Below are 71,818 nucleotides of genomic sequence, written 5' to 3'. Positions count from 1 at the left end.
TGTAGGGTGAAGTAGGTAGCGGTTTAGCAACCCCACTAAAGAAGTTGTGACACTCAATGACAAAGTTTGAGTGAATACAAAGATCCCCCAGAAAACCATTGGAGGAATTAAGGGAATTGAATGTCATCTCTAAAAAACCAACTAGATCTAGGAAGGAAACATGAGCATAAGAAGAATACCAACCAAAGCTAATGAGCATAGAATGGTGAATGCCCTAGCACATCTAGCGATGAAGGCACGAGGGATGAAGAGAGACTGATGGGACAAAAGGGAGAGGAGAGAGAAAGATCATTCATTAATACCATTACCACAATTGTTGCTGTCCATTTCATGCTCGTGATCGAATGCTAATGACTTAAAATAGAGGAGAGTGAAAAATTTGGATTATGGTAACAATATTGCAGAAATAGGTGAGTGGAGAGAGAAAAAAAATTGTATTGTGGCAAATGTATTTATTTATTTTTTTTATAAAACCATTACTATAACAATTGATATTTTTAATACTTACGTATAGTTAATTTTTTTAGTTTTTAAAATTGTAATTTATATAGAGCAAAGAAGAACAGTAATACTAAACCAAAACTTACAAATAATATGAAGAGTAATTGTTAAAAATAATAAATTCATTTACCATAATACAAATTCTTCTCTCTCCTCCCCCTTCAGTCACATTATTCTATCTTCTCTCTCCTAATTTTTTCTCATAAATTTAGCAACACCATTGCTGAATTTTGCCTCTCTCCTCACTCAGCTAAGTAACTCCAAATAGTACACATACACAAATAAACTACTATTTAACCAATATTTAGCCAAAAGACTCAAATTAAGTTACTCATGCTTGGTACTTGTTTTCCTAAAATGCCTACTAATTGATGGATATTGATAGGCCAAGAATGTATTGACCCCTTATGATAAATTAACCAATTAATTAGCCAAGTTAATTAATTAATCTGATTAACATGCAATACGCGTGGTAGCATAAACAAATCACCAACGAAGTTAATAAGCAGCAGGAAATAAAGTTGACACTGTTATTTATTTACGAATGGGGAAAACCTCTATGGCAAAAACCCCACTGGGTGATTTTAAGGTCACCATTCCCAAGAATCTACTATTATCAAAAAAATCGGTTACAAGTAAAGGAATTCCGGTACCTTATACCAACCTACAGTTGAACCCTTACCCCAATACCTAATTGGACTTGTTCTGTAGTGACAATCTCTCATTTTCAATGCACAACTCCTAGTACGTAACTAATCAATCGATGCACGGATCCAAGTACGTGACTAACCACCAACTTGAGAAGGATTTTGGCTGCAAAGTTCTTTAGTTTATCAACACGATGAAGATCACGAGCTCCTTGGTTACAAAACCCTATGGCGTACAAATGTAGCATCTTTTTCAAGAGAAAGATGAATTAGGGCATATGTCTTTGGTCATAATATGCTTGTGAAAAACCTTTGCATCAAGCTGCACTAACTTGCATTAGCTGTGACGACGCTTAAAATAATCCTTATATATGTTTAGAGTTGTGAGAAAAGAAAGCCTAACATGTATACACGGATTGGATTGAAATCAAAACTAAAAATTTGATTTTCGTAAATCTGGATAGATAGCTTATCTATTGAGCAGCTGTTGAGCATCGAGCAAAAGCTGCCTTTTAAACCTCGATAGATGCTATCTGTCGAGCTAGTTGTTGAGTTTTAAAATCCAGCATTTCTTCACTTGTTTCTTGGATAGACTTGCATGGCTTTAACACTTGGACTTGAACTCTTGTTCTTTGAAGTATTAAATACATCCTAGATCTACCAAATTACAAGTAAAGTGCGTTTTATCAAAGGATTAGTCAATTCTACATTGACATATATTCCTAACATGATTCACTATGTCCTAAAAGATATGATATATTGAAATGACTCTATAGTCTGTAGAGAAAAAGATATGCTATTCGATTAGTTTGTGTGTCATCTTCCAAACCAAAGGATCAAGATAGTTGGGTATTGCACTCAGTGCAATTATCCTCTCCTTAGTCACAAATATTTTTATCACTTTCAATTTTTAACTTTCAGCTTTTTACTTACTTTATTTATTTAATGGTTGAGATTCAAATTTTCTTTTTTTAACTCTCAATTTTAGCTATTGAGAGCTTTTGCACTAGGTATTGTACTCGATCTTAATTTCAAATGAAATATAGGAACTAGGTGGGTGGAGCCCAATATGTTATCCCTAGTAAAAGATAAACTATTCGGTTATGGATCATTAACATATGAATTAGGGTTGGCTACATGTATTCTTTTTCTCCATTTTATTTTATTTGCATTTAAATTTTCTATTACTTCCTTAATTGATAGGTCTTGCTTATTACTTCCATTAATTTTATTTTAGGCTTTCATCTACCTTTTTAATTCCCTTAACTAGGATAAACTCATTCTTTCTTTTCGAGCATTAACTGCTCCCTCTTTTCATTAGTAGGAGTTCTCCCTATTTTTAAGTGATTTTCCTCATTTCAGATCTTATATTTCTGTGTATTTCTACTTATCTGTCTTTCCTTGATTTAAGTCCAATAAGTTATTTGATTTTTTTTATTACAAATTATGAGCTCAATAAAATAAGATGTCCATTTTTTTTTTTAAATTTCTACAAAATTTTGACTATACACTTGATAATTCACTTTCACATTTGCAAATTTCTTTTCTATACTATGACTAAGGCATTGAATAACAATATAATTACTTTTATTTTTGTTATTATTGTTATAAGTCTAAGAAACTAGCTAGAATTCCAAGAAAAAAAAAATACATAAAAAAATAAATAAAATAAAATAACAAGAAAAGATATATAGTAAATGTTGATGAAAAGGAAGAAAATGTCAATGAAAAATAATTTTGGAAGATGATGAATATGACTTAGATGGAATTAATTAGGCAAGATGATGAATGTGATGTGGGTTTTAGTTAGCTTAACTGGTAAAATTTCTAATGGTTGAATAAGAGATTTGAGGTTCAATTTCCGCTTACACTAAAAACTTATTGACTCTTGGTCTGGTGATAAAGAGCTTTCATCAGAAGCGGACACTGTAAGTTGAAACTCTCTTTAAAAAAAGATGATGGATGTGATGATAAAAATAAATATTATTTGGGCTTATATATCATTTATTACACGTATGGGGCATGTTAACTTGATTTTTTTTTTTGAGAAGATGATATATTTAATTAAATTTACAATACGATTCACGTTTTAGCAATTACGCTTTTACTTGCAAGCTTTTTATCCTTTATGCTAGAGTTACCAAAACATTTTAGCAATTTCATTATGAGCACATGGACTTTACTAATACCTTTTTCCCTTAAACCGTAAGTTTTCCCTTTTCTAGCACGACTTGAGCTTAACAAACAGAGCATGGACTTCCTTTGGGCCATGGCGATGTTGATGTTGATGTTGATTTGTTGAACCTAACGTGGAAGTCCCATGTGGGGTTGAAGTTTTTTCCTTAATCAATGTTTTTTAGGGCCTATCTTTTTGTTGTGGTTGCAAATAAAAACAACCGCTTAAGGTTTTATTTTGTTTGTGCATAAATATATATATATATATATATATATGTTTGTTTTGTTTAGACCTCTTAAACCAGATAGTCTAACTTAATATATTAGCTAAGTGATTACTTAGGTTAAGTATTCAGATCTAGGTTAAACAATCATAAATCATATTATGCATTGCAGCGGAAAAATAAATAACATCACATTATAATGACTTAGGAAAACTAATAAAACGAACTGTTTCAAGGTAAAAACCTGGTGATGATTTGATATAGCTATCCTCAAGATAAAGCAAATCCATTATAAGAGAATTGAAGTTTTTACAATCAGATTTAACCCTAAATCTATTGCTACCTCAAGTAGTAACTTACAGACACAGTCACATGCAAGTTCCGAATCTACAAACTCCTTCTCTCCTTGGATTTACTGCAACATAAGCATCCACATTTGTAATTTTGAGATCCCATTCAAAGGTTTCAGATCACCCTCAGTTGTTAATCTTTGTAGCAGTAACTAGGTTCTACCAATGCATGATTGTAGATCTTGCTCTGGTAGACGCTTGTGTAGTTAGAAGGTACAAAACTTCTCAGATCTCACAAAGAGTAACACACAAGTCTTCTAAAAGTCTCTAAAACATAACTAGGGGTTCCCTTTTATATATGGACAAATTAGATTGAAACCCTAAATGTTTTTGCAGGCTTGGGCTTGATTTAAAAATCTGCAGAATTTCTTTTTTTGTGATTCTCGATCAATCGGGCCTAATTCTTAATTGATCAAGCTTGGCAGATTCTGACTCCTCTTTTTTGCAGTCAGCTCGAACTTGAAACTTGAAACATACACCTTTGAGCATTGTCTAACACATAAACTAGACATGTTTTGTTCTCGATTTGCCAACATTTAATCCTAAATCTTTAGAACCTAACAATACACACACACACACACACACAAAATTTAATTTTCCTTTTAAAAATATTTTTGCATATCCTAACTTAAATCTTGCACACCTTGATTGTCAACCCAAAATCAAACAATAACACATATTAGCTCATCTCAAAACCAAACAACAACACAAATCACAAATCACTTTCCCTCTCCCTCATGAATACATATCTTCTCTCTTCTCTACTTGAATATCTCTTGTATCTTTGACTCTAAGAGTAAAGAGTGAGTGTCTCTCTTAATTATAAATTTATATCATATGTGTGTAAGTGTGTATTTGATATTGATTGTGTACGTTAATTTTTTTTTGTTATAATATTGTTTGTGTGAATGTAATGTCGATGAATGTTTGCATATGTATAGTATCAATATAATATAACTTTATATAATTTAATAATTAGGAAATACATATGGTATGTTACATGTGTGTGTATTGTTAGCGTATTGTAATAACTTATTGTTATAAAGTTAGTCATTTAAGAAAAATAAATAGTAAAGTTAGTGATGCTTAAGGATTTGATTGGTTAAATAGATATTTAAGGTTTTATTTATGTATAGATGAGTGTGGTTATATGGATCAATAATTAATACAGTATGAGATTTTTTTTTTTTTTTTTGAGAAACAATACCACGCCTGAAATTTATTAAGAAATAGGGACATTGTCCGTAACAAAAGCATCAACATTTGGTGGAACATACTCTATCCAGACTAATAATGGAAAAGAAAGTCTCGCTCTTTGAGCTAAGGCATGTGCTACAACATTTCCTTGCCTAACAATGTGAGAGAAAGAGAAACTCCTAAGGGAGCTAACATAAGCTAACACATCTCTAGCTAGATGTCCAAATGATGAAGAAAACATATTGCCCCTTTGTAAAGCACTGATGACAGATTCTGTATCACCCTCAAACTTACCTTGATGAATACCAATTTCCAAGGCAAATATTGTTAGGATTAATGCCCTTAAATCCTATTGTATGATACTATGTATGACATTATGTATGACTTAATGCTGTAATTAATAAAGTTGTTTTATTATTATCTAAAATAATAATAACATGAATATTTAGACATTATTATATAGTCCATGAGATGCATAGTATGTGATTTATGTGATTTAGTCACAGAAGATATAAGTCACAAGTTCTTTGTAAACTCATAATTTTAGTTCGTAGTCAGTGATGAAATTGGATATTTCATTTATGAAGACTATAACATATTAACTAAGATGATTTGTCTTGATCATAGAAGTGGAGACTTTTAGTTGATATGTCTTAAGAGTTAAAACATATTAAAGTGAACCGTTGCGAGATTTATTATTCTGCTAACGATTGTCAAATGAATAATAAATCTCATGACTTCTATTTACATGAAATATTAATCTTAAGAGAATAATGGACCTGATCATGAAGTGTAGATTGCTTTGATATATCAAGAGTGAGATCTAAAGTCACGATCGAAATCTTAGTATGTTGGGCAGCCACATTTAGTATTGATGGAACATATATTCTCAAGATGGAATTCATAATCTCTTAACGGAGATATAAAATATTCCCTTGAGATAAGTTTAATGGGTTTGGTTGTTCAGAGTGTAAGACCTAACCACTTTTGTAAGAAGTTACTAAAGTATATATTTATGAAATTGGATTTCATAAATATATGATAAATAACTTAAAGGATTAAACCGGGTACTTAAGGATTAAGATGTAATAATCTTTAAAGTGACAGTTTACATTCATGACTTTGTATTACTATGAATATTTTATGAAAGGGTTGCATGTACAATAAAGTTTTGGGATATAATTTATTAATAAGGCCTAGAGTGCAATTATATTTATATAATGGTATTAAATATAATTAATAGTAACTTTGGACTTGTCAAGAGTTGACAAAAAAGCCCAAGACTTGTTGAAACTAGTGTCTTATTTGTTCCATTTTGGTTCCACTCCAAGCCACATACTAAAACCCAATTGGGATGACCCAAATTGCTAGCCCAATTAGATAATCAGTTATAAGGAGAAAAACATACAAAATTTTGTAAGAGAATGAAATGTTTTGTATGTGAGTGTAGGACACTCTCTTATTCTCCTTGAACACATACATATAAACTGATTGAGAGGTCACAATTCTTGGGCACAAGTGGAATTGGAGTGAAGATTAAAAGTGTTCCCAAGTACTTCTATTCTTTGGTTTTGAATTTCACCGCACTAAGGTACACTCTCTCATTCTTATATTCTAAAATTTACATAGTACATGTTATCAATTGTGAATGAAGTAGATCCATTAATTTTCTGCTGTGTATATTTTGTATGTGATACAAACATGTATTTTTCCAACAAAGATCATAGCACGCCTCGCTGCGAGCATTTCCAAAATTTCAACACTGCAAGGTTTTTCTATTTTCTCAGCCAAGGCATCCAAGACTTGACCCTCTGAGTTGCATATCACAACACTAATCCCTGCCTACTCACTCTCATTAAACATCGCTTTGTCAAAATTGATTTTATACTCACCCGGCTTTGGAGGCACCCATTTTGGATTTCGCTTCACCCTTCTCGGTTTTCTGCTACTGGAGGTGTCTCGGCCAGTTTTGAAATTCTGCAGAAAATGGTTTGCTGCGTCACTGATCATCTCCATCAGTATAGTTTTTTCTTGGAGCCTTGTCTTGTTTTGGTGAGCCTAGATGTGCCAGGTTGTGGTTGCAAACTTCTCTATCACTTAAGGTTTTGAGAGTAAACGACTAACCAAGTCCAAGAACTCCCCATGAGCAACTTCGAACCTGTTTACCCAGCCAAAATCATTGCACCAGAATTGTTTTATAGCTTCACAATCCTATAGTGCATGCTTGACATCCTCTTCAAGCCTTCCACAATGATGGTAGCATGAGTTCGAGACAATCTTCCTCTTCATCAAAATTTTTTTTTTTTTGTTGGCAAGCTGTTGGTATAGGCCCTCCATAGAAAATGTTTTATTTTTCCTAACACTTTCAGCTTCCAGATTCCAGACAATAGGCTTGTTGCTGCACCTGAGTCAGAGGATGAAGCCTCCTCATGCCTTGCCTCCTCACATATGTGTTTGCAACCCGACTTCACCGAACATATCCCATTTTGTTCCAATGACCAATACAGGAAATTAAATTGTGGAGACATGCATATGGGAATAACCTTTATCCAAGATGCTTCGAAGGGGAGAAAGAATGCATCAACCACTTGTGCATTCCATAAACCTAAATTAGAGTTCAACAACTCAACCACCCTTGCCTCACTGCCCAAACCTGATGCATCAGATATGATTTCCCCCCCCCCCAATAAATAGTACCCCCCACACACCCCTCCCCCCCTCCTCCCCCTATCATTTGGGATCATTGAAAAGCCTTCTGCGGCCATTTTCCCTTCATTTTTCAACCAAAAATCCCCTCTGGACCTCTGTTTGAGCAAAAAACTCAAAACCAGGTACTCTGTTTGTTCCCCAACTCTTTTCACTTGGTATGATCTAGATGATGGACTTGTGCTCTTAGGGAGGCAGATTCTAACTATAAGCAAGTTTCTTGATGGTAAGGAAATTCCACATATGGCAAAAAGATGTTGTAGATGTGTGGGTGAACTTCATTATTCATACCCAGTAAAAACCATTAATGCCATCCCACATGCATCAATCTTGACGCATGCACTATATCATGAACATGTGTCCTTAAAACTAAGTCAAGGGTTACCTTCATCTTGCATTTCACAATATTAGAAGGGATAATCAAAACTAAGTATAGTCATTTGACAAGCATCATTGGGTGCCTAACACGTAACATCTTCCTCTTGCGTAATCAAAATCCCAAATCCATGTTTCTAGTTTGAGATATGGTTTAACCTAAGGTTATAAGACCTTATAATCTTTAGATCTTGACCAATTAAACATAGGCGACCAATCACATGTTACAAAATCCAAATAATGGATAATGACTCGCTACAATTTGTTCACTACTTACACATGGTCATAACCCTGCAAGCATAAGTAGAGTAAGTGAATAAGGGTAGGCACTCTTAGTGACCCAAAAAAGGGGGTCTTGCATTCTATGGAATCTCACATTGCCTAGGGAAGCACATGAGAATATGTTTGTAAGGAATGACCTCCCTTTAATGTGTAGAGGCATTTTCCCTCACTGTTGTGTGCTTTGGGGGAGAACAAAACTGTGAGGGGTATGAGACCCAAAGCGGACAATATTTACACAGTTGGAACGGGGTTGTTACAGATGGTATTAGAGCCACGCTCTAACCGGAAGTGTGGGTCCTACACGTGAGGACGCGTGTGCTCGTAATGGGGGTGGATTGTAGTGATCCAAAAATGGGGGTCTTGCATTCCATGGAATCTCACATTGCCTAGGGAAGCACATGGGAATGTGTTTATAAATAATAACCTCCCTTCAATATGTAGAGGTCTTTTCCCCCACTGCTGTGTGCTTTGAGGGAGAACAAAATCTTAAGGGGTATGAGGCCCAAAGCGGACAATATCTACACAGTTAGGACGGGATTGTTATAGATGGTATCAGAGCCACGCCCTAGCCAGAAGTGTGGGTCCCACACGCAAGGACACGTGTGCTCATAATAGGGGTAGATTGTAGTGACCCAAAAAGGGGGGTCTTGCATTCCATGGAATCTCACATTGCCTAGAGAAGCACATGAGAATGTGTTTATAAAGAATGATCTCCCTTTGATATGTAGAGGCATTTTCCCTACTGTTGTGTGCTTTGGGGAGAACAAAACCGTGAGGGGTATGAGACCCAAAGTAGACAATATCTACATAGTTAGGACGGGGTCGTTATAAATGGTATCAGAGCCATGCCCTAGCTGGAAGTATAGGTCCCACACGCGAGGATGCGTGCACTCGTAAGGGGGGTGGATTGTAGTGACCCAAAAAGGAGGGGTCTTGCATTCCATGGAATCCCACATTGCCTAGGGAAGCACATGGGAATGTGTTTATAAGGAATGACCACCCTTCAATGTGTAGAGGCCTTTTCCTTCACTGCTGTGTGCTTTAAGGGAGAACAAAACCGTGAAGGCTATGAGGCCCAAAGCGGACAATATCTACATAGTTGGGACGGGGTTGTTACAGAATTGTAGTGACCCAAAAAGGGGGTTTTGCATTCCATGGAATCCCACATTGCCTAAGGAAGCACATGGGAATGTGTTTATAAGGAATGACCTCCCTTCAATGTGTAGAGGTTTTTTCTCCCATTGTTGTGTGCTTTGAGGGGGAACAAAACCTTGAGGGGTATGAGGCCCAAAGCGGACAATATCTACACAGTTAGGACGGGATTGTTACAGATAGTATCAGAGCCACGCCCTAGCTGGAAGTGTGCGTCCCACACGCAAGGACACGTGTGCTCATAATGGGGGTGGATTGTACTGACCCAAAAAGGGGGGTCTTGCATTCCATGGATTCTTACATCGTCTCGGGAAGCATATGAGAATGTGTTTATAAGAAATGACCTCCCTTCAATATGTAGAGCCCTTTTCCTTCACTACTCTGTGCTTTAGGGGAGAACAAAACCGTGAGGGGTATGAGGCCCAAAGCAGACAATATCTACACAGTTGGGACGGGGTCGTTACAGAATTGTAGTGACCCAAAAAGGGGGGTTTTGCATTCCATGAAATCCCACATCGCCTAGGGAAGCACATGAGAATGTGTTCATAAGGAATGACCTCCCTTCAATGTGTAGAAGGGTCTTGCATTCCATGGAATTCCACATCGCCTAGGGAAGCACATGGGAATGTGTGTATAAGGAATGACCTCCCTTCAATGTGTAGAGGCATTTTCCCTATTGTTGTGTGCTTTGGAAGAGAACAAAACCGTGAGGGATATGAGACCCAAAGTAGACAATATCTACACAGTTGGGACGGAGTCATTACAGATAGTATCAGAACCATGCCCTAGCTAGAAGTATGGGTCCCACACGCGAGGATGCGTGTGCTCGTAAAGGGGGTGGATTGTAGTGACCCAAAAATGAGGGGTCTTGCATTCCATGAAATCCCATATCGTCTAGAGAAGCACATGAGAATATATTTATAATGAATGACCTCCCTTCAATGTGTAGAGGCCTTTTCCTTCACTGCTGTGTGCTTTAGGGGAGAACAAAACCGTAAGGGGTATGAGGCGCAAAGCGAACAATATCTACACAGTTGGGACGGGGTTGTTACAGAATTGTAGTGACCCAAAAATGGGGGTTTTGCATTCCATGGAATCCCACATTGCCTAGGGAAGCACATAGGAATGTGTTTATAAGGAATGACCTCCCTTCAATGTGTAGAGGTCTTTTCCCCCACTGTTGTGTGCTTTGAGGGGGAACAAAACCTTAAGGGGTATGAGGTCCAAAGCAGACAATATCTACACAGTTGAGACGGGATTGTTACAGATGGTATCAGAGTCACGCCCTAGCCGGAAGTGTGGGTCCCACACGCAAGGACACATGTGCTCATAATGAGGGTGGATTGTAGTAACTCAAAAAGGAGGGTCTTGCATTCCATGGAATCCCACATCGCTTAGGGAAGCACATGGGAATGTGTTTATAAGGAATGACCTCCCTTCAATGTGTAGAGGCATTTTCCCCATTGTTGTGTGCTTTAGGGGAAACTAAAACCATGAGGGGTATGAGGCCCAAAGCGGACAATATCTACATAGTTGAGACGGGATTGTTACAGATGGTATCAGAGTCATGCCCTAGTCGAAAGTGTAGGTCCCACACGCGAGGACGCGTGTGCTCATAATGGGGGTGGATTGTAGTGACCCAAAACGAGAGGTCTTGCATTCCATGAAATCCCACATCGCCTAGGGAAGCACATAGGAATGTATTTATAAGGAATGACCTCATTTTAGTGTGTAAAGGCATTTTCCCCCACTACTGTGTGCTTTGGGGGAGAACAAAATCGTAAGAGGTATGAGGCTCTAAGCGGAAAATATCTACATAGTTAGGACAGAGTCGTTACTAACCTAAGGTTATAAGACCTTATAATCTTTAGATCTTGACCAATTAAACATAGGTGACCAATGACATGTTACAAAATCCAAATAATGGATAATGACTCGCTACAATTTGTTCACTACTCACACATGGTCATAACCCTGCAAGCAAGTAGAGTAAGTGAATAAGGGTAGGCACTCTTACACATGCGAAGATAGTTTGGACTATCACCATCCACAAGTAAGATTGGTGAGGCCTAATATCAAAAATAAGTTTGAGAAATCATAACATAAATATGTAAATTAAAAAAATAGGCATATTCCTAAATTAAATTAGTATTTATAATTCAAAATCATTGTTTCATAATAACGTAATAGTCTTTTGATAGAATGAGAGTATTAGAGTTAGGTCGACAAACATAGAAGTGCATTTTTTTTATTAAAAAAATTCTTTTATGTTTTTACCTCTTTAAATTACAATATTATAAAGAAGTCAATAAAGTGAACCTATAAATGTAATTTTACAAATTTCACAAACCCATTTGGGTTAACCAAGTCACCACAAATCCATTGAGTTTGACTGGATTTGATCGGGTCTTATGCAAAACAGTCCATTTAAATACTCAGAGCAGTCTAGGTGTCGGGTCACCCGATTTCCAATCTAACCAGCCAGATTGATCTAAGTTTAATAACAATGCACCAAAGAGAGACAGAGCAAGAAGAAAGAGTGATTCAGATTCTTAGAAAATAAGAAAATTAAAAAATATATTTTTTATTTATTGAAAATTAAATAAAAATTATTTAATATAAAAAATTGGGCAATAAAGCAAACTTGGCATCGTTTTAAATGACTTTAACAAAAACATTTTAATGGAATGGACAAAAGGATTCACTTGGTAACTGATGTAAACTTACTGGATCAAAGTGAAACTTAAGGACCAAATTGAAAATTGCTCAGAATTCAAGTGTGCAATTTACATTTTTTCCAAAAATATAAAAATAAATAAAAGACAGGTTAGGTTATGTCTATTTAGGTATCTCGTAGTTTCCGGTAGCTTATTTGCATAATATTTATTAAAAAAATATAGTTTTTGGTAGCATTTATGTTAAATGTGTGACAAAAACTAAAAGCTAGTTTATTTTCAAAAATGCTTTTGATAAATTGACTCATAATGAGCTTGCAAGAATAGTAATTGCTCAAGAAATTGAGAATATATTTTCTTTAAAGCGTTTACAAGGAGAACTTTCAATTGCTATAAACCAATTTACAATATTTAAATCTAGCACAATCTAGTCAATGCAATCAGCTGAAAATTTCTGATTGGTATGAAGGATACTTAAAACAAAGAGAACTTCACTACTTCAGTGAGGAAGAGGAAAAAGAATCTATGTTGACTGAAGAAAATCTCCCAATATTTTCAAACGAATTATAGGTTTAATTCATATCCAAAACATAAATGTTTCATAAAAACATCCTTCGGATTGTCCTTGCAGTGACACGGGAAATCAACCGTCCAGCCAAATCAGCAGGTAGACTAAATAACTGCTGTTGGGATTCTGGTGGGAGCTGCAAAGATATAAATATATCTAAATATGATTTTACCAAATACAAAGAATAGCCCCCACATCCAGAAAGCACATTACAAGGGGAAGAAGGAAATGCTTAAATGTGGTCTATGTATGTGTGCAACATATATGTGTGTACCCGAGATGTTTGTATATTTTAAAGCATGCACATGCTTGATTCTTACCTCAGAAATAACAGATAGGATGGGTAGAATTTCTTGAACAGAAGCAAGTTGATTAAAAACTAATGATGCTTCCTCTGGGTACACGTTTTGACTCTTATATGGACTAACACCTCCAAGTCCCTACAAAATAGAAACAAAAACATTAATTGTGACAAAGGATTGAATAGAATCTTCATTCCATTATCCTAATTATCAATTGGTCAAATTTCTGGGTAAATGGACAAGAATAAATTAAATGGTACGTTTACTTTTCAATGTGCTAGGATTGCAATCTATCTATTTAAGACAGCTCATTTACTGTATGCTCAAAAAAACCTGCTTTTGAATGATGAAATGCAATATACATGCCTCTTTTGATTTCCAGCAAAGTCAAATTATTTCCCATTTATATACCCAGCCTATGACTCTCTCTCTCTCTCTCTCTCTCTCTCTCTCTCTCTCTCTATTCTTATTTATTTTTAATTTTTACAGATACATGATTCTCACCACCTTTCTAGCAAGACAGCACCTCACTTGGATTCTAAGGTTGTTCATGTCTCAGATATCATGAATACTTTTGTTGTATGAATTATTTTAATATGTTATGCCATGCTAATTATAGATTTTGTGTGTTTTTTGTTCTTTGGATTTGTGAGTTACAAAAACACGTGTGTGTGTGTGTGAGAGAGAGATATTCAGGACAGGACAACCTTACATGTGTGTGTGTGTGTGAGAGAGAGAGAGAGAGAGAGAGATATGCAGGACAGGACAACCTTACAATCAAAGTGAGTCGGGCTGTCTTGCTGAAGGGTGGTGAGAATCAAGTAGAGAGAATTTAGAAAGAGAAATAGAAGCATAAGCTGGAAGTATAAAAGGGAATTTATGAGAGAAATATGGCATGAGAAAGCTGAGAATTTTAGCAAGATGGTAGGAGAACAGAAAGAGAAGATCACATAGAAAAGGAGAAAAATGGGAGGGGAGGGAAGACATCAAGTCAAAAAGTGCACCTTTCAACTCATCCTGCAAAAGACTATAGGTCACATCCTTTTATAGCGGAAATTACCTGCTAAGGTGCTAATCACACATTTAAATGAAAACCAACTAGGACAGCAGCTACCAGCTACTTCAATGAAAACCGACTAGGAAATTATCTTCTACTGCTACTTCAATGGACAGCAGCTACCATCTAAGAGCAGCCATTTTTCTTCCCTTCTAAGTAATGTTATAGTGAAAGATTTTCATCCCTAATAACTTGCTTATAATTTACACAAATCAAGGAAACTATCATTACAAAAAAAAAAAAAAAAATTCTTAGATGATACTTAAGACTTACGAAAATCCTCAAAACAAGTACAAATCTAAATTTGATATAAAGTTTTCAACATAGGCTGCAGGAAACAACTTAAGCAGATTTTGGTTGTTTCTTTATTTCCTTGTGTAATTAGTGGCCCTTGTACATGGCAAGCTTTGTCCAACCATGTATTGGCTGCTGCATCAATGTATGTGCGCATGAGCATGTCTGTATTGAACCATTTCCAACACTAGCAACAAAACTATGCATGATTTGGTTCAATGAAATTTATACATATTTGAGATAAATCTAGTCTTGATTCTCTCTCTTAATAATGATATAACTGCATTGCGATGTAGAAGGCACAAAAGTTCTTACTGTGTTGTTATTTTCAGTTGGTTGATGTCCTGACACCAACAGCATAAGGCGGTGCAAGGTTCTCAAGTTAACTTTGTCTTCGTCAGTCATTGATGAGAACGAAAAGAAAGAGATGAAAGGTATACTAGCAGTAGCGGTAGAAGTTATAGAATCCAGTGTTGCTATCCCAAGTGCATCCAAACCCTGTATTAATTGCAGAGACCATTTAAAAAAAAAAAAAAAACCACAATTAAAAGATGGCACTGTAATTAAGAAGATATATGCTCAAAGTGACTGTAGTTAAGTACATGGTCAGCAGATGACTAATCAGTTCATGTGAGATACAAAGCGACCATGGAACATGTAAGATGCACAACAGAAACCTTAATGGGCTCTGATATCAATTTTAATGCAGGATCTTAAGAAATTCAACACTAAATCAAGGTTCTTGAAGAGGTTTTGATACAGATAAAGTTTGGCAACAAACTTGGTTGTAGTTTAAGGCTACAACTCACTCAAAATATCTTTTTATTGGATGTGAATTTTGATAAATCCACCATTGAATTACTTTTTCTTCTTATATCCTCCATACTTGCAAAATTTCTAAAAGATCAAAGATGACTAGCTCTGTCATCTATCAAATGTTTAAATTTCAAATTTTTGTATTCTAAAATTATGCATAAAAAATAAGTTTATGGATCAAATAGTAAATAGCTTTTGATTGACACGAAATTTGACACGTGTGTTAAGAATATAAAGAATATGCAGTCCAACAATCCAACTGTTAGATTTTCAAAATATGTAGTCTTGTTAATTTTATTAGTGGGAGTTATAGCCTTTGGTTATAACCAAATTTGTAACCAAACTTTTTTCTTTTGATACTTAAGGGTTTAGGTAGGTTAAAAACAGTGAATAGAACGAAAAACAAAGAAAGATACACCATGGGCAATCACACCTAGGTTTTCTTAAGCACTCACACTTAGGTAGGATAAGGCAATCACACCCTCAAAGCTTAAAACAAGCAGCTGGAATTTTATTAATATTATCTCACTATCTCTCCTTTATTGAATACATAGAGACTTTTTTGTAGGCTATTGCCAATACTCATCCTTTAAGGTTTATGACTCATCCTAGAAGGACTAGAATTCCTAATAATAAAGAGAAGTAATTACGAACTTCTAAACCATAGAGAAAAAATGACTCAAAACATTAAACAAGACTCTTGGACTTCCATAACAGCCCATTCCAGAAATTCTGGAAATTATCAAACTACCCCTATTTTTAGCAAAACAGAAACTTTATTAAAACCGAACCAATGACTTTTTAACCTAAAAGAAACTTTATACTAAGACTCAATAATAAACAAAGTAGCCTACAAAATGTGCGAAGAAGGCCCCACATCAAAACTAGACCACAATTTTTTGAATCTTCAGGAATTTAATCATGTTTTTCTCAAATGTTTTATTATTTGCATCAATTTACTAATATATATATATATATATAAAGCAGGAACTCATGTGCGAGAGCATGAGGTTCTACCATGTGCACATTCTTTGAGAATTAGAATTTGCTACAATTTGTAATTACTATAGATAGAAATAACATGTATATGTCCAAAGATCCTACCTTAGCAATTTCTTGAAGAAGTATATCCCTCACAAAGGCACCCTGAGAAATGTTCATCACTATTAGAAAAAAGAAAAAGAAAAAGATGGTAGTATTCGCATGATTTCAGCTCAGCTCAGATCAAAAGATTATTTCAAGAGTACAAGAAATTTGAAATACCTTCTCAGTTAAAGTAAAAGAAAGGACTTGCTTAACAACCACCCTGGAATTAGTTTCCTCTGCCGGTTTTCTGACCAATGCCTTCTCTGTTCTGGCACGGAGGGACTGCCACAAGAATTATTTGAGGCACTAACATAAATTAAGCCTAAAATATCAAAGTTGGAAAAGAATAATAAAAATTTTAGAATTTTTTGCCCCTATGTGTGGGCAGCACTGGTTAATGACCTGTTAGATTCATTAGGATATTAATTATCAAAACATGCAACACCACTAGTATAGATGGGATGTATCTAACTCAGGCTGAATTTCATATCAATAATCTGTTCAACATTAAATCCTAGACCAAACCAGCTGATTGGACTGGTTGAAAAGAGCCACTACATTATATAATTGATCTGTTTGCAGACCAAGCAGAAAACATTTTTAGCTCTGTGGGAACAATATTTTTTAGGTGATGTGACTAGAAAATCTATATTATCAATGCATATCCTAAGAAAGTACACATTTATTCACTAAAATGGATGCAAGCATCAGTTACCAAGACTGGTTCAGGCATTGATAAAGAAAAAGTTCACTTTCAGTCACTTATCTTCTAGTTTAGAATTTTGAGAACAGTCAGTGTGTAGGCATAGCTACAAAGTCAGTGGAAATATAACTCAAATGCATCTAGAACTTCATCATATCACAGTATTTGCAATAAAAGTACCACAAAAAGGTCATTTGCTTTAATCAAAAGACCAGAATGCGATTTGAGTAAAGAAAGTAATTGTTATTTAGTAAAAAGAAGAGAAAATCTAACCTCCATTAGCAGAGACTCTAGACGATCAATTCTGAAAACACCCTCCTAAGAAGAAGCAATTTAGGGATCAAGACTATGGTTGACTATGTATGTATAGTGTCTTTTTGCTGGGAGATTAAGTGCACATACTACAGCATCAATAGCTTCAATGTAATAGGTACCATAATTGAATGAATACATGACAAATAGGAAAAAAGGTCAGTTTTAACCTCATAAAGAAGATTTTGCAAAGAAGACTTCAGCTGTGGTGAGCTATCAGTTAGTACTTTTCTAGCAATCCACGGGTATGTACTACCCAAAACTTTGTAATCTGGGTTAGAGCTAATTGCAATTCCCTCCAATACGGCCAGACTGACAGACAGAAATAGAAATAAAAGACTTCAAGTAGAATAATGACAGTAATCTCGACAACATTGATCCAACCAATTTTATTCAACAACTCCAATATGAGATCCATATAAAATAACACAAACAGTATCAAGTATGGCACAGAAGTTAAAAAGAGGTCTATTGATCTCTTCCAAGAGAAGATGACTACCTTCGAATTACAAGAGAAAAATATGAGGGTATTTGGAATTTGAACTTATACCTGCAAAAGAGATTAAAAAGCCAAAATGGAAAAGATCATTTGACTAATTTCACGAAGAAAGAGATAACAGCATAACTTGAGAATGAACCAACTAAGATTCAATTTGGCAATTGATCCTTCCAATCTTCATGGGTATAACCAATACAATGCATTTGCATAATTCCCATTCTTTTGTACATGATTGAGTTGTTACATCCTGGCAGCAAGGCAACATGTGATGCCAAAATAATCTTCTCTATAACCTGTCTTAAAGGTAAGAACCATTCATTTTTTACAGAGTAGTCATCCATTTGAGAGTTGGTGTGAGAGAGAATAAAATTTAATGACAACAAAGGCAGTCTGTTATATATCTGCTCGTCCATGCTGAAATATGATTGTCATACTGTGGTTATTGTGACATGAGAAAATTGTAGAAAATAACGGCTTCACAAGCATTATGGCACTAAGTCCTTCATATCCACAGACTGCACTGTCAAGGTGGCAGACCAGGGGCTATAGAATCCACACAGATGACTGAATTTCAGCTTACTAAAGTGAGCATGAGTAGAGTCAAGGTTTTACAACTGAGCTCCAACTAGGGCTGTAAATGAACAGAGCTGTTTATAAATGGCTTGGACTCCGTTTGGGAAAAAAAAAACATTTTAATGTTTGTTTATGTAGCAAAAAGTTCAAGCCCAGGTTTAGGCACAAGTATTAAACAAGTTAAGCTCAAACAAAATAATGTGTTCATGAACAAGTTTATGAGTATGACACTTGACTTGAGTATATATAATATTATATATTTATATGTATACAGTATACATGTACAAAATATACTTATAGACTTGACATTGGATTGAGTAACTTTGTAAATAAGTTTATAAGATATCAAATTATTATTTGTAACATATTGATATTATAAATAGTCCATTTAATGGTAAAATATATATATATATATATACACACATATACACACACACATAATTTTTAACAATATAAAATTAATGAATTTAATTTTTTTAAGTTCATAAACAAAAATCATTCTATCTAATTAAATCAAATAATATGTTTTCAACTATAACTTAGCTATTAATTATTAGCATAGATTGTCAAGAGGTCAACAGTTTTAGTTGTGATGATTACTATATATAGGGGGAAAAAAGAGTTAATCAAGTAGCTCTCGAAGAAGTTCAAGCTTGTTCAACAAGAAAATGAATCAAGTTTGAACAAGTAATATAGCTTGGTGATGAGTTCGGAGTTTGATTCGTGTTCAAAATAAAATTAAATGAACAAAACCCTCAACTCGACCCAACTCGTTTACAACCCTAGCTCTCATCCATTCCCTATATCAAAAAATATAAAAATTATACCAGTGATATAAAATTATATATTCATCCAAGATTTTGATTGAAGCCCATTACATGGATATATGTGTCCATGTTGAATTATGCTTTCCCGTGATTAGTACTGTTATTTTTTTTTTTATAAAAGTAAACAGTACTGTTATTTACAAGGCTCATGTGAAGGACATGCGCTCACGTTCCAAAGATAAAACCTTGGTATCATGTTCTTGCGTATATGTGTGGACTTTTCATATCTCTTAGTATATTCAATATATGTATCTAACAGACTTTCTGAGTCCTGGTTTTAACTAACTGGCCCAGATGAAACACTGTTAATAGGAAAGTTTTTGGATATTCCTTTCTTAGTATAGAAGTTATTTTTACTAGTGCCTTTATTTTCTTCTTTCTTCTGTTGCTTTTCATTTCTTTCTATCTTTTCAAGTTTTTTTTTTTTAATTTTTTTGTGGAAAGTGAAAGAATGTAATTTTTTATGGTAATTAGTAAGAAGATTTTGATCAGGAAAGAAAGAAAGTTTTCCCTTCCTTTTTATGGTAATTAATACTTTTTCATTTAATATTTTCACTTTTCTATAAAAATAGAAAGAAAATTGTTGAACATATCAAACAGAAGAAAAAAAAAGCTCCAGATCATTAAACATTTGGCACTATTCATATTGACAAGAAAGATTAGCAATGTCACATTAAATTTCTGTAAAGTTGATGTATATCTTGCAGAGAGATGAAAGTAATTAGACAGAACCTTACATGGTTGTTCCCAAATTTCCAAGAAGATCTCCAAAGCTAATATTTCGTACTCCTTTAGCAACAGCATCCTGGAATACACCTACATATTAAAAATGCAGGTGACACCAGCACTAATTAGTATGATCCTCCAGAGGAAGAAGTCAAATACCAGAAATTCCTAAAATGCAGCTACAAGGACAGCTAAATTCATGTACACAAATAGAGAAAACCTGTTAAAGCCTTTGTAACAGCTTCCTTGTCTGCAGTTGGCGGAAGAAGCCTGTAGAGTTTGAGAGTAAACCAGCCTTCAATACCAATATCAATGAGAATAATCTCCAATAGAAAGAGAGATAATCATACCCAAGAGTGACGAAGTCTTTAGCCAACGCATCAAAATCACGGTTCACAAGGTGGAGACAGGCTTCAATAAATCCATCTCGAAGTTCTTGTTTAAATTCACCCATCATACCAAAATCTGGTGGGAAATATATCACAAGTTAACCCCTTTTTTTGGTACAAATGGTAAAAGTTAATTCTGCATATTATATGTCATCTTTCAACACATACCCAGATTAAGTATAAACTTAACATATTGCAGGCAGAAATATATAGTTACATAGACAGACACATCCAATGAATATTCAGCGAAGCCAAAAAGAGATGCAATATGGATAGGCTATAACCATCATCACCAATGAGTGAATTCAAACTCAATAATTCTCATAGATTGCACTTCATTGTCCTAGAATTTGTGTCAACATTATAATTAAAGATTTTGCAAGGCTTTTAGAGACAAACAGTTGTTCTGAATATAAATTGATTCTGTTTGCCTCTTCCTTGGAGAAAGAAGATCAAACAATTCCCAATCATGGGCCTTGTGGATCTCTATTTGATACAGGTAGCAGAAGAACCCAACATGGTATTCTTAAAAAATTAAGAGAAATCATAACGTATGAAGCATAGGTGCATTTCCGGATTCAGGTGTGGGTGTGGGACTGCAATTTTTGAAAAAGTAAGGTGCGGGTAAATTATTAAAAATATTTTTATATAGTGAATTTAATATTTTTTTATATAAAAAATTCAAATAAAGGGGTAGAGTTTATTATTAAAAAACAATTATTTATGATTTGTTTTTAATAAAATCAATATTTTTAGTAATTGTAAACAAAAAACTACCTTTCAAGAAGGTTCCTTTACTCCTTTTCCAATTCCCAAGCCTACCCACTTGAATTAATGACTTTCTCACCTACTTAATTTATATTCTTTAGTTATATACCTTTATTCTTCTTCCTCACCTCTTCTAAGTTCTAACCATTTCTTTGTGTCTTCTCATCTTCTTCTTCCTTCTCTCTCTTTTTTTTTTTTTTTTTTTTTTTTCCACAAAACCACATGAAGTAGAAGAATGGCAGCCAGCAGACATTTCGGCCTGTTTCGGCTGGAATCGGAGTGAATAGGCCGGTTTCGGCCCAAATCAGTGTGAATTGAAAAAAAAAAAAAAAAAAAAAAAAAAAAAAAGAGGAGAATCAGCGCATCGGACGCCGCATCAAGATGAGTCCGGTGCGGGTGCAGTGGCTCTAGAGCCACACCCGTGCTTTCTTGATCATAACCAAGTCAAGGTGACACAGATGAACCCCAATTCTTGTGCCAAAGATCTTGTTGAAAGAAAAATTTGATGCTATCATATAACTTTGTATCAGCTAGTTCACAAATTGGAGATAAGTGGACTCGAACCCTTAACATTGACCACACGGTAAACCACTGCCTCTCAGGCCCCCAACTAATTTGCAATCAGTTTTGAAGTTTTAGCCATATACATGGTTACATAGACATATACATCCAATGAATATTCAGCCAAGAAGTCAGAAAGAGACGTCCATTAGATTAGAGACCCAACAAATTGGGATTTCAACCACTCAATATACAACTCAAGCCCTTCAAAAGTCCATTCCTTTCCCTCCAAATGTACCACATCAAGCATAATGGAACTATATTTCAGACCCAAGTAGTAAAAGTAGTAGGACTAGGACAACATCACTAACTTGAAGAACCCCTCTCATTGCATTTGGCATCACCAACTTAACAGCAAAAACCATATGATATTCTCCCTCACAACAATGCAACATCAAGTGATCAACTTGCTCCTCATATTGCTTGTACATCACGCACTGATTAACTGTGAACATATCTCTTTTCATGAGGTTGTAATGCCATCTTTGGAGGAGCCTTATCCCTCAATACTCATTTCCCAGGGAAGGTGGAATTGAAATTCATCTTAATGCATCATGATAAGAGCAAACACTGAAACACCTGTTTTTTGCTAACACGCCCTTTTTTGGCAAGGTATCCATTTCAAACACTTGTTGCACATGGGGGGTACCACACACTCCTGCCTGAATATTAGATACATATGTAGAAAGAAATAATTATATGGTCTGGACACATCCTGAACACAGCAGAGAAAAAAAAAGATCGGCTCACACCTGGCAAGCACACCACCATCAATCTTAAGTCAATACCATCTACAAAAAATTCTGTCTCTCTCTCTTACTCTCACTCTCTTTCTCACTCTCTCTCATGATTTAACTCAAGGCCATCAATTGTCGAAGCACCACAGCCATAGATCGGCAACCAGCGAGTTGCATTGCCCCATCCAGCTGTTGACTGTTGAAAAATCACGCCAGTAATTCTCTCACCCACACTCTACGGATTTCACTCACACTTTCAAGTTACTCATGAGTCATGACTTGTGACCCTGACTGGTGAGCTGGTAGCTAGCCTCACACTCAAACTAGAGAGGCATAGTCTCAAGAGAGTGGAAATAGTAGAGACTAGAGAGGTTGAAGCCAGATAGTAGATACTAGTGAGAGAAAAACCATTTTTAGGATGATTATGCAATAATTGCTAAATGATGTACATAGCATAGTCTTTAAAATGCAAAACAGCAGGGAAGGAGGAGCAAGCCCATACAAATGGTCCAACCATTTGCCAAAAAATCAGATCATGTAACAAACAAATCTAAATTGTAAGCAAGAAAATTAAGCCAACAGCTCAATTGACACATAGATACAACAAGAACCCCTCAAATTATCTTCAAATTCATGTCTATTGTATATGCCCACGTTATCCCAAATGCACAAAGCAACATACAAAAATATTGTGGTTGTAACTTGATTATGACAAGCTAGTTTCAATTTGGAATTAAAGGATATAAAAAGTTTCAAATGGATCAAATGTTAAGTAGAAAAGACACTTGGTGTAAAAGAAATAGAAAGCGAGTCAGTAATTAATTATGCTATAAATATATTGCCTAATATTATTGACTAATGTATTCAAAGTTGCAACACATACCCAAATATGCTAGTTTACCATCATATGTGCGGAGAAGGTTTCCAGGGTGTGGATCTGCATGATAGAACCCATATTCCAGAAGTTGATTGAATGAGCAATAGACTCCAACCTATTCAGCACCAAGAAAAAGATATCTCATTTGCCTACAAAAACTAAATTAAAATAAAGGCTACATAGATTGATTTTTTTAAATAACCACATCTTTGCAATTAATTTAAAAAAAGACCTCAACCAAGTAAAGATCCTTCACTTCTGACAACTTTTCCCCCTACAATAACCATGAAAAGAGAAGACATTAGCAAAGAATTTGTGAGTAGATAAATAAGGGTTCAATAGGAGCACATTTAAGAAAGAATGGCTTCTACCACCCCGTGAATGATATTTGAAGGGACACTTGGTTCATAGGTCACCATAATATTTCTATTGGAAACCTTGAAATTATCACTCAAGGATACCATGTTACTTTATCACTGTTTATTTTTTCTGATGCAATACAAGGGTAACTTTGGGTACAGTAAAATGTTGATTTATATTTGCACAAGCTAGGGGTGACCAGCTTCAAATGATCTCTCTCTTTTTTTCTTTTCTTTTTTTTTTTTTTTTTTTTTTTTTTTCTTTTTTTTTAAGAATACAAGGTAGGATCATATAAAAAAATGGCCTTCGGGTGATACTTCTCTTGCAAAATCTAGGCATACAGCATTTAAGATATTAGCTGTTTGACTTATTTTGGAACAGATGTGCTAATGTAATAAAAAGCCCATGAGGATGTTTTATGATAACCAAGCATGAATGTATAAAGTAAGTAACCCAGTATTCGATGAGCAAATCAAACACATTGAGGTTTGATTGTCATATTGGGCACGATGTGGTTATCATGAAACAAATCTGCTGCACAATATGCTATGTTGTGAGGTCAGTTGGGAGATATTTTTATTAAGGCCTCAAGAGGAATGTTGGGGAGATAACACCTTGGGAAGCCACCAACTAAGTAGTTAATATAACATATAGTGACACCACTTGACGCAAAAGACTTAAGCCTATGAGTTTGGGCCCAACTATGTTATATTAACCACTCACATGTGTATTCCCATAAAGGAATCATTTTCAATTCTGTATAATAAGCTGGGCATGATGAACATCTATGTTCCAGCTTATATGGGAGTGCCCAAAGAGATGTATTAAGGAGAACAATTTTGTACAAGTTGATATATGCAGAGGAAAGCCACCCACTCTAACACTATCTTTACTTACTGTGAAATTCCATAATGACTAGAAAACCAAAACTAAGAGCACTCACATCAGTGGGTGTATAATAGAAAAATGTGTAAAATTTACACATTTTTGCCTAAAAATGATCCACATCAATGAGTATATTTGTATAATTTACAAGTTTGCTACAATATTCTTTCTTTACATATCTCGAGGATGAAGGAAGTGCGTGGATGATGGTTGTTGTGTGTGAAGAAAGAGAACCAATTACAAAAATCAAGAAAATTTAATATTTTAATGAAATGTAGTGTAAAATAGATAATTTGATATGGAGTGTTTTGAAAAGTGAGTATGCAAAGTAGAAAAAGTAAGTTTTTATGCTAAAATAGACAGGAATTTTGTATGAGCTGATACAAATGCTCTAAGGGTGTATCTTTGTCCACTTAAGACTAGGGAAACTTGTAAACTCCACATGAGAAGGTTAGCAAATCCCTTATATATGTATGTATATTCCAAGGATCCAAGTGGTGTGGGTTCAGATTGTTTCAGGTGGACGACAAAAAGTAATGGTAACTTTGTGGTCCATGCTCTTTATGAATTTTTAAGAGGTGCTAATGTCAGGAAATTTCCACGGAAGATTATTTGCTGCTCTAAAATTCCAAGGAAAGTTGCTTTCTTTGGGTAGACAGAAATTATGGCAAAGATTTTGAAGGAGCATAATCTCATTACAAGGGGTATCCCTTTGGTTGACTAGTGTTGTATGTGCAAATGTTATTGTTAGGGTGGATCATTTGTTATTTCATTGTAAAGTCACCTACAAGCTGTGGACTTTTGTTTCTTTCTAGATTTAGAGTTCATTGGTTGATATCTAAGAGGGTTATTAATCTTATCAAAACTCATAATATATATATATATATATATAAAGGGAGTTATTGATCTATTCCTTGGTTGGAGATGTTGGTTTGACAGATATCGTTCTTTTGTTTAAAATGTAGCCCTCTTTGCTTGATGTGGACTATTTGGAGGGAGAGGAATAGCTGTACTTTCAATGGTATGGACCACTCTGTAATTGAGCTTAAGTCGGTATATTGGACATCAATGTTTGAGTGGTCCACATCTTTGGTACAACAAAAGTGAATTCGCTAGTATATTTTGTTGATGTCCTCTGTTTCCGTTGTAACATATGTAATTTTGTAGAAGATTCTCGCCATCCTGTTGTACATGAGATATCTCCTTTATTGTAAAGTTGAATTATTACATGTGTATAAGCACACGCATGCACACGCGCACACACTTATATCTGAAGAAGGTGGTATTTAATTAGTTTCAAGGTAAATGATATGGCCTCATGATCACCACATGAATACAATAATTAACTTTACAGGGAACTGGCAGTTAGGATTATTCCAAGAATTAGGTACATATAAATTTTTAGTGAGTAACAAATGACAAAGATGAAATTAACCATACCTCCACCCATTCCATAACAAGGACCTTACGAGTTGAGTGCTCCACAAACATTTTTGGGACCAGCACATCTGGTAGCCCGCCATACAACTGTCTGTTCAAGCATATATCACCATGAACCTAGCCAAAAGAATGTATACACACACACACACATATATATATACACATGTGACTTAGCATATAATTACAATCAAAACATATAATATTAGGTAACGAATGAGAGTACAAGCAGAAAACAACTATCTAAACTGTAAATCGTATTATTGTGCTCTCTAGAGTTTGAAGAATTTTATCAGGCAACATTAATTAATCAGGTGGAATATCATCCTGACAAGTGAAGTACCTAAACATAGTCTAGGATACAAGTCTAGTACCAAAAAAATGCCCTAATGAAATAAGGTGCAATTTTTGTAACAAAATTTCTAACAATCTAGATGAATGATTAACTTTTCAAATTGATAGATCAACATGGCAGGAATCAGAAAGGAGGCCAACAGGCAAGACAGACAGACAGAAAAAAATAAAAATAAAAAAAATAAATAAATAAATAAATAAATAACCAGATAAAAAAAAATAAAAAAAAATTAGGCTTAATTACAAATTACATCCTCTAAGTTTGACCTGTTTTCAATTTCTTACCTAAAGTTTCATTTATTTCAATTGAGTCCTTCAACTCTATATTGTTAGTCCTGTTTAGTTCTGTCCACATTGTGCCATCAAGTCCCATAAAACGAGTTATTCTGATTTCAAATCTAAAAATAAATGAAGTCTGATCTCTCTCTCCCCCCCTCTGCTCCAATTCTTTGTCACCATTACCATCTTGACCCAGCTCATCTCAAAAGCCCATCAGATTGACCAATCATGAACCAGCACAACTCTAGATCGACTCATACTGTGACTAGTGGTACTTCATCACAGCAACCTCAAGGCACCCGATGAAACCTACCAAACCCAACATATCACCCAAAACGTTATTTCAGTTAGTTATCTAGACATTGTCGTTTGGCATTCTTCACAACCCAACATGATCGATTTGTGTGAGGGATTACCTACAACACAATTGAATTAGCCCTAGATAAAATTAACCATATCGTGAAATTCAAGAAAACAGTGTGGCCAAGCACTATCAAGGTTGGAAGCTTGATCCTACCATCACTATTCACTAATTGAAATAGTTGTTGGATACCTCTGTAAAATGAAATTCCTAATCTATATGAAATGTTAAATATGCCACCAAACTTACTTTTAAGAGATTGAATCCAAAATTAGATTGTAGACAGGAAAAAAATTAGATATGGAAACTTTTTATCATGAAATTTCAGTCAGAACTAATACTCAGATCATGCTCCTACCTGAACCTGAGACCATTGTTTGCTTCTTTTATGTAATCCATCTCCTGCATTCAATGTGATTTACCTGTATTCAATTTGAAGCTCTAAGAATATTGCTCATGCAACCAAAATGTTTATAGAAATAACTTCTGATGTGCTTTACCAGCAGTGGAAAATTTACGACAGTGTCAACCACTTATTTCCCAGTTTCTTCTTTCTTTCTTTCTTTCTTTTTCCCCTTTTTTGCTTTTACAAGTAACAGATGATATAACAATTATAGAATAAGTGAATGAAGTTAAATGGCCTCTAGAAAAGTAAGCATCTGATGACACTTAAGGTGTTCCCTACGCAGTATATTTTCAGATGCTAAGATGCAAGCAAATGTATCAAAACTCTCTTCAACCAAATGTATGACATAATATTAGTTTTGCATGAGTATCTAAGTCGAACAGTACTTGTAAGTATTCTAAGGGAAGCAGCATGGTTTCTTGATATTAATATTTTAAGCTTCCTGTATTACAAGGCACTTTTTAACTATGGTATAGTAGTAGACTTAGTTAAACTCTAAGCAATAAAGGTAGCATTTAGTTGAATGACTAGCCTTATTACTCAACATTCCACCAAGTCATAACTCCTACTAGCTTAATAAGGAAAATGTCATAACGAAAGATCAATACATACCCGAAAAAGACTTGACGCCCATTCATCAACAACAGCCTGCAAATTATAGGTCAAGTTGCTTAGTTCCAATATGACAAGGAAACATAAAACATTTATATGTATAAAATGCTCTTTGAATCACACTCTCCAAAATTGGGATAAGGCTGCCTACCAACTTCTCTCCTAGACCCCGCAAAAGTGGGAGTCTTGTACTTTGGGTATGACCTTTTTTATGTACAAAATGCTCTCATATATCATTGGAAATGTTCAAACCCTCAAAAAGACCCATTCAATAGTCAGCAACATCACATAATGCATTGGATATAAAACTGGTATTCCTCATCTACAGGCCAATAAAAATAAAAGGTATTTTACCCAAGCTACATGTTACAGAATACCTGAAGATCGGTGTTCAATTTGCCTGCTCTCCTTAGTAACCCTGCTAGAAAACGCAAGATTAGTATGTCTAAGGATATGGCAGCTTGAACTCCAGGCCTTTGAACTTTAACAGCAACAACCTCTCCACTACGACGAAGCCTAGCTTGATAAACCTAATTATTTGAGAGAAGAGAGGGACTGAAGCAAGTTTAAATTCTGTGGCTAGATAAGAAAGCTAAGCTTAATTACATGAAAGATATCACAAAAAATGTCCCAGATCATGAGCATAAACAAATAAAAACCTGCCCAAGTGATGCTGCAGCTATAGGCTCTGGTGAAATCTCAGAAAAAATTTCATCTATTGGTAAACCAAGTTCTTGTTCTATTGTGTTGAAAGCAACTTCAGTGGAAAACGGACTTATTCGATCTTGCAACAGCGAGAGTTCATCCAAATATGAAGGTGGTATCAAATCCTGCAAGAAGATATCTTGAAATAGGATCATCTTAAAGACAATCATGAAATAAGAGATTTAAAAACAAAAAAGAGAATCACATCATTGGTGCAATAGAAAGTATAGCACTTACAATTTTTTCATATGCAAGTCAATTTGCATTTGAAAGAAAGAAATATACTGTATACAAAGGGAGGGACAGTGGGTATATTAGCTATTTACCCAAACACTCCTTTAGCAATCAAGGGTACAACAAATCAGGGAAATCATACAACGTTGGAGGTCTACTAATATCTCCTAACAGCCAAAAGAAGAGAGACCCAACACAAAGTGTGTTTTCATCCTCTCAATTGATAGTCCCTACCCTTCAAAGGTCCCCTCAAGGAAGCACAGGTGCACCATTTTGGTCGGTGCACCTGCGTCGAACTTGGCAGGACACGCCAAGCGGCCTGGACATGGGGCTGCACATGCATCCCTTGACGAATTTTTTTTTTTTCCTGACACGGCCCAATGCAGTTCGATTTAGTTCGATTCGGTCCAAAATAGGCCCCGATATGGGCCGAAATACTTATTAAAAAAAAAACGTTAATTTCAAACTTATCTTTTATTTAGTTTTAGTTTCAAACTTTCAATATTGTATTCTAATTTATGAACATTATGTAAATGGTTATGTATTCACTTTATTATCTATATACTATTGCTCTTAAATTGATATATGTTTACCATTTTATGAAAAAAAGTGTTTAAGCAATATATAGAAAATATAAATAAAAATATATTTAATAATTAATTAATAAAAATATCTTGCCACACCCGTGTTCTACTTTTTCAAAAATTGTCGTGTCGCGGCACTGAACCCACACCCGCACCCGAACCCAAATCCGCACCCGTGCTTCCTAGGGTCCCCTTATTCCTTGACATCTAAACAAGCCACACCAAGCATGAAAAGACCATATTCCACACTCTATTGCAAAAAGGGCTTGGTCTTCATCTCCAACTACATAGCCATCATCTCACTATTTTGGGCATCACCCATTTGACTCCAAAATTACATACAAAATTCCACAATTCCCTAGTAATAGAACAATGCAAAAGCAGATGATCAACACATATTATCCATTTATTTTATATATACAACACCAAGGAAAATATTCCAATACATTCATACAAAGAAAGCTACCTTCCTAGGTACCTTCACCCTCCAAAACAACTTCCAATGAAAGTCCGATACCATTGTTCCTCTTAATGCCTCGTAATAAGATCAAACACTAAAAATTCATTTTTATTTAGTTTCCAATACATTTTGTCTTCCATTCCCACATGAATTCTGATTGAATATAGCAACTTGAAAAAAATTCAAAAACTACTCCGACTCCCAAAGATTGGGTTCCAATGAACCCCACCATCAGTAACCACCATATATTCTGACACCATAGCGTCCTTGTTTATAGTTAAGTGAAAAAGGTCAGGAAATAAGAATGCTAAGGCTCTCTCAACACACCATTCATAATGCAAATATCTTACTTGAAGATCTTCACCAACACTAAAAGCAACATATCGAGAAAATGAGCCCCGTCATGGTCTGATTGCCTTCCAAACCCCCACCCCATGCATTATAAGTGGATGTGAAGTCCAACTCCCCTCTTCAACCCCAGATTTTACTGCTATTATTCATTTCCAAATTTGATCACTCATAGCCACTTTCCCACCAACACGTTATTAAATGTGCTCAATTTTCCAATCCCCAATCCTCCTAAATATAAGATGTACAAGTTGTTTGCCAATCCACAGGGTGTATCTTTTTCTCCTCTGTCATTCCACTCCACTGATACGCTCTATATCTTCTCCAGTCTTTTAGCTACAAAGATTGGCATTGTAAACACAGGCATAGAGTAAATAGGTAGTAGATTCAATAGCGTGCTCTTTATAAATGTAATTCTACCTCCTATGGTTTCACAGGACAGATTTCGCACCCAATTTTTTTGCCTTGTGATGGCACTAAGTTTGCCCTACTTAGTCTTAACTTTAAGGATCACATGCAGGAATAACTGTCATGGTAACCACCCCTACACTCGCTGTCACAATCTGAGAACTGCCACTAGGGCACAATTGCTTGTTGTCTTGGAGCCTTTCAATGCTTCCAGCATACCAACAAAGGTCGTCTGAACGTGCAATTGCTTGGTAATTGCCATACCATGCCATGCTGCTGCCACCTATTTTACACATGCCCATTGCTTGTGCATGTGCTCCTGCACACCACAAGCTATGCAAAAACGCTTGGCAACCCAAGCAAATACCTAGCAACTCAGCCTTGGTCCATACACCACCATGTGGAGGGCTTGGCCCATGCCAATCCCACCTCCAAGTCTAGTCAACACAAACTACAAAACCTACACAACATTATCGCCACCCATATGCAGATATGCCATCTAACTACAATTGGCCGAGCAAGCCAAAGCCCAAACTCGTATTTCCTACAATAACCAGCATGTCAACATGCTCAAGCAATCCAACCTTTCCTTGCACATGCACAACCTACCCACTGCTCAAGAATTTGCCCATGGTCAAGCCACTCAAGTTGCCATGGCTCACCCACTACAAATGTTGCCTACAACACACAAATGGCCTGCAACCAGCCAAGCCATGACCATGAGTGTATGGCATTTGCAAAGCCACTGTCATGCTGCCAACACAGCATACTCATGCATTCATGCACCACCAAGAGGGGCAGCACAACCTACTATTGCCCACAAATGGTATATGTGCAACGCATCTCCATTCCTTCCCACCACCTCTTTGTACCAGAAATTACCTTATCAATCATCATGTTAAGAATTTCCATTATCAAAATGAACAAAAGTGGTACCAATGGGTCACATTGCCTCAAACTTCTACATGTTGGGAAATAACTAGATGGACTTCCGCTGATGAGTATTGAGAATCTAATAATGGAAACCTAGAAATGCACAACCTAATCTAACATATAGAGTAAACTATTGCAATAAAGATAATCATATGCCTTTTCAATATCAAGCTTGAAAATTGTTACTTGTAGAAGTGAAATTGTAATATATTTATAAATTAATCTCAAATAAATAATATGTTTTTGTATTACACTAACTTTTTTTTTTATAAATAACTTTATTAATAAATGAAGGTAGTCCCAAGTATACTGTGGGTGCAACACACTCAAGTTCTCAAAGTACAACGTTCAATCATATCTAAGACAAAATTAAAGGAGAATCAACTCAATCAAACAAAGATTTAATAAAACTTAAGATCAAGAATAGTTTGTTCACAACCCTCAAAACTTCTAGCATTCCGTTCTCACCAATCACATCAAACAATGAGGGAAAGCTTACCAAATTGCTACGTTTCAATGAAGACCAAACTGACCTTGCCAAGAAGCTAGCATATCCATAACACTCAGCGGCATAATCCATTGAACTCCAAACAAACCATATACCATAGTAGACCACAACTATGTAGCTATAGGGCAACAAATAAGTAAGTGATCCACAATCTCCTCACTACATTTACGCATACAACACCAATCTAACACAATAATATGTCTCTTCCACTTCAGAATTTTTCCAAAGCAGCAGTACAAAAAAAAAAAAAAAAAAAAAAAAAAAAAAAAAAAAAAGGAAAAAAAAAAAAAAAAAAAAAGGAAAAAAAAAAAGCAACTCTAGCTGGTACCTTTGAGCTCCACATGCTTTTCCAGGGAAAAGACATGGCATTAGTAGAAATTAAAGAATGATAGTACCAGTGACGTAGGATAAATTGGGGACTTTATTAACATGTGCTTTTGGTGGGTTAAGAATTAGGAGGATTTGTGTAAATAGAATTTAGTCATTGAAGAAAGGGTTATGGAGTTTTTTTAGGAATTAAAAGGTGGTCTAATGAGTTATTTGATGGCTATTTGGTAGAAGAAAGTATGTGGGGATTTAGGGTTTTAATAGGTAAAATAAAGGGCTTGATTCAGGGTTGGGAGGAAGAAGAAAAAAGAGAGGTTTTTTATGGTGTTTGGGGTTGTATAAACAATACCTTAAGAAAGAGAAGAAGAAGAATTAAAGAATGATAGTACCAGTGACGTAGGATAAATGGGGACTTTATTAACATGTGCTTTTGGTGGGTTAAGAATTAGGAGGATTTGTGTAAATAGAATTTAGTCATTGAAGAAAGGGTTATGGAGTTTTTTTAGGAATTAAAAGGTGGTCTAATGAGTTATTTGATGGCTATTTGGTAGAAGAAAGTATGTGGGGATTTAGGGTTTTAATAGGTAAAATAAAGGGCTTGATTCGGGGTTGGGAGGAAGAAGAAAAAAGAGAGGTTTTTTTATGGTGTTTGGGGGTTGTACAAACAATACCTTAAGAAAGAGAAGAAGAAGAGAGATAAAAGAGAGAGAGAGAGAGAGAGAAAATATTACACAAAGGCCAACATGCCTCAATCCTCAAATCACTGAATAATTGTATTAATCAACTCTATCTCTTGTGTTCATCATCGTGAGCTTAGAGTTTATATTTTTCATTGATTAATAAAATTTCACTACTTACCTATTAAAAAAAATAAGTCACCACAAGTCATGCCAAAACTTTACTCTAGTTCCATCACCCATCTTATACTAAAGATACCATGAAAAAGTCGACCAATCATGTCTTATGGATTTACAAAGGCTAACCGTAAAAACTTGACATCACTTTGGTGCACCAACTCCCCCCCCCCCCCCCCAAGGCACTTCCCATACTCCACCTCTATCACCATCCTCCAGAGTAGCTTTCTTTTAGGACCAAACCTCCACAACCACTTCTATAATAAAGTTAGATTTAATCTTCTCAAATTCCAAATGGCCTAACCCCTAATCTAAAGAAATGCACAAATTTGTGTCCAGTTTACCGAATGGAACTTGGACTCCTCACCTAAACCACTCCATAAGAACTCTCACAATAACTTTGCAATATGGTTAGCCAACTCACCCAAAATAGGAAAGATAGAAAGAAAATAAGAAGACAAGTTCGAAAGAGTACTTTTAATTAGCGTAACTTTATCTCCCTTAGATAAATAAAGTTGCTTCCACCTTGCCAACCTCTTTTCCATCTTTTCAAGAATTGGATCCCAAATTTTCTTCTCTTTGAATTTAGCCCCCAAAGGCTGACCATTTACATCCCAAAATAGCCACCAACTCCTCCAAGTTAGTGCATTTACATTAGTTTGCACAAAACTTTGACTCTATTTTAAAATAAGAGCCTACTTTTTCTACTTTAGTTAACGATTTCTCAAAACACTTACATCCAATTTTCTATTTCTTTCTCTATTCTATTAAAATATTATTTCCTACTATTGAATTTTAATTTTCATATTTCACCCCTCTCTTCCTCAACCACAATCTACACAAAACAAAGCAAATAACTTATCCTCCTCACCTCTCCACATCGTGGTCCTTGTTGCCGCCACTACTATTGCTTAGGATCATCTGTTGGTGCTGGTGCTGGTAGTGAGAATGGGTTGAGAGTGAGGTAAGGTGATGAGGTAGCAGGTTGCCATTGGAGACCTCCTCAATCATCATGTTGCACGCACCTTCCTCTTTGTACAAATCTATGGAGTAAGGCTTCTCTGACAAGTACATGGTGGTGGCTTTCTGTTTTATGGGAGATGGGTGTTTTTGTTAATGTTTCAAAGAGTGATTTAGAGGGAGATGAGGTTGATTGAGGTGAGAAGTTTAGTATGTACTGTGTGGGAGTGGGAGTGAGAGTAAGGGTTCATTTTGTAGGGATTGAATGTGGTTAATTTTTTAGATTTTTTTTCACTTTATGCAAACTATAATTTAGGGGTTTTCATTTTTCAGGTCTCTTTCTTACATTCAATTGTTCAGGTCTTATCCAAAAATTGTACGATTTGTGAGAGAGGAGACCTCAGTCACTAAGAGAGAAGAGAAAAAACAAAGACTGGGACAGAGAGAGAGAGACAAAGCGCCTCTGTAGTGAGAAAGAAGAAATGAATAAAAATAAAAAATGAAATGCATAAGCTACAATGCCTCCTAAATTGGACAGGCACTGTAGCAAAATTTTATTTTTCCCAATGGGTACATAAGCAGATAAGCTGATGTGAGTGTCTTTTGAGGTTTCTTAGGCAAATTTAGAGTTATATATCATTTTCACTCAGCTAATATGAATGCTCTTAGGTACATCCCAACTGGGACCAAATTTGACTTGCTCAAGTTAACCTTCAATCCGGACATGATTCAAATCATGAAAAAGAAAAACATAGATGTACAATAAAACACTTAATTAATTGTCATGGTATCAAAGCAATAGAAAACAATTGCTACCAATGCTAGGATTCCCCACCAACTCCAACATTACCCATCCCCATTGACCATACTAATCATTCTATTCAACTTTAGCAGCCACAACCATATGAAAAAAATTAGAGACTAAGCATTGGCAGCATCAACAAGGACAAACCCAGCTGCCATTGCAACCACCGACTAGGTCACCTGACCAAAGTGACAGAGTTCTCAATAAGCACTCCACAGTCCACAGTTGAGCCTTTACCGTGACTACTCTTCCCCCAAGACAATCACCAATTGAGTTTAAACCATCTAAGCTAGCCAAGATCTCACTCTAGGGTGCTGATTTACGCTGCTACTACTTAATTAATACTCTTGAGCCAATCCCCTCAGTGTTGAATGTTATTTCCCTTCTGGTCAATAACAATCCACCTCCAGTCAGTGTTGATTCCCTCTCCAATTGTGTTTTGCAGAATGTAATGCTGCTTTGATTGAGTAATTGATTCCAGTATGTGTCAATCCACCTTATTATGCCATGAGACAAGGTGCTCTATGGTATGTTTGGTGTCCTACTTAATACTCCCTCCATCACATATTGTTGGTCCTCTATTGCATTTTGAGATGTCCCAAATATGGTCTTGTTTGAATGGTCGATGAACACAATATTGATTACTTTCTTAAGTTAACTTTTATTTAAAATGTCAATACCCCACTTCCACAAGATTTTAAATTAAGAAGGGTGGATTTGGAATGTTATTTGAAAGATAGTGCATTAAATGATGTTTCCTTTAAAAGTTGAACAACAATATGGGACGGAGGGAGTAGTTGATTGATTCCTTGCAAGCCAATGATGTGTGTTGGTTATCTTTTAGGTAAACAGTTCTAGATAACCTATACTCAAAAATAAATATTGGGTTTTAGCATAGATTTGCTAGTAAGTTGCCACCCTTTTTATGCTTTTATCATATCACAATAGAAAAGCCTTTGGACTTGAACCTCAACTGATAGCAACTAATAATACAAGAAACCAATGCCAATTGAAACAGAACTCTCATAAAAACAGAGAGTATGGAAATCAGAGCTACATATGGATAGTAGAAAGTCCTTGCATGAAGCATATGTCAACTTACAGGTCTAGAAGATATAGCCTGAGCAATTTTGATATATGCCTACAAGACAGAAATATTCAAAATAAATTATTAGAGAACCATAAGAAGCAATTATAGATCAACCTCAATCGCTTGATAATTTAGATCTTAGTAGATGGGTAACGATGAGTTTTATTCTTGTAAAAGTATAGAAAATAAAAACCCAAAAAGGGTTAATACTTATATACAAAGTATATTATCAGTACTCTATCAAATTACATCTGTATTGAAACATTTTCTAGGAAGAGAACAAAAATTGCAACATGCCTCCTCCCCATGATTGTGAGAATAATTTTTGCCCTCTCTCTTTTCTTTCTTTTTCCCACATTTTTGTCAACATTCAACAATGTATAGATAAGATGCTGCATCATTTATCTCCCTAAAACTTTATACACCTTGTTTACTTTGAGATAAATTCCACGGTAAATGATTTAACACTATCGTAATGAAGATCACATATTAACTAAGGCACACATTTCTAGGGGTGTTTTAAGATCACTGGAATTGATGAATTGCTCAAACAACAAATTACAACCAGGAGAAAAAAAAATTTCAATATTTTCCTTGTGTGTGTGTGTATATATATATTCCAGTAAATGAATTTAGTAAAATTGAAGATAGAAAAATGATTCGTAACTGAAAGGTCTGTGACACCAGATGTTGGGTCCCTTGATGAAGAATTCTCCTGATTACTAGAAAATCCAATAGTTATGGCAACTAATAATGCTTCTACAGAAAATCAACTTGGGGTCAGAAAAGATTCTTCAGCATGAATATGCCTTCTAAAGAATTAGGGAATTTTAAATCATGCATAGAGTAAGGATATAAAGGCAGAAACATCTTCCCAGAAATCTCTGGCTACAATACAAATTCAAGGACTAAGTTCTAAAATTTTTTATTAGTAGAAGTTCTGCAAAACTTTTAAATTATTTTCACAACAACACGAAAGGAAGAACTGAGATAAACAGGCTCTGTACTAAAATATACCCTTAAATTACAATCAACAATGCAGGAAATCCAAAAAATCCAACAAATAAGATGGACAATGGCCCTCCATAGATATCCAAACAAATAATGACCTCAGACACACATGCTTAAGTCTATAAACAGTGAGTTCAATCCCCTCAAAGACCTGACCATCTCTCCCCCCAGAAAACCATTAACTGCCAATGAAATCTGACGATAGAAACACAAAACCGATTCCATTTCTCATCAAAGCCAAACCTCCCAATCATACATTAAGTACTCACATTTCACATGATCATAATCATTTTCAATATCCAGTTTACAAATCACCTTAGGGTTCCACTACAAATTTTATCATCCAAATTTCATTCGCAATGAGAACTAAATCCAAATTTGGCTTCCTTTTTTTTCAAATGCATTCTCTAACAACATGCTTCCCAAACACCCTCCTTGAAAAATTTTCCAAGACTTTGCTAGAAATTGTACACACTCCAAAACTTTAAAACTCATATCCATGGTTCTTTTTTTTCCTCCTACCGGAGGAGAATGACATAACATAGCAAAATAAATCGCAATTTCATCCATTCAAGATTCATTTTATGTGGTCAATGTGTGAGGCCAATGAAAACATGAGTCATTTGACTTTAAAGGTTCTAGGCTTAAAATAGTTTTTGATAAGCAATAAGTTTATTGATGTCAAAAAAGGGGAACACCCTAGTACACAGGGAGTGTACAAAGGATCAAACAATCAGGAACAAAAATTACAAGAATCTAAGAAATCAAGAAAAGATAAAAATGATTGGTTCTGCAAAGCAGCCAACCAATCCATTAAAGTTCTAAAGAAAAATAGCTTCAAGTCTGATATGGATCTCTCCTTATCTTCAAAGCACCGACTATTTCTCTCCCTCGAAAGGCACCACAATAAGCAATGTGGAACCATCAACCATATATACTCATTTCAATGATGGCCAAATCTGCCTTGCCAACATGCTAGAATCCCCACTACGGATTGTGGCATAACCCAACTCACTCCGAACAAACCGAACACCATAGCCCACAGATCCATTGCAACCAGACAATAAAGAAAAAGATGATCAACAGATTCACCATTACACTTGCACATACAGCACCAATCCAATATCCAAACCTTCCTTTTTCGTAAATTTTCAATCGTTAAGCATTTTCCTAAAGTAGCAGTCCAAACAAAGAAAGCTACTCGAGAAGGAATCTTCTGTTTTCAAATGCTTTTCCAAGATAAAGCAATAGTCATTAGAGCCCACTAAGAGACTATAATATTCCTTAACCATGAACCCTTCTCTCTATCAAATTTTCAGCACATCTTATCCTCACCAAACCCTCTCACCGAAGTACCATATATGGTATCCATGAAATCGGCCAGTGCCTCTAATTCCAGAGCATGCACACCCCTAAAGAAACTTACATCCCAATACAGGATTCAATTATCAAACTTCATAATCTCAGCCACACTAACCTCCTGATCTCAGCAAAATTTGAACAATTTAGGATAGTTGATTGCAAGAGATGTTTCACCACACCAACAACCTTACCAAAATTTCACCCTAGACCCATCCCCAATATCATATAGAATGTGGCGAGAAAAAGAGATCATCCTCGACTAATATTTTTCACAAGCCAACACCATATGGACCATTAATAGTCCTAGTACACCAGCCACCCCATTCACAACCATATGTCACCGCTATCACTTGCCTCCAAAGGGCAGCCCTCTCCATCCCAAATCTCCATAGCCACTTCCCAAGAAAAACTTCATTAAAAAGTCTTACCTTCTGTTTACAAGTACAGTAGTGCTGTACAAGAGTCCGCCTATAATATTTGCTTGATGTCTTTAAAGGTTAGGAGTCAATTCATAAAAAACTAATGGCCTGTTTGGTTGAAGGGGGAAGGAGGGAGAGTAGAGGGGAGTAGAGTAAAGTTGGCTAAAAATAAGTTAATTTTGTGCTAAATCTACTCCACTCTACTCTACTCCCCCTCTCTCCCTTCAATCCAAACGGACCATAAATGCAAATGCCTAGAGTTCTTTTTGGTCTTCTTACTCTTTCATGAGTACTATTCATGATATAGGATATTGTTCACAACCTTACACAATAACAAAATCCTCTCTTTTCTTCTTTCTTTGCAACCCAAACCAAACATTTTCAGGTAAATTACATATTTGGTCCATAAACTTGACAATGTTTGTCAATTTGGTCTCCAACCTTTTGGTATTGTGTCAGTTTGGTCTTTGATGGATGAAAAATGCTGACAATTATTATTAAGGGCAAGGATCATTTTGACACAATACCAAAAGGTAAGAGACCAAAGTGACACATTTGAAAGGTCAATGGCCAAATTAACACAAAACGTAAAGGTTAGAGACCAAACACGTAATTTACCCAACATTTTCCCACCCCTAATTAATCCTACATACTTTCTTACCAAATGTCAAAAAATTTCAAACTCTAATTCATTCTACAAGCCCTATCCCTTTCTTCTAAAATCAAACCCACAAATTTTCCTTACCTTAAGCCCACCTCCAAGCATACAGACCAGTTTTCCCTAAATCTATCCTACATCGTTGTGCCATCTTAGACAAATTCAATATTCCATGAATATCATATTGTTGGCCAAACCAAAAAGGAAAAAAGAAACTTATAATATTGAACAAAGAAGTAAAAGATCAGTGATTGTTCCACATGAAATTTTAATTTAAAATAAATAATAATAATAATAAAAACCTTCAATATTGAGAAACAAGACGTACCGGACCAAGTTCGACCAATATTTTCCGAAGCTCTGCGGCTCTAATCTGCATCAGAACCATCAAGAACAGTGTAAAACAAACATGAAAAGAAGCAGAAAATCAAAGAATCGAAACGAAATGAGCGTTTTTTTTTTTTTTTTTTTTCCTGGAACATGAGGTCAGAGCGATCATAAACCCGGTCGAGGTAGCGGAGGGCGAACCAGTTGCCAAAAGTGGTACCGATCTGATAAAGGCGGCGAAATAGGATGAGCGGTTTCCTCCTATAGACGGCGGCGATCTTCGAGACGCTATATTCGGTCAAGGAATCGGCCTCGGAGGCGGTGAGGTCGAAGAGGTAGCCGGAGCGCTCGGTGAAGGAGTCGAAGTCGGCAGCCTTGCAACGGAGGAGGAGGAGACGGCGGTGAGGGAGACAGAGAGGTTTGGAGGGAGTGAAATTGGCGGGAAAGGAGGGTGTGGGAAAGAGTAGTAGCATTGCTTTGGTTTGGTTTGACGTGTGTGTTTTTGCTGATGAATCTCAGTTAGAACAGAAGTCACAAGCTGGTAATAACGGAAATGATTGATTTATGAATGAAACTACTACTACTGTGGTTCTGTGCAGTGTATGATAAATTAAGCTTTGTTTGATTTTTTGAGAGAGTTGAACAGTGCTGCCGTGCAGGCTAACGTCTCCTATGAGATCCTTGCATTTGTTATCCTTACTTTTTTTCTTTTTTTTCCTCCAGATAATTTTTTCTTAATAATATTATTCAAGAAATTATTTTATTAGTTACAATTATTTTAAAAAAGTATTTTGTGACTGTGAAGGGAAAATAGTGTAAAGGAGGAAGTTACGATGCAAACCCCAACCTCTTAGGTCTCGTTTGGTAATATTGTTTAAATAATAAAAATTATTATTTAAACACTACAATATATATTTTCACATTTTTTTTTCACTTATATGTATTTTCACAAAACTTAAACAACCTTACTAAAAATTCTTACCGAACGAGCCCCCTAAAAATTGCCTTTTTTATAAGAAAAACAAAGAAAGCCCCTAAAACCAAATTAGGAAAAAGAAAGCCTACACTATATCCTTCCTCGACTATTGGGGTTATGAAAGATACTCCAATGGCAAAGTTAGAAAAATGGAGTGTAAATTTGAGCAAAGTATGGTAAGTTTGTTTATTTTTGGATAAACTACATATTTAGTCTCTATTCTTTACACCATATTTTAATTTAATTTCTAATCTTTCAATTATGTCAATTTTTGACACGTCAGACTTTTCCATCTAAGAAATAATGGCACGACACTGAAAGGTTAGAAACTAAATTGACATAATTGAAAAGTTGGAGACTAAATTGAAATATGGTGTAAAAGAAAGAGACCAAAATCCAAATACATAATTTACCCTTTATTTTTTCATACCTTCGTTTGGACTTTGGAGAATCCCTCTCTATTTATAGAGATTTCCATAAGGGTATTTTGGTCTTTCTCCCTTTTGTTACATCTATCAATTTTGCCTAGACACCGTACCCTTGTCATCTCCTCTAGGCAGATTCATAAGAAAAAGATAACCATCCCCCAAATTCAACATTGAGAGGAACTATTGAAGTAGCAATATGACTACCCATAATCCCAATCCTATGAAACTCACAAGCATCCTAGTTCATGCTCGGCGGTTCAAGGGCAAGTTGTAAAGATGTTAAGTGCAAAGATGCTAAAGACCGGAAGAAGAAGGGAAAGAAGCCAGTGCAGTGAAGTGTGTGGAGAATGCAGTGGTTGCTGCTTAAACGACATGAAGGGCCACCTAAACTACAAGACTGTCTTATTTACTTGTTGTACTACATGTAGTTTATTGATAGTTAATTTTATGTTCACACGTATGTGTTACACGTGCAATAACTGACTTCCTTATATTGTGGAAGTTAGTTTCTTCCCCTGTAGCTATAAAGTGATGCTTTGTACAGTTTTTGATTCATTGAGTAAAAATAGAGAATTACTCCAGAAGCTTCTCTCTCTGTTTTTCTCTCTAGCTTTCAAGCTCTTCTTTTCTCAGTTTCCCAAATCTTACACAAGTTCTAATAGGTCGTGCTAAACAAGTCTCCAAATAGATGCTTGAAATTTTTATCACTTACCAGGTCAACTAATACTTTAGTGATCGACAAGGATTTTTTTGATATGTAGTGATCGACAAGGCTTACTCTGTCATACTTGCGTAAAAGCATTTTTCAGCCATCATAACTACACTTCCCTGTTCAACAAAAAATATTTTTGGGTTGACCAAGATTTTATGCCACCCCAAACACATAAAAACACTGAAAATGTTTTCTAAATAACATTTTACGACGAATCAACGACAACATTAGTACATAATTAATCATAAACGATTTTTACGATTTATGGATATATGATTAAGATTTACCAAAAATAACTCGTGAAGAATAGGCCTTGTTTGAGTCCCACAAAAAATAGAAATGAAAATAGAATGCACTCAGTTTTCAAAGGAACCAAACATGACCGGAGCATGCCAACTTTTCCGGTTGACCTCAAACCTTAGCCTAAGATCAAGCTTTTATTTTAAATTTTTAGTTTAAATAACTAGCGAATCTTAATACAACAATACTACAATACCATTTAGTGCGAGATCATTTTTGTATAGAATGGCAACACCATTAACATAACTTTTATTATGCACCAATCACAATTAACAATTATAAAGAAAAAAAAATTGTGAAATTTGTTTTATATCTAGACTTATAGATCATCACAATTGGGCGAGGAGGATATGTATAAATGCTGTGGATATACATGGCATGCCAGTAGATCATGAATGGGAGCGTACAAATTGGAGGGCTTCACCAACATGCAAATTGATGGAAAGTCTGAGTTTTCTATAATCTTCATAGGTAAAAGGGACAAACTGGCGTGGGTTTTCAGAATCCACAAGTTCTGGTGGGGCTTCAACTGCCGCTTCCTTTGGTCCCAAGAAAAATGAAGCAATTGACACTCGTATACTTGCTTCCTTGCACTGTACTCGATGCTTTACATTACAAAACCTTCCATTGCTCCTACCTTCAACATATCAACAAAAATTATAAAAAATTTTAACTCAAAATTAATCCAAGGGCAGATAAATGGAAGGACAATGTTTCACTCCAAACATGTTTAGAGCTATTTTTTAATCCATTATGCAGTGAATTATAAGATTATTTTTGTGTATTATTTTAAAAAAATAATCATATGACTTAGTAAAAAAGTCATGTGACTAAAATTAAATATTTTTTTAAGGACAAAATTTAACTATAAAATTGGTTGTAGTCTTAGTCTACAATCTTACTCAATATCTATTTATTAGAGGTGAATTTTGACAAATTCTTACATCTTTTTTTTTTTTTTTTTTGAGGGGGCTTACATCTTTTTCTTATATCTTCTATGCTTGCAAAATTTCTAGAAAATTAAAGATCAATAACTACATTATCAATAAATTATTTAAATTACAAGTTTTCGTAAATTAAAATTATGCATAAAATATAAGTTTATAGATCATATAATAAATAATATCCGATTGACACAAAATTTGACATGTGTATTAAAAGTATAAAGAGTATATAATTCAATGGTTAAATTTTCAAAATATGTAATAATATTCATTTTATTGAGTAAGGTTGTAGGCAGAGGTTATAACCAATTTTGTAGCTAAATTTTGTCATTTTTTTAATCACTACATTATGAGTTAGAGCATGATAATTCTAACAAATAAATGAAAGACATACATGGCATCCTTTGCCTACCTTAGCAATGTCCCCAAGATTGACAAGGAGGGTGCCTGGCCAGGGATCAATGGATACAGAGGCACCAGACTTGTCCACGAATTCAAGACCGCTAACATTTTCATCATCTTGAAGTAGGGTTAGGAATCCAGAATCTGTGTGCATTCGTAGAGCAGTGGATCCTACAGTTTGAGGGGTGAAGTTGTATTTGTTAATTCTAAGATGACAAGACCATCCCTTGAACAATTTGCTCGCCAACCCCACACTTTTGGCCAACATTCGCCCTAAATCAATGGCCAGATCATGTATTGCTTGAGTATACATCAGTATTATCTCTCTGGCAATAAGAGCAGCTCAATTAGAATCAATTAATGTGATTAAACTCTAGTCGTTTCTCTCTTTGTTTCTAAATGATATTTAATAAAGAAGAAAACTAGTTGAAAATAGTTTTGAAAAGGAAAACAAGTTCAAACATATGCATAAAAACTATGCACCAGAACATGGGGGTAGTTGCTCTAGGAAGATTTAAAATTACAATCAATTTTACTACTAAAAATTTACAAATTAATAATGTAATTGGTGTCACGTTAACAATAATATCCATTACATCACCCATTGCTCTAAAATTCAAATCTACAACCACCTTGCCAAATGTTTAAGAAAGATTGTATCATTCCCTAAAATTATAGAATAAGGTGTTGCCTTCAATGATTTCTCTCTTGTAAGAGTAAAGAGTATGCTTTCTTCTCCTCACTATTGCATTACAAATTTGAAGCTTACAAATTGATGTGAATGATTTATGCCACTTCAACAACATAATAAATAAATATTTGAATTACTTTTTTGTAAATGGTGACTAATCAATTTGTAAGATTTATATAAAAAAATTTGTAGTACTCCAATCATTACTCGCCCCTCAAATAATATTAGATTGCCAAACAAAGATATTGTTTTCTTTTATTTATTTAAAAAATTACATCAAGTTAAATTCATAGATAATAAATTTCATTAATATTACACCACACAATAATTAAAAATTAAAATAAGATTTCCAGCTTTCCTATTGGATTATGTCATCTCCGGACTTAATATAACCATATACATAAAATTTAATGTTAATAGGAAGTTACATAATATCCAACCCATAAATTCTTTTTTTTTAAATAACTTTAAAAGGATAAAGTCTTTTTTTTTTTTTTTTTTTGAGAACTAATTTAGAGTTATCTTTTCCAACTTGTACAATTTATTGAACTATCAAGGTATATTATTTAAACAAGATATTTGATTCATTAAAAAAGTCATCTGACTAAAACTATACATGTAAAACCTCTTTAATCGCCAAATCATGGATTGAAATACAAAAATCAAAATTTGAATATTTTACAAATATGACAGTAATTAATATTAATATTAATATTTTACATTAAAAAAAAGGCTATTTTTACTTAATAATATTATTTTTAAAATTATTTTGATAATTAAGACTATTTTAAAAGTATATAGGGAAATTGCATTTTTTAAAGTTCCAACATAGAAGAGATGAGTTCTATTGAAAGTATGTAACTCATCTCTTGGATGCTAAAAACACTCATTTCTCGTAAGGATGATATTCAAAACAGACTATTTCTCAAAAGAGCAATGTTTATTACACATTTTGTTGCACACACATTTACACACACATAAAAAAATAAATAAATAAAAACAATTGAGCTTGTAACTTGAAGTCAAGATTTTGTTCGGGGGCCTTTTTCGGTTGCCAAGCCAGGTGTGGTCTGTTGGAGGGATGACTTTACTAGGTCAGGGTTCTTTTTGGGGATTTGCATCCGAAACTCAACATTGGGCCATGTGGTCTAATGGCTTCCGGCGTATTTTTAAGCCTACAAAATCATTAAGGCCAAAGTCTAAGAATCATGATAACGGTTGAATAAATATGTAATATGTGTTTGATATAATAGCTTTGATTAGTAGTTTGTAATAGTAGTTGAAATAAAGCAATTTATTTAGAGGTAAAGTAATCATGTACTCAACGATGTAAATTTAAATATATGGAAGCAAAGTCACTTATCTTTATATGGTTTATAGCTCCAGCTGTGTAACATCAATGAACTGATAGGATTCCAGCAAAATGCCAGCGGTAGAGGCTAGTTAAGCTTGCCCCTCTTATCATGCATTTAAATGAGTTTAAGCCTTGGTTAATAATTGTAATAGTAGTTGGAATAAAGTAATATGTATTTAAATGTGAAGCAATAATATACTCAATGATGTAAATTTAAAAATAAGGAAGCACAGTCACTTATCTTTGTATAGTTTGTAGCCCCAACTGTACAGCTCCTGTGAGTTGATAATATCACAACAGAGTGACTCCAGCGGTAGAGAGGCAGATTGCCATAATAACTTCAAGATTAAGGGGAAAAATGGGTGCAACTAGAAAGAGAGAGAGTATGTCCAGCTATGTGTATGGGCTAGTTAAGCTTGCCCTTCTTATCATGCACTTAAATGAGTTTTCCCCTTGACAATGCTATTTTGGTTTTTGTGAAGTTATAAATAGTGTTACCTTCCATGAGAAGTGCTTTTGTATAGAGTATATATGCCTTCTAAGAGAAAGGCTTTATGTAAGATGGATTTGTGCCTTCCATGAGAAAGACTTTGATATGAGATATTGGTACTTTCTAGGAGAAGGACTTTAGCATTAGAAGTTCATGCATTCCATGAGAAGGGCTTTTATAAGATAGGTGGAGAAGAGTATTGAAATGTGTTTATGGGCAGTAAAACAGTAGAATTTCAGAGTGAGAAAGTATGAGAGTGGAGTTTCAAAGAGCTGTGGTGTGTTATATGTAATGGTGTAGTGTGTATAAGATTGTGTAAGAGAAGTGGAGAAAGAAATGTTTAGAGATATGAGCAGCAAAATATATGTATTTTCAGAATATGGAGAGTGAGATAATGAGTATAAGAGAGTAATAGTATTGTAGTGTGTTTAGCAAAGCTGCTGGGATTTTTTGTTATATAAAAGCTTATGAAGGGCATTTATGAGCTAAGAGCTGAAGAGTTTAGTTCCTAATTTGGAAACTAAAAACTCAGAAGTTCAGCACTTTATTAAAAGTTTCAGAAGATGATTAGAGGGAACGAGAAGTTTATGAGAGAGTTCCTTTTCTCCATTAGTGTCCCCCCCTTTGAGGTGTTGAGGAAGGGTCCCCTTTAGAGCTGAGTTTAAGAGGGTATTTTAGCAAAGAATATAAGCCAAAATCTGTCCCAAATAGCAATGAATCCTCAGAGAATCCATCTTAAGATTTGGCAAAAAATTGTATGTTTAAATTTAAGGTATTCTTGCTGTTTTGGATAAGAGCTGCTGGGGAAAGAGAAGCAGAAAATGAAAGTATTTTGGTAAGAAAAAGATAGTTATTTTGGCAAGAAAAAAGATAGTTATTTTAGTTGGTTTTGGTTTTAGCCAAAAGTGAAAAAATCAGTAATGCTCAGGTTGTTGGGTTAGCTGTCACAACTGTTCTAAAAAGGTTGTCCCAACTGTCAAGAAAAGTTATGACAGCTATCATGAAAAAGCTGTCCCAATTGTCAGGAAAAGCTGTGACAACTATCATGAGACAGCTGTTTGCTTTGGGCAAAAGCCAATGAGGTTAGATGGGTAATTTTAGACTGCTGGAGAGGTCATTTCATGGATTTGGCTGAAAAATGGTAAGATCTCTTTCAAGGGTATTTTGCTATTTTGGGTATAAGAGCTGGTTGCTAGGATTTCAGCATTAAATAGCTTATGATATCACTTCCAGCCAGGTGTTAAGTGTTGAATACACTGTTAGGGTTCAGTTGGAAATGCTTCTTTTTTCGGGTGTTTGTATTTTTGGCTCAAGGTTCCATTACAACACATTTCTAACAAGTAATAGAATAATTGGTTGAAAGTCAATGAAGTTTTAGGCTCTGCTTAGGAGTTCATAAGGGAAAGAAATGAAATGATTATAAGGAATAGAAAAGAAGGGAATGGAATGAAATGTATTTAAGTAAGAAAAAAGAATGAAAAAAAAAATTGAAATGGAATGAAATTAAGTAACATTGATTGGATGTTTTAAAATAAATGAATGGAAATGAATGAAAATGAATGGAATGTGAGTAATCTTGTTTGGGAGCAGTATTGAGGGAATGGAATGAAATCATTTTATGATAATATTATTATTAGACTCCTATTTTAAAATAAAGAGTTGAATATATAGGGGTATTTTGGAAGTTTTAGAAAAAAAATTAGTAAATCTAATTTCATTCCCTCCCATTTTTCTCAATTTCGAGGGGAATGAAAATTTGAAATTTTAAGGGAATAGAGAGGAATGAGTATTTCTTACTCATTCCATTCCATCCATTAAAACTCCCAAATAAAGGAATGGAAGAATATTCTAAAATGATTTTTTTCATTCCTTTCTATTCCATTTTCTCCTCCCAAGCGAGGCCTTAGAGATTTAGTCAAGGTCTTATTGTGTTGTGACATAATCTTGGTGAGCAAGAAGAGTGTTTAATGCTCCGCTCTGGCAGCTAGTAGAGAAATATATGGTCAGATTGTGGTAGACAACAACGGGTATTAGAGATATCATGAATATTTTGTATAGAGAGAGATAAAAGATAGCCAATCAGATTAGGCCACGTGTTTGAGTTGGATTTTAGTTAAAAGAAGTAGTGTAGTTTATGTAGAATGATATAATGAAGTTTATAAATTTGTATGGCAACAACTGGGAATTGAATGAACAGTTATTTTCCCAGCAGTTAGATGGCTGGGTATATTGAGTATTTGTCATATGATGAAAGTTAAGTTTTAGAAAAAGAGCAATGAGGAATTTTATTTGAATGTTATGTTGATGTGGAAAATTGTGAGAGTTTTAGAAGTTTCGGTTATATATATATATAGATTAAAGAGGGACTCACTTCCTTGCCTAGAGGCAACAACTTAATGGCCTATTTGAATTGAGGGGAGAGGGAGGAGGAGTGGAGAGAAGTAGATTAGAGTTAGTTAAAAATAGGCTAATTTTGAGTTAATTCCACTCTACTTTACTCTACTCCCCCTCCCTTTCCCTCAGTCCAAACGAACCATAAATATCTTTTCTCTCTTGACGACATCAGTTCAGTCTTCTCCCTTAATTAGCAACGTCATGGTTTTCCTCTATGATTTCTTGCTTGCTCCGTTTATTTTATCTGAAAATTTTTGCATATTTGCTTGGTTTTGAATCTTTTGATTTTGAAATTTTTTTGCGTTGAATCTTAGGGTTTCAGAATGATTTTTCTGTTGTGGGTCCAACCCACGTGATAGCCCATTTAATGGGCTTGCATCAAGAATTCTAATTCAAAGGGAATTAGGATTTGGTGAACTCCTTGGAAAGCAAAAGGAAAATTGAATTAGGAGACCGTGTCTTAGAAGACAAAAGCCTTATTTGGTAAGGTTTGGATAGCACTTCTTTCTACTTAAAGTCAAGTTGCGTTTTCTCTTTTTTTTTTTTTTTTTGCCGGTTTTCTTGACTTTGGGGACAAAATTTACTGTGCGTGTACTGTGCGTATACTGTTCATGCACTATTTACGCAATATTTAATATTAAAAATAGGTCCTACGGTACTATTCACACATTTAAAAATTATTTTGCTACAGTGTTTTCAGCAACAATCAGTTTTTATCAACTTTCAGCAACAATAAGTGCTATCCAAATGGACCCTTTATATATAAATAAGGTTCGTATGGTTTTGTGATGGTGTGCCTCATATATAAGAGAAGACAAAGCAACAAGGTTTGTGGTGTAGAGAAAAAGAAGACAACCAAAAAGAGAGCAAAGTATTGTCGTATTTGAGAGAGATAATTAGTATGTGTGAGAGCAAAAAAAAAAAAAAAAATTAGTTGTAAGATACAAAAAGAATGTGTATGAGAACAAAAAAAAACAAAGAAATATTTTTTTCTTTAATCATGAGACATACACGAAATATTATAATTAATTTAATAATAGTGAAATTATTTAGAATTTGTTCTAAAGAAATAGTTTTCCTTCAAATGAATTCTTTATTCTTATTGGCCATTAAAATCTCTAGACGCCGAAGGGTGACGTTAAAGGAAAGCGTAACCTTATCGGGCATTTCTCAATTGACTAAGAACCAAATACTTCAATGAGCCAAAAAGAAAAAACAAAATTTGTTTCACCAGTCAAATGACACTAGGCGAGGAAGTCAATCCTCTTTATTCATAGATTTTTTTTATTTTTTTTTTTAAGTATATTTCTTTATTATTAGATTAAGATGCCAATTTTTAGTATGAGAAGGATTTGAACAACAAATCTCTTATATTTAACCATTAAAAACTTTACAAGTTAAGTTAATTGAAATTTACTATTTAAGTATAATTTGACTCAACTAATTAAAACATGTGCCAATTGATTAACTGAAATCTATTTTTTAAGTATAATTTGACTTAGCTAATTTAAACATGTGTAATATTGGACTGTTAGGGGAAAAAAATGCTGTAGTCTACATAAGGACCCTACGATTTCTCCAAATTTGGAGAGAAAATAGAATGCCCCTAAATGGTGGGCCAGAGTGTCATGTTTTCCAACGGAGCAAACAAGGGAAAAAACAAAAAAGGTCATAGAAACTTCCCGATGAACCCATAAAAAAAAATAAAATAAAATAAAATAAAAACAACTTCCCGATGAAAAGTCATAAAGCCTTATCCACACATATATCCTATAAACTACAGTATAAAAGTAACAACTACCATATTAAGGTGCTCCTACGTACATTCCTTTATTTTATTGGCAATAAGGTTCCGAGTTCCAGAATTATCCTTATCGCCAATAAAATAAAGGATCAGGTTCCGAGTTTCGGAATCATCCTTATCGCCGATAAAATAAAGAATTGGAACAGTAAATTGTCAAAAAATAAAAATAAAAAACCTACCCATGTTATAAAACTACCCCATTCTGAATAAAACTTTCCAGTTTCCACTAACCTATGTTCTCGGGGCGGCGGCACTTCTTGTTCAGGGGTTCAAATGAACCTCTTGACTTCAATATATATATATATATATATAAAATAATTTTTTATTAGTTTATTTTATGCTTAAAAATATTTATGCATATATTGGTTGAAATCTTGCACACTTTAATCATAGATCAATACAACCTAAAATCAATGGCGGCTCTAGGAGTTTTTTTTTAGAGAGGTCATTAAAAAATTTACATTAAATAAAATTTAATACAAAAAAAACTTGAATATATCGAGCCATAAAAAAAATGCAAATATATAAAATTTTACAACTTCTACAAGTTTTTATATTTTTAAATCATTACATGATAGTTTATTATTAGTTTTTATTATTTATTGTCAATGTGACTAGGAGTGACATTTTTATTTTGTTAAGTTTGTATAAAATTTATTTATTTTTATGCAGTTATCATCATTTTTCTAAAAATATTTTAAACTAAAATGACAAAATGCAACCCACTGACACTATATTATTTATTAACCCACACATCGATATTCATTCATATATAAATATTACACTAAATATCTACTTAACTAATCAAATATTTGAACAGTTGCTAACTTTACTATTTTTTTTCTTTAATTACATACTAACATAAATAATACACTAAATGTCTAATTGTTGTTTAGTTTTAGACAAGGGTGGCGGCACTTGTTGTTCAGCGGATTCAAATGAACCCTGTAACTTCAAAAAAAAAAAAAAAAAAAAGCTAAAATGCAAAACTGACTTTCGAAGTTTCATCAGATTTCATTTCAATTTTTTAACTTGGTTTTCGTTCATTTTAGTCCTCTAAGTTTCAAGTTTATTTAATTAAAGCTTTTTCCTCAACATTTGTTCTATGTTGTGGTTAATTTTTCATTTTTTTAAAATTTTTGTTCAAAATTTTTAAATTAAAAAAATTTAATTAATGATTGAAAAATATTTTTTAGATTTTTTTTTTCAAAATTTTTTAATAAAAGTTGACAAAAGTCCTTAATTAAATAAATATGAAACTTAGAAGATTAAAAATAAAAAAAAGTAAAATTAGAAGACTAAAATAAAATTTAAAAAAATTTAGAGTGTCAGCTTTAAATTTTAGCTAAAAACTAATTATATATAAAAAAATAATTTTATATATAATTTTTAAAAAAGAATCTCATCTGACGTTGGAAGCAGTGTGATGAGGCTAGTGTTCAATAATAGCCCATAAAATCCAACCACAAGGCAGTGAGTAGTAGTATAATATGAAATGAATGAATGCCCACAGCCCACTAAGGCACTAACCATCAGACATTCTCACAGTACTCTCTAGTCCACACTCTCCGCTCCTAAAATTAAGTCCACCCACCATCGTCTCTCCCAAAATGGCCGACGCTGCTATCCGATTCGGAATCATAGGCTGCGCCGAGATAGCTCGCAAGGTGTCGCGTGCAATCACACTCGCTCCCAACGCCAAACTCGCCGCCGTAGGCAGTCGGTCCCACGAGAAGGCCGCTCGATTCGCTGCCGAAAACAACTTCCCTCCCGATGCGAAGGTCTACGGGTCCTACGAGGCAGTACTCGACGACCCAAACGTGGACGCCGTGTATGTCCCCTTGCCGACGAGCCTTCACGTCCGGTGGGCCGTGCTCGCCGCCCGGAAGAAGAAGCACGTGCTGCTGGAGAAGCCTGTGGCTCTCAACGCCGTCGAGTTCGATGCCATCGTCGAGGCTTGTGAATCCAATGGGGTGCAGTTCATGGACGGAACCATGTGGATGCATAACCCTCGGACTGCCAAGATGAAAGAATTCCTCTCTGATATGCAGCGTTTCGGTCAGCCCAAATCGGTATGTATGGCTTTTGATTTCTTTATTTCTCTTTTCATTCATTTCATGCTTTGTTGTTAATGAATTAGTGCTACATTTTTTATTTTGTCTAAAGTAAGTGTAATTTTACAGGAAAATTGCAGTTATGAAGTCAGTTTTTCCGTTATTAGTTACACTCAACCCTCTCTATAGTTTAGAATACCTCACCTCTCTTTAAAATGCAAACTATATGTTAACCTGGATGACTGAAAAAATGCGTTAAAAAATCTTGTAACTTCGTATTTTACTCTCCACTTAAATTGTGTTCCACATCCTCTCTAAATAGGAAATTTGGGATTTTAAAAGTTTTTTTTTTTTCGAGATTTTTAAAAACCTTTTTATTAAATAGTTTGCATTTCAAATGAGGTGAGTATCTTATTCTAAACTAGAGGGAAGGTGAGTGAAAAAAAAAAAAAAAAAAAATTCTTGGGGATGGTCGCTACTATTGTTCCTTGATTTTATTTAGTCTTTCCTTATATGTTGTAATCCTGGAAGTTTTAATTCAAGGGAACATTCTGGGACATGTTGAATTTGATTAAAAATATAGGATTTAGAGAATTTTTCTCTATGAATTGGTGCTAACTCCGGCCAGTCCTAAGTGTTGATTCTTAGGTTATTATTATTATTATTTTTTTATATAATATTTTTATTATCTTTCTCGATGCTGATTCTAAGAAACTGATTTTTATTTTAACTTCTGTTCTTGTCGAATTTTTGATGCATCAATATGGTCTCAGAGCCTAACCCTGAACCAATAAACTAGCCCTGAACAACCCAAACACTGTGACCGAAACCCCTCTTTTCACCACCCAAAGTTGTGAAACCACCACAAAATGCCAACCATATCCATCCACATATTGATCTCAATAGCAGCCCAAACACCATCGTCAAGGCTGAATCTACCCAATCTTAGGTGTTAATTCTTAGGTTTTCTATCCTTGATGTTGGTTCTAAGAAACCCCAGGTGCTGATTTTTATTTATTGTTGTTGTTGAATTTTTGCTAAATGAATGTCTTGAGTGTAGTTAATTATAGTAGGTTTATGAAAAGTTGAATTAACAATGAGGTCAAAACTCAGTATAAACTTATCAATAAAAAAAGGAGAAAAAAGAAGATAAATAAAATATACAATTTTTTTTTTTTTTTTTTGATAGGTAATAAAAACTTTATTGATAAGAAAAGTAAAAGGAGTTTACAATAGTAAACTCACTGCAAAAAAGCGGATACAAACAGATTAAAGGGAAAAGCTAACATAATTAATGAAATCAAGCAAAGAAGTACAATGCGTAAAACCCTAAATACGATACCATTCAAACAAAGTCCTAGTTAGTAAAGACTTCAAAAGGTCCACAGTTCTTTTAGTGTCCTCAAATGTTTGGACATTGTGTTCCTTCCAAGTTAACCACATAAGACACGCTGGTACCATATTCCAAACATTGGAAGAATGAATGCCCAACCAATTCCACCATGTAGAAAGTAGAGAGACTACTGTCTTTGGCATCACCCATTGAACCCCAAACAAGTAGAAGACTTCACTCCACAAGGTATGGACAAACTTGCAATGTAGTAATAAATGATCCACAGTTTCCTCCTCACACCGACATAGGCAACACCAATTAACAAGAGGCAAGTTCTTCTTAACAAGGTTATCTATTGTGAGAATCCCACCCCTAGTAGTTGTCCATAAGAAAAAAGACACTCTTCTAGGAACCTTAACACTCCGGATGCATTGCCAAGGGAAAAAAACCAACGGAGTTTTCAATAATGATTTATAAAAAGAATGCACATCAAAGACACCACTACGATTCAATTGCCAAGCCTTGGTATCATCAAACCCCCCCACCCCCCACCCACATATGTATTTTGGATGAGATATGGTACAAGCTTTAACTTATGTTCACATTCATAGGTGGGGAAGAGGGGAAAGTTTCACAATGAAATAAAGTACGGTCATTAGAAGTTTAAGATAGTTGTACATACATTTTGACAAATCTAAAAGCTCAAAGATTCCCAAAGAGCTCTCTCACCCACAATTAGCACATCACAAGATATTCCTAGCCTAAATCTCTAATTACGGCATGCAAAACTAAAATTTATGAAGACACTAATGAATACCTACAAGAATTTTTAATTTTATTATATATATGTAAATTCCTAGAAGAAGTCTTAGATGTGAGATGACCTAAGATGAGTTAACTTCATTCTTTTAACTGACTTCACTGCAATTTCCACCTCTCCCCCCTTCTCTCTCTCTCTGTGAAAACAAACTTTGATACATGCTCAGGCATGTGCGAATATGCTACTAATGAAAAAGCAAGCAACAGAACAAGTTAGACTCTGCTTTTCCTTGGCTTGTACTTGGATTTCACCCCATTGGTGTCTTTAATGATTATTAGTTTCAAAAAGCATATGATGTCCCTGATGAGAGTTAATGCTATGTATGGCCTTCATTATGTGGAGCATAGCTTTGGTTCTCTTTTATAGCTTCCAACTCTACTACCACTCTTACCATCATCAAAATGGGTGTGTGTGCAATTTGTAGGCAATCTTGTCTGCTAATGAAATTGTAGAACTAAAACATGGAAATTCTAAATGAGATGGAAAACTTTTTCTAGTTATCCTAAAAAGTCTTGAATATTTATTTTGATTGAACCTTTGGTGTTGAGGCTTCTGCAAAGTTTTCTACCTTTATCCAGTGTAGAAGGGAAAAATCTGACATAGAGTAGCAGAGAATTGGTTTAGATGTTGGATAAGATGACTCAATGATTTCCTGGTCCTCTAATGCAAGAGATTGAATTTTATGGCCGCCTTGATGATGCAATGTGTCTATAAGAATTTTTAACCTGATTTCTGCTGCTCATTTCACTGATTACTCCTTTTAAGTAATCATGTTTAATACAAGTAAGAGTATAGGATTAAATATAAAAAAAAAAGGTTTAGGAGAAAAAAAAATTGTAATGAATTTGTTTAAATGATATGGTAAATATAATAGTGATTCTATGTGGCTATTTTTGATAAATTCAATAGTTACAACTGCCTGAAGAGAGAAAGGGGGGGGGGGGGTTTGGTTGAACTCTGGATGTCTCAATTGGAAACACTAGCAAACAATAATATCGTTAAAAGGTCAGATCCTAGTGTTAAGGGCACATCTGATGTTTATCAAAGAAGTACGGGGCATGTTTTTGAAGTTAATTAGTTATTTTCAAATTTTTGATGCTTCATGAAGTTCTGCATGCATTTTTAGTAAGCATCTGAGAACTAGTGTATTTAATGTGGTTATGGGTGGCTCCCATGCTGAAGTTTCTGTTCAATGTAGGTGGCAAATAATCAGGGTTAAGGCATTAATGTTAGCAGCTGATAAATAATTTCATTTTTGAAGATTTATTTATTTATTTTAGTTTTCTAAGAAAATCGGTTTTGGATCTACAGATACAAACCATCTTTACATTTGCTGCTGATCCTGATTTTCTTAAGAATGACATTCGCGTCAAGCCAGATCTTGATGCGCATGGTGCTCTTGGAGATGCTGGGTGGTATTGCATAAGGTCAATCCTGTGGGTTGCTGACTATGAGTTGCCTAAAACAGTAATAGCCTTGCATGGAGCAGTATTAAATGATGCAGGAGTGATTTTATCTTGTGGTGCTTCTCTACACTGGGACGATGGGAAAGTAGCCACCTTTCACTGCTCTTTCTTGTCACATTTGACCATGGATATAACTGCTATTGGGACGAAGGGAACTTTACATCTTCATGATTTTGTCGTCCCTTTTCAAGAAAAGGAGGCTTCTTTTTCTGCGGGTACTGAGTGCTGGTTCAATGAACTTGTGTCAGGATGGGAACCGCCGCCAAGTAAGCACACTGTCACCACAGATCTTCCTCAGGAGGCTCTCATGGTGAAGGAATTTTCTAATTTGGTAGAAACTATCAAAGTGAAGGGCTCGAAACCTGAGAAGAAGTGGCCAACCATCAGTAGGAAAACGCAGCTAGTATTAGATGCAGTCAAGGCATCAATTGAAAAAGGCTTTGAGCCTGTAGAGGTCGGGAATTAATTGAAATGTCTCGATACTGTGGTTTCTCATTGAACTGTATTGCTGTTTATTGCATGTCAAATAAGGCATTGTCATTCTGGTATCGACTTGACACATGCATATTTATATTTATATATTCTGATGTTTGCTTGTTTGTATTGATATGCAAAGCCTGTTATGCGGTGCTTTCAAGATTTGATTGTGAATTGGAAGGCTACTTTATAGTAGTTTGTTTCACACCAAATTAGCATACATATGAAGTGGAAACTTGATTGGAATGCCCTGTTACTTGTTAGTACGGCTGGATTGAGATGCATTCATCTACTGCTCCATGGAAGCATGATATACCAAGTTATGAGCGCAAAGCCAAGGCACCACATATAGGTGAATTAAACCACGAAGATGAGCATTTCCCCAAAACCTGTTCTTTTAAAATTTTCCATTACCGAATTGGGCATTATATGAAAATCATTCTGGAACGGCTCTGGATTATGTGAAGTCGAGTTTGAGAGAGAGCCTACGAGTGATCCAAACCATCATGAAAATGCTTAAAAACATTTGAGTTCATTACATATTGTTCGACACTAATCAGTAATCTCTTAATGGTAGTAGTCTGAATTCTGAATTTTAACCCTTTACCTGTTTCAATGCGAAATGTGATAAATGTATTTTAATTTAAAGTAATTTTTTAAGCCTCATCCAATTACAACCAACTGCCAGACACATATGATCATGCTATGCAAGCTACAAAGGCACCGACCTAGTGCAAGGTTCTAATAATCTAATTGAGCCTCTACATGAAGTAGAAAGTACTCAGGTTAGAATATTGTATACCTATGGTTTGTTTGTTAATGCATTAATTTGAAAGGTTTGAAGTTCATACTGGGTGGTGGGGTGGTAATTTCACTAATGGTGCCTTGAGTCTAAAGAAAAGACCATCCATGTCTACTATTACCATGGTTTCTAAGTGCATAAACAAAAATTAAAACCATGCATGAGCATACAAGAAATTGACATCTTATAGAAAGTTGTAAACAAGGTAGGCCCAAAGCTTAGGCCTAAGGCCCCTATTACAAAACAGCCCTCACCCCTCATTATTTTTTTTTAAAAAAAATCCAAAACTTTATGATAATAATTAGTTTTTATTTTTAAAAAATGGTTGTGAACTATTTTTCACTCATTTAATAAGGCCTCCAAAATATTAGACCAATAGAAATTCAACCCAATTGAAACCTAAATTGTTTGAAAAAAAAAATTTGTTGTAAATGTGTTGAATCATTGATAATAATGATTAATTTCTCCTAACAATGTGATGCTTTAATTTTTGTAAACCAATATCTTATATAGTAGATTGTCAATTTAGCCACCTGAGCTCTTACATGGCCATACACCAAGCAATCCCTTTCTCTCTTAACACCAAAATAAAAAATGAAAAATTAAATTACAACTTTACTTAATTATACATAACTTTATATCCAAGATAAAGTAAACCCCCTTTAAAAAAAAGTTCCATTTAATTTTGTTATATTTTATGCTTGAATTTTGATATTTGATTCTTTATATGAACTTTACTTTGGTTTGGTTAGTATTAATCCATCAAGTTATGTATTTAATTCATTAAATTAACCTTAATTTGGTTAATATTAAAAAAATTATTCAATTTTATATTTAAATATAAAAGACTGTACCTAAATTTATTGCCTTAGAACCCAAACTATATCGAGCCGGCTATGACTACAAAAAAAAAAAAAAAAAAAGGGGGGGGGGTGGGTCTCATGAAATATTGTTTTTCAAAAATGGTGGCTCAAGTGATGATGTTGCCCTCTTAGACCAGAGATTTTATATTGGAGTTGACACTTCTTTTATTAAAACATTAAAAAAACCTAAAAAACAAAAATAGTATTTATTTCATAAATAATTTTGAATTTTCATTATTCTAGATTATAAAAAGAAAAATTACATAACTTTGTTTCCTAGGTACCATCTAAAAAAAAAATTTCTTTGATTCCTAGTTACATTTAAAAAAAAATGTAAAATTACATAAATAAGCATGTACTAAAACCATTGATATAAGTTTAGAAGTTACATTATAGATATGGGAAGAGAATAGGCACTCGTTTTGCTCGACTGAAGTCAGTCTTCTAGGAATTAATGGCCATGGATTCATGTCATGCAAATATAAAAGTATAATACAACATTCTAAATATGTCATAGAAAGCAAATTGTTCACGTGAGCGTTTAAAAAGCTTATTTGAAACCCTAATCTATAGTTGCATGTTCATGTTTTGATCATCCCATATCATATATATATATATATATGAACATGATTGCAAAAATTAAAAAGCTAAATTGGAAACTATACCCCTAAAGTTTAGGGGTGTTTGGATTTTATACCCTGAAGTTTCAAAATTTGAATTTTACTTCCTAAAGTTCTATTTTGTTTTCATCAGCAATCACTCTATCATATTTTCCATTAAGTGCCACAAAAACTTGCCACGTGACACGCGTTTAGTTTATCCAATAAAATGATACCGCATCATTTTTGTAGCCCAAAAAAAATTAAAAATGACATAGCATAATAAATATGACATGGCATTATTTTATTGGATGAATTAAACACACATGGCAAACTTATGTTGCACTTAACGGAAAATACAGATGGAAGGGCTATTGATGTTAACAAAGTAAAATTTTAGGTGGTAAAATCCATATTCTGAAATTTCAAGAAGTAAAATCCAAACACCCCAAAACTTTGGGAGTGTAGTTTGCAATCATATTTTTTTCTGCAATCATCTTTTTAAATTTTTTTAATTAATCATCTATTTTTAGAAGATATATCAACTTATTTATAAACATAACTATCGATGAAATTTGTCTTGTGCATGTAAGTACTCTCTTCACTTTAAGCTTAAGCTAATGAGATTTTGACATCTAATTAATTATAATTAATTAGGTGAGAACAAATCATAATTTACTAATTATAATCACGTATAGTTAATCCTAAGTTTAAGAATACATCCTGCTAAAACTTGACATGGCTTGATCTCTTATTCTATTTGTACGATCATTAGGAGTTATGATTTTCCCTTGAAATTGGCATTTTGGTCATCTAATAGTCAAAATGACATTTGTACCCTTATGTTATGAAATTTCTCTTTTACCCTTGGTTTAAGATTAAGGAACGGGTTACAAAATGGGTTTCTACAATCTTACTTACAAATACTTATTGAGTGAGGCCTTACAAGCATGTGAGGTGAAATCTTTATAGTCGTGTGTTTGGTATCACTTGCCCAACTCATACATACATGACACACATACATGCCTACACCACACACACGTATGGGTTGGATTCAAATTATACATAGTGTAACTTTTGTCAACGTTACACCATGTAATAACTTTCCATTGAATGTTTTGTTTTTCGACAAACCCTCATTTGGATTAAATTATCTCCTTATAGCTTTCACACTTGCAAATATCTTTTTGATCAAAGATTAATATCTAACTCATCTACAGAAAAAGTGTAAATTTCAAGTTTGTTGTTTTTTAAAATTATGCATAAAAGTAAATTTATGAATTGAATAATATATAACATTATACTAAAATGAAATTTGACATGCATGTTAATAAGAATGAGAATGTATAATTCATTGATGAAAATTTTAAACGGGAAAAAAGAGATTCCCCCCCCCCCCCCTTTATATTGGGGTAGGTTACAATCACCCCCCCCCCCCCCCCCCAAAAACAAAACTTTAAAATTGAGGAATTTTCCCCTTCATGTATTGTAAATGAGCAAATAGCCCCTACTATCAACTTCTCTATTAAAAATAATGAAATCTTTTGATTCTTGAAATATTCCATTGTGTAATAACTAAAACACCCCAACTAATTACTAAGCTCTTTCCCTTTTATGTTTGGGACTTTGGGGTAGTTTACAATTTCCCTCATAAACTTTGAAATCGAGCAATTTCCTCCTTTATATTTTGAAAATTAGCAAATATTCCCAAGGTTGGCCCAGCATAATTTGGGGCCTAAGGTGAAAATTTTACGTGGGACATTAACATAATTTGGGGCTTAAGGTGAAAAATTCCATTGTGTAAACATTAACTAGATAAAATTATTTAATATTAATTAAATTAAGAATAATTTGATGCATTAAATTCATAAATTGATGAATAATACTAAATAAACTAAGGTTAATTTCATATATAAGACTGATTATCATAATTGAAGCATATATTTTATCTAAATGAAATTAAAAAAATTTACTTTAACTTGGATAAATGATGATGCATAGTTAAGTATAGTTGTAATCTAAAATTTTTATTTTATATCTTCTTTTTTAAGAGAGAGAGAGAGAGAGAGAGAGAGAGAGAGAGAGAGAGAGATTATTTGGTGTGTGCCTTAGGTTAGACATCACTGATGATCTACCCATTTGCAACATTCTTTTTTTGGAAATATTCTAGAGTTTCAATTGGGTTAAATTTAAATTTCTATTGGACTCCTATTTTGGAAGTCTCTTGTTAGAAATGAAAAAGAAAAATACTAAAGGTATTACAAAATGTTCATAATATGATGTGATAATGATTGTGATTGATGAACTTCAATAATCTAATTAACAAGTGTTTGTATTATCTTTTTTTAATGATTGGTGATATTTTAGTGTGTAAGCTTAAAGTAAAATTTGGAATATCACTAGCATAACTCAAAAAATAAAAAGTGGTGATTTTTTTTTTTTGTGAGAAAGTTTCAACCAAGACACCAATCGGTTTTTTATGTAGGCGGGGATTGAATTAGGGATGACAATTTCTGCTCGATCCGCAGGTACCCGGCCCGACTTGACCCTAATGGGTTAGGTTTTACCTGGCCCGATAAAGAATAGGGTTGGGTTTGGGTTTGGGTTTAAAAAAAAACCAAGCAGGTTCGAGTCGGGTCTGGGTTTTGGTAAAAACCCAACTTGAACTCAGACTCGACCCGACCTGGTTATATCCTAATTACTAAAACACCTTCATATATATATATATATATATATAAACTTATTCAATGCCCTAACCCTATCTCATTCTTCCATTCTCATTACACAGCCACCACCCACCCTCTCTCAAACCTCCAGTCACTTTCACGGCCATAGCCATAGCCACAGCCACAGCCACAACCTCATTGTCGCCGCCCTCAATTCCTCAAGTTGTCACTCTCACTAACCTGCACAGCCACACTGCCTCATCGTCGCCCCCTTTAATCACTCCCATTCTCCCTCCTCCTTGCGCCTTCAATATGTTCTCTCTCTCTCTCTCTCTCTCTCTCTCTCTTTTGTTTGGGTTCACTAAGGTTTGGGACCTTTGGGATCGTTAGGGTTTGGGTTCCCCCTTCTTTTTTTTTGAAAATCTGATTTGGGTTCTTGTTAGGGTTTGGGTCCATTGCCATTCCTATTTCTCAATGACATGTTCTTCTCTTGATAAATCAAGAATGTATTGACCCCTTTTGGTAAATTAATCAAATTAATTAGCCAAGTGAAATTAATTAGATTTAATTTCATGCAATAAGCGTGGTAGTACAAACAAATCACAAACTAAGTAAAATGCAACGGAAAATAAATTTGATATAGGTAATTTGTTTACGAATGGGAAAAACCACCGAGGCAAAACCCACTGAGTGAATTTAAAGTCACCACTCCTGAGAAGCCACTATTATCAAAACAAGCAGTTACAAGTAAAAGGAATCACAATACCTAATACCCAATTGGACTTGTGATGTAGCGGCAATCTCTCCTTTCAATGCCTGAATCTTAGTACGTGATTAATTAATGACGCACGGATTTTAGTACGTGACTAACACACCAACTTGAGCAAGACGTTAGCAGCAAAGTTCTTAAATTTGATATAGGTAATTTGTTTACGAATGGGAAAAACCACCGAGGCAAAACCCACTGAGTGAATTTAAGGTCACCACTCCTGAGAAGCCACTATTATCAAAACAAGCAGTTACAAGTAAAAGGAATCACAATACCTAATACCCAATTAGACTTGTGATGTAGCGGCAATCTCTCCTTTCAATGCCTGAATCTTAGTACGTGACTAATTAATGACGCACGGATTTTAGTACGTGACTAACACACCAACTTGAGGAAGACGTTAGCAGCAAAGTTCTTCGGTTCATCCAACAATAAAGATCAGGAAGTTCCTTGGTCACAAAATCCTTGGCGCAAAGACGTAGTAGCTTCTAAAGAGAATATGATGAATTAGGGCAAATTCTGTCTCCGGTCATAATTTGCATGCACAGTGACTTTGCATCAAGTTGCATCACCTTACATTACCTTTGACGGCCCTTAAAATAATCCTTATATATGTCTAGGGTTGTGAGAAAAGAAACCCTACACAAAAACACATGGATATGCGTGAAATCAGATTTAGAAATCTGAATTCGTAATTCTCAATAGATACAGCTTCTGTTGAGCTGCTGTCGAGCATCAACATTAAACCTCGATAGATATGATTTGTCGAGCTATCTGTTGAGCTTTAATGAATAATTCTTCTTCACTTGTTTCTTAGTCAGATTTACATAGTTTCAATACTAAACTTGAACTCTTGTTCCTTGAAGTACTAAACCCATCCTAGATCTACCCAATTACAAGTAAATTGTGTTTTGTCAAAGAATTAGCCAATTTACATAACATATGTCTCTAACAAGTTCCACATATAGCTTAACATCTCTCCTTTTTTGTGATTTCTGTATTTGTTTTTGTGATTTTGAAAGGGAAAAGTATAAATATAAAATTTTTGTATTTGTGATTTTGAAAGGGAAAATAAAAAATTTGAAATTTTTGTGTTTGTGTTTGGGGTTTTGGTGGCTACTTTGGTTTGATTGAAGAACATGATCCTGGAGTTTTTTGTTTTTGGGTTTTTGATCTAGGTTGATGAACATGATCTTGGGGTTTTTGTTTTTGGGTTTCTGATCTAGATTGATGAACATGATGTTGGCCTCTTGGGGTTTATTTTTTGGGTTTCTGATCTAGGTTTGTAGAGGTTTAGGGCTTTAGGCAAACTTTTTTTTTTTTTTTTGGGGATTGGGCCACATATTGGGCCTTGAAGTGGCATGGGCTGGGTAGGGCCTACGGGGTCCGACAAGGCAGGTCTGGGGCCCCAAAAAAACCCATTTATTAAATGGGCGGGTTCGGGTTTTGGGGGTAGACCCGCGGGTCTGGTTTAAGCATAAAGAAACCCGGTTCGAACTTGACCCATTGCCATTTTTAAATTAAATTCCAGATTTTTTATTTAACTATCATAAATTTTACTCGTTAAACTAATTGAAACTAAGCCATGAATGATTTAAATTTTTATATTTATATAAAATTTTGGACATTTAACAATAGGGGTGGACCGTTTTTTCTAGGGATTTTTTTAGGAGCCTCAGGCCTAGGCTTTAGGCTGTCCCATATCACATAGTGTCAAATTCTCTGTTAAAACCTAATAGAATCTTTTGATTTTTGGCATATTCTATTGTGTAATTACTAAAACACCACCAACTAATTACTGCTAGAAATCTGACCAAATCAAACTTTTTTATTTTTTTTATTTTTTAGAGAGGTGACCAAATCAAACTTGAATCCGAATGCGCCCAACAATTTGCGGTTGGTTATTTCTTTATGTAAGTTACGGTTGCTTTCCTTTCAAAAAAAAGTTACGGTTGCTTTTATTGCTTTTGGATTTTGATTGTTAGTATTAGTAATAGTATATAGTTTTGTGTAGGTTTTCTTATCCAGCACTTGCACTTGTGGCCACCAATGTCGGATCCTTGGCTCCAAATTTGAGGACCCATAAGGCTATAGTCTTGCCACGATGATGCATGCGTGCGTTAGGGCGGGCCGCCAGGGAACTCGCGTGTTTTGGCCTTCTTCGAGGTCATACTCACGTGCACCGGTGCCTGCCTGCACACGCTCCTACTAAACACCATTCCAGATTTTTTTCACCCTTCCTATTCTTTTTTATGTTTTCCTTTCTTTGAAATTTGCGTCCACTTCTTTCCCTTGCTTCAATACCTCTACCTCTACCTCTATTATTGGATAAGTTATTGCTACATTTCAGTAATTGCTTACTTATTCAACTATAGGTGATGTCACTTTTTGGTAGGATCGTGGCTTTCAATAAATCTAAGGACATAATCAATTTCACATCTTGTAATTTGTGCAATTATGTGTGGTGGAAAAATTCTGTCCACTACTAACTGGTGCAATCTTAAACTTTTTATCAATTACTGAGAATAATTGTGTCTGTTGTATCATTGATCAAACTTTAACTCCACTTTGTACTTGTATAAATGTATGAAGTACCTCCATCTGGTTCAGCCAAAGATAAAAAAAGGATAAAATATGTCAACATCTCTGAGGTGTGGGCTAATATCAATTAGGTCTAAAATATTTCAAAATTAATCAATTTGATTCCTATTTATTGTCAGAGAGGAGAAAAAATAAGTAATGATTTAAAGACCAAGTTGGGTTTAGAGATCAAGGGCCTATTTGGTTGTGTTTTAAACAACACGACACGTATTTTCATAAAAAATTTTCACCAATACATATCTATATATATAATAATAGGTGAAACAGAGAGAAAGTGAAATTGAATTCCAAATTAGAACCCCACAATCTATATATAATAATAGGTGAAGCAAAGAGAGTGTGAAATTGAATTCCAAATTAGAACTCTAATTGTGTGTTACGTGTAATTCCTAATTAGAGTTCTAATTTTGTGTCATGTGTCTAAAATCTGAAATTGAAGTTGAATTTTGCATCATGTGGCTAAATGTATGTGGGCTCATTCTCATTAAAACCATTTCTATGTATTGGGTCAAGTGAGTTACTGTGCTAATTAAGTTTTTTCTTAATTTTGCAGTCAAACGTGAAAATCAAGGAGATTGATATCGGTGATAAGAACTTGGTTTGGGTACATTGCATAATTTCCAAAAAAGATAAATGTATGTGAGCTCATTCTCATTAAAACCACTTCTATGTATCAGGTCAAGTGAGTTACTGTACTAATTAAGTTTTTTCTTGATTTTGCAGTCAAACGTGAAAACCAAAGAGATTAATATCGGTGAGAAGAACTTGGTTTGGGTATATTTCATAATTTCCAAAAAGATAGCAAAGCCAGAGTTTGCATCTTTGTTATAAATTGCTTACAAATTTTGCATCTTTACATTTGCATTGAGTTTCGAATTAAAGTGCTTTTTTTTGGGTTCTGACACTGAGTTTTGTTTACTATTCACTTACAAAGTTTGCATCTTTACATTTCTTATAAATTGCTAATATGTGATTAGATGCACATTATGCCTAAAATTCACTATCCTTATATTTGGCTTTTTGTTCAGGTTTGACATTTATAACAATGAAGAAAACACTACTGTGGACCAATGGATGATACTTTTTGCAAGCTGCAAAGGAACTTAGTGATCAATGGAATCTCATGCGAATTGGAGAGGACCCGGTTGTAGATGTCTGGATGATAGATGTGAGTCACTATGTTTTTAAAATTTTTAGTGAAGGTAAAGGTTATGAACAATGTAAATTTCCGAAGAGAGATTTATTATTTTATATTTACGCAAGTTTGGTTGCCTTCTTGGAGTGGATCACTCCACCCTGTCTTTCTATTGGAATTTTTTTTATTCAGATTGTTACAATTTAATCCGAAATTTTATTTGAATTTTTTTTATTGTTGTTACTATTATATATTATCATTCCAATTGTTCAATTAAAATCTGAAATTGGAGTCCAATTTTACTTTACATGTGTACAATCTAATTATTTTTAATTTTGCTGTTATGTGTAGAAGCCAATGAGATGAAATTAATAACACATTAAACACTTATGCTTTGGGAATCAGTAGTACTAATCTAAATCCATTGGACCTGCTTCGTGATAATACAATTATGAAGGATGTATAAAACACCCATCTCTCTATAAAAAGAGATTGGAGAGAATTTCTTTTATCAGTTATGGAACTTCAGAGGGTTTTTCTTCACAAAAATGCCAATCATGTTACAAAATAATCCATCGTAAAACTACAAAATGATTACAACTTTGAGGTTTTTTTTTTATTTTTTTTAAGCTATGAAAATTTCAATCACCAATAGAGATTGAAGATTCAAAAGTGTGAATGGATCTTTTGGATAAATATTGTCACCAAGGTTCATCTTTCTATGTAAAATATATATACTGTTAAGTTTTATTAATGAAATTTTTTGGTTAATAATATAAATTTAGACTTAACTGAGCCTTTTAAATATGAGTAAACTCATGATTAATAATATATCCATTCTCGTGCGGTAGCACGGGGCTACATACTAGTTTCTATAACACTTAAATAACATTACTAAAACAAATTCTCCAAAAAAAAAAAAAGTTACTAGAACAATTTTACCAAATAATCTTCAAATTGGTCAATTTTGAAATAACTTAGACCTGATTGACATTAGGTGAAACTCTAGGTATTGACTGAATTTTAACAAAAAAATAATCAGCTAAAAAGTGCTGGTATTGACTGAATTTTAACAAAAAAATAATCAGCTAAAAAGTGCTGCCATCTTGGTTTACAAAATAATCCTACATCCTCAACTTCCATTTAATTACTAATATTTGTACAAGCTTCTACCATATATAAGAGAAGTCGTTCTGGAAATACGCAAGCCAGCCGTGTGCCTTGTAATCTGCGCGGCCTAGACCTAGATTGACGCGTATCAAGGTTTGTTTTATGGTAGGTTTAAATTTAATAGAAATTCGATCAGCTTCCTCCTAGGAGAATGTTGTTCCCAGCACGAATTACCTTTTTCCTGTTAAGGGCCAAAAATCTAAAGTAAATAGTGTTGGTGGGATATATGCATATAATATTGTGGTAATTCATTTGATTGTTAGAGAAACAAAGGAAAATACAGGGAAGATAAAAATGCGGGGTAAATAAACGAAGCAAAATTACGGTAAAGAAAAATGCAATGTAAAGAACAAACAACGTTTCCTCCAAATATTAGAGAGCAAGGGGAAGGTAAAAAAAGACGAGTGAAAAAAAAGTAGTTTTTCAATTTCTTCTTTTGATGAGAGACAAAAGATTTTTTTTTTTTTTTAATTTTAATTTTAAAGAAGATAGAAATTCTATTTTAACATAATCTAACTGTATATATATGTGAAACTCCTTTTTAAAGACTTAAATTTTGACCTTTGCCCTTCATGTCCTATAAAAACTTATACTTATAGAATGACTATCACACTAAAAGTATGTGGTGGTCACAAAAGATTGTTTGTATCTAATTTTCTACCCATTTTTTTTCCAATGTTATCAATCATATGCTGATATGCAGGGAAGGTATATCTTTCCCTTTCGGTTTGTCTTTAATTAACATCCTATTACGGAACCAAAAGTAGATGGAAATCCCAAGATTTCCACTACACTGCAAGGAAGATGTTGGGATCAATTCTGTTATTGTTCCCACAAAGGAAGAAACCAATATAATTTTAAAAAATAGATAAAATATAATAAAAAGAGGAAAACTTTATTTTCTAAATTTTTAGTTCTCTATTCCATTTTAAAATGTCCTAAAATGAAGTCTTTTATGATAAGTCAATAAATAAATTTCCTAACTTACCCTTTACTTTAATTAAAAATTTTGGATTTTGTTAACGGGTGCTCTTTGAGTATTTGTTAATAAATTATTTAAGAACGTTTTAATATCACAAATCAAAAAATTAGTTATTTTTTTTCTTTTTTTCATAAAAAATTTCTAAAAATAATTCATAAATCAATATCCTTATGTCATTCGTTAACTTTTTCCAAAAAATATTAATACCCATTTTTCATTATAGTTAAACATAACGAGAGTAGTTGTGAAATTTGCACAATTTTATTAATTTAAAAGACAATACATTAAATGATGTTTAAAAAAAAAAAAAAAGAATTTTCTAAACAAAAACAACCATTTAGGACGAAAAAGAGTATAATTGTTCCCACCATTCAATTTCATTAAAGGTCATGTCCTTCAATGATTTTTTTTTTTTTTTTGGGAGAATTGAATCATGTTCTTTTAATCTCAATCCGCTGTCAAATATGTTCAATCAAATGACATTAGTATTTGAGTTCTTGCTCATGCATTTTCCTTTGAAATTGAGATTAATGAGAGATAAGATGAGGACAAACAACGGGTAAAAGAGTATAAGTATACTAAAAAGAAAGTAGGATTTTAAGAAGCTGTAGCTAAATTAATAAGCTTAAAATAAGCTAATCTAAACTCACTTAGAACCAAGATCTTTTCTATTTCATGTTTAAGATTTTATTTTATATATGTAATAGTGTATAATCTACGGCGTTATTAAAAATGTTAAATGATATTGTAATCTGTACTTCTTTAGAATTGAAATATTTGATTTGGACCAAAATTGATCTATTTTAGATGAAGAAGATCATTTTCTTATTATTGTTGCTAGATAAAAATTCTAACGAGAATTGCCTTGTTAGGACCCTCTCAATTTGACAACTTCATAATGGAGGTTTAGTGGTTTTATTCGGCTTAGGTCTAGTAATGAGAATGATACCATTTTTTTTTTCGGGAGAAGGAATGAGAATGATACCATATCACTTAAAAGCCATTTTTATTCTTTATATAATAAGATGATGTTTTAAATACATGACACTATGTACACTATAGATTGTCACAGTCCTAACTCAACAAATAGGCTAGACATGTGACAATGTTTGCACATGATTAAAAAGTTTGAAAGGCCGTAGATTGATATTAAATTAGTTAAATGATTGTAGTGTGAGTGTGCGCTAAGTGCCATATATATTGAGCATATATTGAGTTGATATGAGCTTTGTAAAGTGTAAACAACTACAATAAGCCTTAATTGTAACTAGATTACCTCTTTTAAGATATAATACGGTTTTTAATGTTTTTGCTTGCCTTAATGCCATCAACTGCACCTACTGGTTCACTTATTATTATTATTTTTTATGATAAACAAAAAAGGAAACGTAAGATATCCTGCGCGTCCCTCTGCCTTTTGCATGTAATAATCTAAACACGTATTACCAACCAAATTATAAGTTTTGATGTAAGCGTACTTTCTTTTGATCGAAGGAAAAAAAAAGGTCTAAGTTGTATGGTATTCTACTTGTTCACATGTCACAAATGAAATGATGGTAAGAATTGGATATTACAAATTTTATTATATAAATTTTATAAATTGATGTGTCATAATTTAATTACAAATGAAGATATTTATTTATTATTTGTTGAAGTCATGCTAACGAGTGCTTTTAGGACACTCATTAATAATCAATTTTATGAAAGTTTTGATACCACTTTTATGGGAAATGAAAAAAACTATCAAAATATTAATTACTTTTTTTTTTTCATTTCTCATAATTTTTTTTTTAAATGGATTATTAAAAAGTTACATTAGGGCACTTGTTAGCATTTTTCTTTGTTAAAATGGTACATATTAATCATATATATTTATTATTACACTAGTTTATAAACTTTTTGTAATAAAACTTGTCTAATTGGTACTTTCTAGCATTTTTAATGGAGACATCTAGAGTTTAAATTTCTCATTTGCATTAAGACAATTGAATTAATAAAAAAATTATAATAAAATTTGTATAATGTTATTATTTTGTTGAGATAATAATTTTTTTGATTTATTTATAATTAGGGGTGGGAAAATTTAAATTCTAAATATATTTGTTAAAAAATATTAAAAAAATGTCAATAAGTAAAGATACAAGACTTCCCAATTAAATTTTAGAATTTTTCAACTCAAATAATTGTAGATTTTTTTCCTTTGAACAGTGTGAATATGCGCAGTCCAAAGCCCTTCTTGAATGTCTTCACGGCTCCATATTTTCATGGCTAACTTTTGGCAATTAATTAGGACAAGTACCATAGATCCCAACGTATATATTTATGGAGTGGGATTGGTAGTCGTGTAATCAAATGCGATCTGATATAATTAAAACAGATGAAAATAATGCATTTGATGGGGTATGTGAAACCTGAGGGTTGATAAAATAGGTGTCCATATAATTATTGATGGTATATTATTTGACAATTATTAAATGTTACGGCCCTTCTGGGCTCATTATTATAATTTTACATTTGTGTAGCGCAAATTATAGAACAAATATATATATATATATATATGCTAATGAGTAATGATAATGTAGCTTATTAATTTGTAGTCATCGTCGACGTAACCCTTAGAAGTAGTTAATTAACTAAATAAAATTTGACCTTTGGTTGCGTGTGTATATGTATTGATCTTTTATATTCTTTACTTCCTATATCCTCTTCATATCCTAACAGCATTACGATGAGTGAAGAAGTTCGAGAGATTCTCCATGAGATACTATGTAATAAAAAAAAGAAAAATATTATTTTTATAATATTTTTACAACAAATTTTAAATAGTAGATTATTATTTAAGATAAAAGAAATAATTACAGTGGTGGATTTTTAAATTAAAATCAGTAATAATTTACTATATTTAGAATTTATTGTAAAAATATTTTAAAAATATTTTGACGTAGTATATTAAAAAAAAAAAAAAATCCCCGTAGAAGAACTTGACTAGATGGAGTTTTTCAGCCTACTTAGCGATTGTTTCAAGAAACTGACTTCAAAGTTTTTTGTTTTTCAGTAATTTTTTTACTTACGCTAATGGCTTGTTCTTCTTAGTTCTTAGTAAGAATTATTACAAAATTTGAGAGACATTCTGACAACTGGATTTCCTACCTTATGATATGACCTACTACTTGTCAAATTTGATTTGGTGTTTTTCCCATTATTTGGATTAGAATATTTTTGCTTTCATTGCAGGAATTGACAAGAAATTTCTTGTCTGACTTTTGGGAATTCATTTACACTCGGGAAAGAAAGTTCGAATAAATGTCTTATTATAAGGTTAATCCTTTTAACATCAATAAAATCATATTTTTAAATTATCATGTGTTAATTAATTCTTTTGTATGGTATGGGGATGATCATTAAAATTGGTGATAAAAAAGTTTTCAAAACCGTTGAGATGATACGTTATAATTAGTGTTAATAAAATTAGATAAGTAATAAGTCTATGAAAAATGATGTTTTGATCACTATTTATCGT

General features: G+C 34.0%; 3 protein-coding genes across 4 annotated transcripts; 1 reads left to right on the top strand and 2 right to left on the bottom strand.

Annotated features, from left to right (window-relative positions):
- Positions 1–12,599: 12,599 nt before the first annotated feature.
- Positions 12,600–40,738, bottom strand: LOC112034147 (uncharacterized aarF domain-containing protein kinase At1g71810, chloroplastic). 2 transcript variants are annotated; one of them, XM_065770433.1, is made up of 21 exons: positions 40,216–40,737; positions 40,068–40,115; positions 36,302–36,340; positions 28,733–28,903; positions 28,451–28,603; positions 28,074–28,109; positions 27,414–27,457; positions 26,065–26,155; positions 23,612–23,653; positions 23,386–23,494; positions 20,398–20,512; positions 20,268–20,317; positions 20,059–20,137; positions 17,922–17,972; positions 17,593–17,734; positions 17,384–17,428; positions 16,585–16,689; positions 16,426–16,467; positions 14,821–15,003; positions 13,173–13,292; positions 12,600–12,988 (listed from the first exon to the last, which is right to left on the bottom strand). In XM_065770433.1, the coding sequence occupies exons 1-21, from the start codon at positions 40,537–40,539 to the stop codon at positions 12,884–12,886; spliced, it is 2,094 nt and encodes a 697-aa protein (XP_065626505.1). In that variant the 5' UTR covers positions 40,540–40,737; the 3' UTR covers positions 12,600–12,883. The 2 variants fall into 2 exon arrangements, with proteins under 2 accessions (XP_065626505.1, XP_065626506.1); XM_065770434.1 differs by lacking the exon at positions 36,302–36,340 and having other exon boundaries at positions 40,216–40,738.
- A 2,133-nt stretch (positions 40,739–42,871) lies between these two features.
- Positions 42,872–44,319, bottom strand: LOC112034330 (2-oxoglutarate-dependent dioxygenase DAO). Its single transcript, XM_024067145.1, has 3 exons — positions 44,291–44,319; positions 43,835–44,154; positions 42,872–43,119 (listed from the first exon to the last, which is right to left on the bottom strand). Exons 1-3 carry the CDS (start codon positions 44,317–44,319, stop codon positions 42,872–42,874), a joined length of 597 nt encoding a protein of 198 aa, XP_023922913.1.
- A 7,717-nt stretch (positions 44,320–52,036) lies between these two features.
- Positions 52,037–56,841, top strand: LOC112034070 (uncharacterized oxidoreductase At4g09670). The gene is made up of 2 exons (XM_024066865.2): positions 52,037–52,633; positions 56,080–56,841. The coding sequence occupies exons 1-2, from the start codon at positions 52,172–52,174 to the stop codon at positions 56,698–56,700; spliced, it is 1,083 nt and encodes a 360-aa protein (XP_023922633.2). The 5' UTR covers positions 52,037–52,171; the 3' UTR covers positions 56,701–56,841.
- The last annotated feature ends 14,977 nt before the right edge of the window (positions 56,842–71,818 follow it).

Source organism: Quercus suber, unplaced genomic scaffold, assembly GCF_002906115.3.
Source record: "Quercus suber isolate HL8 unplaced genomic scaffold, Cork oak 2.0 scaffold_31, whole genome shotgun sequence".
Lineage (NCBI taxonomy): Eukaryota > Viridiplantae > Streptophyta > Magnoliopsida > Fagales > Fagaceae > Quercus > Quercus suber.
This window is presented reverse-complemented; position numbering and strand designations above follow the sequence as displayed.

Excerpts from the sequence above, each read along its gene's own strand:
- LOC112034070 (XM_024066865.2), top strand. The coding sequence starts at position 52,172 with ATGGCCGACGCTGCTATCCGATTCGGAATCATAGGCTGCGCCGAGATA. Across the intron at positions 52,634-56,079 it reads GTTTCGGTCAGCCCAAATCG|ATACAAACCATCTTTACATT; the intron begins GTATGTATGGCT and ends TTGGATCTACAG.
- LOC112034330 (XM_024067145.1), bottom strand. The coding sequence starts at position 44,319 with ATGTTCTGGTGCATAGTTTTTATGCATAT. Across the intron at positions 44,155-44,290 it reads TGCATAGTTTTTATGCATAT|AGAGATAATACTGATGTATA; the intron begins GTTTGAACTTGT and ends TCTTATTGCCAG. Across the intron at positions 43,120-43,834 it reads TGGGGACATTGCTAAGGTAG|GTAGGAGCAATGGAAGGTTT; the intron begins GCAAAGGATGCC and ends GATATGTTGAAG.
- LOC112034147 (XM_065770433.1), bottom strand. The coding sequence starts at position 40,539 with ATGCTACTACTCTTTCCCACACCCTCCTTTCCCGCCAATTTCACTCCC. Across the intron at positions 23,654-26,064 it reads TTGTTATGGAATGGGTGGAG|GGGGAAAAGTTGTCAGAAGT; the intron begins GTATGGTTAATT and ends TGGTTATTGTAG. Across the intron at positions 17,735-17,921 it reads TTTTCTCTTGTAATTCGAAG|TCTGGCCGTATTGGAGGGAA; the intron begins GTAGTCATCTTC and ends TCTGTCTGTCAG.